This window comes from Lynx canadensis, chromosome C1 (genome assembly GCF_007474595.2).
Source record: "Lynx canadensis isolate LIC74 chromosome C1, mLynCan4.pri.v2, whole genome shotgun sequence".
In the NCBI taxonomy this organism is placed as follows: Eukaryota; Metazoa; Chordata; class Mammalia; order Carnivora; family Felidae; genus Lynx; species Lynx canadensis.
The window spans coordinates 215,531,137-215,602,726 of record NC_044310.1 but is presented as its reverse complement, the minus strand read 5'-3'; the positions used below and the strand labels follow the sequence as shown (position 1 = coordinate 215,602,726).

Genomic DNA, 71,590 nt, shown 5'->3' with positions numbered 1-71,590 from the left:
TCTTTTTACCCCAGCTCGGGCGATGGTGTGTTGGCAAATCATCTTTAAAAAAAAAAAAAAAAGAAAGAAAGCTATGATTTGTAGCATTTGCCAATTTCTGTGGTATAAATACTCCCACCACGGACTATTTCCAGCTACCAACAGTTTAACAAGTAGCTTACCCAATTCTTGCATATCTGGGCATCTGTGCTCGGAGAGGCACCTCTGAGCAGAGCCCTGTGGGGCGCACCTCAGGCTCTCTTGGTTCTGGGTGTGATGGGGGGCCCTGGTCAATGCGGACACAGCTCGCAATGAGCTCACGTACCACTGTGCAAAGTTTCTGGGGTAGTTCCTGCCGGCTTGGGCTTCAGAACTAGATTTGGGGACGGCACAGCGATTTCTTTAAAAAATTTTTTTATGTTTATTTACTTTTGAGAGAGAGACAGAGACAGAGCATGAGCAGGGGAGGGGCAGAGAGAGGGGGAGACCCAGAATCCGAAGCAGGCTCCAGGCTTTGAGCTGTCAGCACAGAGCCCGATGCGGGGCTCAAACTCACAAACTGTGAGGTCATGACCTGAGCTGAAGTCAGACACTCAACTGACTGAGCCACCCAGGCGTCCCAGGGATTTCTTTAATCTGCATTACTGTCCTTATTGGCATGTGGATCCCTCTTTTCACATATTGGCAAGAATCCTTCCGTGCAGGAACCTGAGAGCTCTAGTTTGAGCTTGTGCCATGGGACACCGGGGCCAGATTTCTAGAACGATCTATGCTATTATTTATTTGCTGAATACAAAGGAGAGAACCAGGCCCCAGATGTTCATAGGTATTTGTGACCATCACGGATGCTTGTCTCAGAAAGCCCTATTATCATCAACCAATCCCTCCGAGAATCCACATGAGCCGTATTTCTGGGTGTAATCGAACGTTCTTCTCACTCGGTATTCTCAGCCTTCAGCAGAATAAACAGCAACTTCAGGAAACAGATACATCTACAGCTTTGTGACAGACCAGCCTTCCCTTCCCTGCCTGCCGGAGAGAGCACCACCATCCCCCACGGCCCCCAGAAGGACGCCAGACGCAAGGGAGTTTCCTCTCCTTGGCTGGTCTTTCAAGTGAAGTGTAAGAATTCTTGGAACATGAGTCATCTATACCGACTCCAGACAGAATCCTGTGGCCAGGAGTCCTGGCGGAGAGGAAAGTGACAATAAGGCAGACTGAGGCCACCGTGCTGTGGCTCGGAGAAGGGATCCCAGTCACTGCCACCTTCTCTGCCCACTGGGTTTCACATGGGAGCTGCTGTCTTCAAAGTGAGGCTTCAGGACGTGGGGCCGTGTACAGAAGCAGGAACGTAGAAGCCAGTAACTGGTTCCAGGAGGAGAGAGCCACCTGTTCCCCTGGTTTCTGCACATGGCTGTTGGCTGAGCCGGGTGACAGGGCGTGGGCCTCAGGGGCAGAGCTCAAGCTGTGGTGAAGGACCTCCACAGAGTCACCGAGCCCTTCCAGAGGCTCCAGAAAACACAATCTCCGAAGGGGAGTGAAGCAATTCCAGCCCCAGTGCCCTGAATGCAGATATTCGCTACTGGGTGAAAAGGGTCCATTTCGAGGATAAATCTTCATTCTGAGTTGTAAGCAAATTACTGCCCTTTGTGGTTACCAGACAGTAGCTGTGCTGGTTTGTTTTATAGCAAACGTGTGATTTAAGAGGTGAGTACATATGTAACCAAAGGATTCTTTGCTTTGTCAAGAGATTCTTTACAGACATTGTGTAGGGTCTTTGAGCGTTGGCTTCAAGGCAAACTATCTAGACGGCCAGCAAAGCTTGCAGTGTCAAACTCGCTGTCAGCTGAGGTTAAGCAGGAAGGAAAAGGACCCCTGACTCACCTCCCAAGACTTTTGTCCTGGATGGTCTTGGGCTTGGGTGGGCTTGGGCTTGGGTTGGCTTGGGCTTGGATGGCCGTGGGCTTGGGCTGGCTTGGGCTTGGTGGGCTTGGGCTTGGATGGTCTTGGGCTTGGGTGGGCTTGGGCTTGGATGGCCTTGGGCTTGGGTTGGCTTGGGCTTGGGTGGTCTTGGGCTTGGGTGGCCTTGGTTTGGGTGCCCTTCTGCCCTGGATGCTCTTGGGCTTGGATGATCTTGGGTCTGAGTGTCCCAGAGCAGGTCATGTCACATGACCTTATTTAACGGCATAACCCTGTGGATCTGTGCCTACTCCTGTTGAGTCATTCTGAGGAAGATGGAATTAGGCAAAACGCATCCACCAACCACGCTCCATAAACACAACTAGTGTTTCAGTTGGGTAAATGTGTTTTGGCAAAGCATGCTCGTTTACTTTTTATTGAAATGGCGAGCAACTCTCACTTACCCACACAAGGCTTCCAAAGACTCTCCCGGTACAGCCTGAAAACCCAGGAGGGGTGTGTTTATCCAATGGCCCCACTTCTCACCTGGGCCCCACTTCTCACTCCTTTGAGGAGCTGGTCCGGACTCTGAGGGGACCTGGTCTCTGTCCAGGGGATGACGTCATGTTCACCACTAAGTTTTCCACCACTACGACCCTTTCCTGAAGTAGACACCATCTTCGCTTTCTCGAAAGCCTGATGTTGTGTTAATCTGGATCCTACCGGCATATAATGGCAGAATTCTGGTTTTGCTATAAAAACAAACACTGTGTTGCCTAAGCAGTTCCCGTATGAATGTCTGGTGTGTGTTTCAGGGGAACTTTTAGCCAATGATCAGTGATCAGGTGTGTCGACCTAATCGGTTTATGAGAAGCAGGCTTTGCTGTTTTTCCCCACAAATATCCCCCGTGGCCTGCGGTCCCCTCCGTCCTGGCTCTAATGCTCTTGTGGGCTTTTCTTACCGGAGGCCGCGGGGCGTGACAGGAAATTTGATGGCCAACTTTGCGGTGTTTGTTTTAAAACAATCACCCAGGTTAGGAATGTTGGACATAAAATCTGCTTCGGAAAGTCCGTACAATGATCTTCCCCTTGGAAGCCTCTGGAAAGTCCTCTTCTGAAGGTGATTTTGACGAACGTCACTCCGGCACGAGTTAAAACACAGTTCACCCGGTAACTTCCAGACTCAGAAGCTACTTGCACTTGTGATCTTAGTGGGTTCTCAGGAGCAAGCGTGAAATCAAATACTGGCAGACATGGTTTTCGTGATTCTTTTCAGCTCTCCAGGTCTCAGAGTCCTGAAGCACATTGTTTGTTGGCAGAATTCTCAAGTCTTCCTTTCTACCGCCGATATGTAGAGTGTGTGTGTGAATCAGAGACAGCACAAAGAACGGCACCTTCAGGGGATATATCTTAGGGGCTTCTGTTGAACTATTTGGCTTGGAACTGACTCAAATGTAAGTTCCTCTGCTGAGTTCATGGGAAATCATACCCTGTGCAGTTGTGATTCAACAGTGCACTTGGAAGGCAAACATCTCTTTACGAAGATTTGCCTAAGAGCAGCATTGGGTACGTAGCACCCCGTCTGCTGATGTCCAGGGATATCTGGGGCACCGCTGACAAGGATCATTGCAGGAAGGTGGGGCCGTTGGAGGCTGGGACCGGGCCCTCCTGTTTACCAGCTCTTTGACCTTAACTTCTCGGAACGCCAGTTCCCAGTCTGTAAAATGCAGACGGCACCAGTAACTCAGGTCATGGTCTGAGGATTCTGTTACTCGTGCAATCAGCGAGCGGCTGTGTACCAAGCCCTGTCCTCACTCAGCTTGGGAAAATAGGGCAGGCGGAGTGCCGGCCGGCCCAATGCCAGGCACCTCAAGGGTATTCAATGAATGTTGGCCCTTGGTCTCCCACGACCGCACCCGGGATTTCTTATGCTGCCCTAACTGTGTTATAAACACTTTCCAGCGTGAGGAGGAGGGAGGCTGCATTTGCTCCCCGGTGACTGATCACCTTAACAAAGTGCCTGCAAATACCACCGTGACAAGCTGTGTGTGAGGGACGGTTATGTGGCTTCTGCTCTGAGGATCTACGTCTCATGCCCCCCTGAGCACCAGGCTCACTCCTGTCTTCCTGAGGCCACTTGCGTGCACCGGCCCCGTAGCATCATGCTCTGCGCAGCTTCCTTCCGGGGGCTCGCACGGTGGCCTGACATCTACGGTGACCTCAGACGCCACATAGAGGTGCAAGCCCCCGGGGCATGAGAGGCAGGAACATCCCTCTAAATCTGCCCACAATAAAGACAAGTCTGATGTCAAAACTGACAGCTGCTGAGGCTCCTTGATTTTCTGCAGCTCCTTAGTGAGTTTTGGAAAGTGCAAAGGTGGGCCTGTAAACATTTTAAGGTGTGTGTGTGTGTGTGTGTGTGTGTGATAGGAATGTAGGAGATGGGAGGCTGACCAGGGGTGGAGGGACCAGGAGGAGAGAGGCGGAGGTCCAGAGGCCCCTGGCAGAGGCCAGGACTTAACAGGAAAGCAGCAGCCTTAAGCAGTGCCCTGCATAAGGGACTCAGATGACACTTCTAGGTCAGGGAGGTCTGGCATTGAATGCGAAGCTGTTTGCCGCCTTGCGATGAGCACTTAGGCCTCGCGTCGGGGTGCTTTGGGGGACAGAGTGGGTCAAAGCAGAAATACACTCAACTGGGGGCTTTCCTCATCTCTGAGCTCCCAGATTATTTTGAATTTGGTTGCAACAGAAAAGCTGTGTACGTGGAAATGCTCATCACATCGCCTTTTATACCATTACCTTTTATCATCAGGAGCTCCGGATGTCTCAGTTTGGAATGGTTAATTAAGTGTCCGTGTCTAGTAGCCGAGGTCTATGACCAGTCATTAAAATCCATGGGGCGCCTGGGTGGCACAGTCGGTTAAGCGTCCGACTTCAGCCAGGTCACGATCTCGCGGTCCGTGAGTTCGAGCCCCGCGTCGGGCTCTGGGCTGATGGCTCAGAGCCTGGAGCCTGTTTCCGATTCTGTGTCTCCCTCTCTCTCTGCCCCTCCCCCGTTCATGCTCTGTCTCTCTCTGTCCCAAAAATAAATAAACATTGAAAAAAAAAAATTTAAAATCCATAGTCACGAAGACTCTGTGGCAGCATGGGAAGTGTTCATGGCGTAACATCAATGGAAAGCAGGCGTGAAATCTTACATGCAGTCTGATGACGTACAACAGCGGTTGGCGAGGTTTTATTGAGCACCTACGTGTGCCCAGGAGGAATGGGCTCTGGATCCTAATGGACAGCTTCTGTTTTCTCCTAGAATGGGGTCCATTGAGGCGGGGATGGGGCAAACAAAGACTCAACAAGGACCAATGGATAGTTCTACGTAAGTGGCCCAGAAGACGTGGCGACAGCTTAAATAAGTTGCATGGCATCTACACAGAGGACACAGTAGAGAATAAGGGAGGATGGCAGGTCGAGAGCTAACCAGGCAGCTCACTGCAGGCTGGAAGGATGCACAGAAGCCCGAGTGGCAGAACCGGGGCTCAGGATGGGGGCGAGCCCCTGCCTGCTCAGTTCTGACTTTTTCACTTAGCTGCTGTGGGACTCTGGGGTAATCTCTTAACCTCTCCCTGGCTCAGTTTCGTCACTTGTAAAACGGGGATGCCAGCAGCACCCCTCTCCTCGTACGCTGTGAGGTCTGAAGAGACCAGCGTAGGAAGTCACTCAGAGCTGGTAATGGGGACGTGCGCCATGATGGTTAGCTGTTATCACTATTGCATTGGTAATTTTTCTAGCCTTCGAATTTTTGATAATGTTAATATTGCATGGATAATTATAATGTCTAAATGTAAACAGGGGCACTCGGATGGCTCAGTCGGTTACGTGTTCGACTCTTGATGTTGACTCAGGTCATGATCTCAGGGTCTTGAGATTGAGCCTTGCTCTCTCCTTCTCACTCTGCTCCTCCCCTGCTTGCCCTCTCTCTCTCTCTCTCTCTCAAAAAAAGGGGGAAAAATAAAATAAATGTAAATAAAATATTTACTGCATTAGTCTGGGCCCTCCAAGAAGCAGACGTCAAGACCATATATATGTGCTGTGTATATACTCTACTCAAGCGCGCACAGAGTGAAGTCATCTCCACGGAGAGTCTGGTTACTCTCAACAAAGTCCATAAGCTTGTCAGTGGCAATTAGGATTCAAATTTTGGATTATCTCATTTAAATGATAATGAACTTAGCCTTGGCTTTCCTGGGCTTGGGTCCAAAACCTGGTGTTTGATTTCTTAACCTAAAGGATGAAAAGTCTCAGCCATGTGCCAGCATCGAACATGTGCTGGCATTTCTACCTCCTGGCGTAGTCCTGTCCCCCACTGCTGCCGGCTTCCCGTTCCAGCAAACTTGTGCCCCTGCCACGTGTCTCTGCCCATGTTCTTCCGTTGGCATGACAGGTCTTGCCCAGTCATATCTCTGGGAGATCTTACTAATTTCTCCCTGTTCGATACAAAATCCCAATAGTGAAACCATACGCTTGTAATGCGTCACTCCAGTGAGGACATCGGTGACAAGATTCTGAAGTAATGTCATCAATCCAGAAAATATGAACTAATAGCATTAGTTAACAGACTAGATATTCTGGAATGCCCCCGAATAATTCTTACACCTCCTATTCGATATGAATTTTATAGAAACGTCGCTAGATTTGATAACATTTCCAAAAATTTATATGACGTTACCAATAAAGGTTTGCGAAGCTGAAACTTGCCCGCGCTATCACTCCGAAAACCCTAATCCTGCTTGACCACCTAACTTACCTTTCTTCCTGTCTGTAGAAAATGATATCGGGTTGTTGACAAATTTAAAAGGCATCGAGAGCATGAGGCCAAAACATCTGGAAAGAGAAAATCACATTACATGAGTGTGTCAGGTAATTAATAAAATACTGTTCTGGACAGTGTGATGTCTGTTGGTTACTTAACAATCGCAATTTCTTGTTCTTTTTTTCATGCAAAAGATGTACTCCTTTTCACATCCAATTAGATTGTGGTTTCGGATTCCCTTTGTCAGAGAGGGCGTGTATGTTATATAAATGAGCATCAGTCCCACATAACCTGGAGTCTCTCCGGGACCAGGCAGGCGATGAGGGGCAGGAGGAAGCTACATTCTCCTTCTGACTCATGTTCCCCTCTGTGTCCCCGGTGATTCAGGTGACAGCTGGCCCAGCCCTGATCCCTGCAAAGGTCCTCACAGGAGCAGCTCATCTGAGTTCTGCTCACAACCCCGTCCCCTCAGTTCTTGGGGTCGGGCTGGAGAAGAAAAGGTCTCCTGGCTCCTCTCTCTGGCTTGATCTTGTCATCTCTGGGGGCTCAAGCATGAAATCTCCCCCTAGGAGGATTCCTGTCTCTCACACAAACCGACTCACGCCCACAGAGCCCGGGGGTTCCCGGCCTCAAGTATCTCGCTGGATCTGATCCAAACGACCACACTGTGCCATCCAGTTCTGAGGTTCCAGGCACCCCTGCATTTCTTGTCCGTTTGTTGTCTACCTCTCTGTGCGGCCACATGATCTTCCAGAAACACCGCTGTTCACACCAGACGTGGCCCGGAGCCTCCTGTGGCTTCCTACCTCTTGCAGGAATAAGTCCAGATCTTTAGCTTAGTATTCAAGGTCTTTCGCTATCTGTTCTTGTCCTGCTTGGACTCTGAATCTGTCTTCCTTCAACTGGTTCCTCTGCTTTCAGTGTTTGTCGAACCAAATGGCTTTAGTCATTGGCCCCTAATCGGTACCATGGAAAGTCTCTTGCTGGGGTCCTTACTCCTAGCTGATCTCCTGCTTGACACCTTATCCAGAGACCTGCCGCCCACTGAATGGCGTGGACCAGAATATCCACTCCCTTCTCTCTTGGATGTTTTTAATCTCTTATTATTCCCATGACTAATTTGATGACGAATGTTTTTATCCCAAGGCTGTTGTGCTTGAACAACTCCCATAGCCTTTAAGAAAATCCAGTTTAGGGGCACCTGGGTGGCTCTATCGGTCGAGTGTCTGACTCTTGATTTTGGCTCAGGTCATGAACTTACAGTTCGTGGGTTCGAGCCCCTGTCTGGTACCACACTGTCAACTCAGAACCTGCGTGGGATTCTCTTTCTCTGCCCCTCCCCTACTCGTGTGAGTGTGCTCTCTCTCTCTCTCTCAAAACAAATAAACAAACTTAAAAAAAAGAGAAAATCCATTTTATACCTAACAAGGAAAGAGTGTTCGTGGATCTGTGAAGATACCCACTTTTGTTAGCCGTTCAATGAGAAGACCCACGAATCTGGCTTTTCAAACATTCACTACAAACATTTAGTATTTATTTCCAGTTCCTTAGTAATGCATCCACATTTCTTCACATTGCCCCTGCTGAAGCCAGCCACTGTGTGTCTTAATCTTAGAAATCTTGGAGGCATATGATTTCCTTCTACTTCTACTTGCATGAATTAGATAGCTCTGCCCAGCATGGTCTCAGCTGATAAGTAAGCCCTTCCCAACTCACCTCGGCCCACATGGGATGAAGAAAAGCTACATGCTAGCGGTCACCGTGCTGTCACGACCTCGAGAGCCTTGGACGTGCGCCATCATGGCTGCCATTCTCTCTGGAGTCAAGCGCTAGAGGCTTCATGCATCCGGGGGGAACACACAGGCCAGTGTCTACACCACGATACCGCGAATTCAGAACCCCGAGGGTGAAGTCAGATGTTCTGACGGATGAGGAGACCACAGAGATGGCCTGTGCTGGTGAGTCTGTCATAGGAGTTGCTGAGTCGGAATGAGAAAGAATGTTGGTGATGGCGGGCATGGAGGAGGCGGGAAGGGAAGACAGTGAAGGAGTTAGGATGGACAGGAAGGGGGAGATGCTGAATGAGAGTACGATCTTGGCCTCAGGTTGCTTTCTTCGCACAGAGTCACAACCGACAGAAACGTGACTCAGATTTCTGAGGCCCACCACAGCGCCATGCTGAAGGTCCAGCTGGATCCAGCACTGAAACACCGCCATCGGGGTTCGGTCTCTGCCTGTATCCTCAGGGGCTGCCCTTCTCAGTGGTGGTTTTACCCCACAGCGGAGCATGCTGGCAAGCAGGGCCCCCAGTCGCTGCCAGCTCGCAGGGTCTGACCAGCTTGAGAACCTCGCGGGGAGAGAGATCACCTCTACCTCCAGCTCCACTGTGCGTGCATGTCAGTTGTCATGCAGGATTCTGGTTGGTTCCACGGAGCCACGGGCCCACTGGAAAGAAGGGTGTAATGAAGAATGATTGGCCATACCAGGGTCACGTGACGATCCTTGAAGCCTGGCATGGGTCAGATTCCATATGATACCCAAGCCAAGTAGAGTGGAAGAGACATCGTTCCTCCAGGAGAGTTGATTAGGGGAGGGAACCGGTTTGCTCTACTCTGCTGATACAAAGTATATGTGAATATAGCTTCCAAAGACCCGAGCCGGCCCCTAGAACAGCCTGAAGTCCCCAGGCTGGGACAGGGAACAGGCGATACGTTCCAGTATTTCTTGGGTGACTCCAATAAGAGAGGCATACTCTCGAGGTCCTATCCAAGGACTCTGCCTTACCTCTTGAATTTTTATTAAGGGAAACGTGGGACGTTTGTGCTGCTGATCGTGCTCTGTTCCTATGACCTCAAAACAAATTTTGCTCGATGGACCAGATTAAATTTGGAGTCTTACATTTTCAAAGAGTGAACACTGTTAAGCATGTATAATGTGTTGGCAAAAAAAAAGGACAGTATTAACAAAGGGATAAAGGCTATCAATTGAGCGTGGAACACACCCTGCCTGTCCGGTGTCTGATCTTGCTGCCTTCTGGTTAGTTGGCGTCGGTGAGGTAGAGAGGCACTCTGGACACAACATTTAACGAGGGGCTCACTCTCGTGTCCTTGCAAGAGCAGGATCTACATCTGAGAGGGATGCCTCTTCGAATTTTCCAACCCGAGGGACTCTTTCTCTTTGTTTTATTATTATTATTTTTATTAATATAATCTATTGTCAAGTTGACTAACATACAGTGTATACAGTGTGCTCTTGGTGGTGGGGGTCGATTCCTATGATTCATCGCTTACATACAACGCCCAGTCCTCGTCCCAGCAAGTGCCCTCCTCAATGCCCATCCCCCATTTCCCTTTCCCCCCTGCCCCCCATCAGTTTGTTCTCTGTATTTGAGAGTCTCTTATGGTTTGCTTCCCTCCCTTTCTGTTTGTAACTACTTTTTCCCTCCCTCTCCCCCATGGTCTTCTGTTAAGTTTCTAAAGTTCCACATATGAGTGAAAACATATGCCCATCAACTGATGAATGGATAGAGAAGGTGTGGTTTATATATACAATGGAATACTACTTGGCAATGAGAAAGAATGAAATCCTGCCATTTGCAGCAACATGGATGGAACCGCAGGGTATTATGCTGAGTGAGCGACTTTCTCTTAAGGAGGCACACACACTCGGGCACTGTCCCTGCTCTCACCCTCTGCAGAGTCAGTGCCTCCTTAAATGTGTCCTGAGCACCTGTCTGGCCCTGGCCTAGCCTGGTCCTGGGCAGGGCAGGGATGCATTCTAGCGGGACAGTGGATATAGGGTAGCTCTCAGGCAAAGCCAATGTGTAGTTGGATTGCTCAAGATTCTTGAATGGTCCAGAAGGAAAATCAAATCCAGAGATTCATGGGCTCCAAGGCCAAGCATTTTAGTCCAAAAGTCATTGCCAGAGCAGAGAGCGGGATCCAAGAACAAACTAAGTCGTAATAGAAGCTGAGTTTAAAGAACAGGCCGATGTAGAAGCCAGATGACAAATAGGAAACGTGAATGCCCAAACAAGTAGGTGAAAACACAGGTGGTCTTGAGGGTGGAGGACCAGATCACTTCACTATCATATATTTTATTTGACATATATTCACCATAAGAATACAGCGTAATTAGTATTGGCAATAGTATTATTGAGATATTGATTTATTTAGTGTACGATCCACTCATTTAAAGTGTACAATTAAAGTGTCTAGTATATACATGGAGTTGTATACAACCACCACCCAAATTTTAGAACATTTTTATCGCTTCAGAGAGAAACGCCATGCTCTTCAGCTATGACTCCCAAGTCTCCCCCTCCCCCAGCCCTAGGTAACCACTAGCAGAATTAATTTTTAAATGTTTGCGTTATTGATCATTTGCCTTCAGTGTGTCACAATTATGAGCAATGCTCCACAGGACAACGATAAAGGAAGAATGCGTTTTCCCTTATAATCACTGTTACCTTCAGGTGGACCCTGGCAATGGAATCATCCAGATCCTGCTGAGCGCTTTCCTGGCATGGGTGCACAGAGGAGGGCCTGGGGCAGAATTTCACTGTAAGAGGGGGAATGAGTTTCGGAGTCATGTGAGTTATTTCCAGACCAGGGAGGAGGTATAATCCCAGGTGAGAGGGGTTGGGGAAGTCAGGTGGGAGAGGACAAAAACACAGGGAAAGGGTTGAGTAGAAATTCTTTAGTGGCCAAAGGATATTTTCAAAGCAGGATGCCCGATTGTCAATTCAAAGCTGGTTATGTGGCCATGACATAGACCCTTCCCCACATAGTGTCCCCGCCGCCCCCAGCCATTCTGGTCTTCGGGAATTACCCTTGCGCTCATTCATGGTTGCTCTCAAAGACACGTGCATGGGTGTGTCCGTGTGTCCATGTGATGTGTCAGTGAGGAAGACACTGGGTTTCCTTTCAGAGCGGATGTGGTGTTAGTGAAGACAGTGTGCGTAGAAGCAAGAACCCGAGGGCTGAAGTGACTGTGAGAACACGGGTGGCCTTCAAGTCCCAGCTCTCGGCCATGCTGTGGGGAACCAAGGAGTTCGATCAATGTTAATTAGAGCTCCGTGAGCGGGTCATGCCCCGATGCACAGCTGGATCACCCATCTTTATGAATCCATCATTTGCTTTCGAAGGTGTTGTTTCCAAAGGAAACTTTCCCGGGACTGAAATTACTCATCTAAAGTGAATGACTTTGACTTGGGAGGCATGAATGGTTTTCCCAAAGGGTTGCCTCGCTGTGCGAGGACACCTGTGAGGAATACATCCGGGGCTTTTGGCACATGCACCCTGACACCTGCCGATGTCACAGTTCCGAGTCACTCGAGGCTGTTGTCTTGAGGAATGTTCCGGTGACTGACACTGGGACAGCCTTTGCTTCCAAGTCAGGAAAGCTCTCCTTCAAGGAGTTGCTTTCTCACATGGGCTCTGCTCCCAAAAGAGCCAGGAGCAGAATTAAGACGACAAATCCAGAGTTTAGAGTCCAGGCCATTGATGAGTTCTCGTGGTTATACTTCTTAGACACGGCTAAGCCCAGGATGTCTGGAAAGAAATGTTTGGAAAGAGGGACATTCTTTGGAGAAGATTTTATTTTGAGGGGTGAAATAAAATGGCACTAAAGTCTAAGTGCATCAGGGTTCTTAGTGCTCCTAAAAATGGCTTCCCCTGTAGGAAATTATATACATTTTTAGACGAAAGGAAATGAATATTTCCACATTAAATTTTTTTTTTTACATTTACTTATTTTTGATAGAGAACGACAGAGCACAAGTTGGGGAGGGGCAGAGAGAGAGGGAGACACAGAATCTGAAGCAGCTCCAGGCTCTGAGCCATCAGCCCAGAGCCCGTCGCGGGGCTCGAACTCACAAACCATGAGATCATGACCTGAGCCGAAGCCCGACGCCCAACTGACTGAGCCACTCAGGCACCCCTAAATATTTCCACATTTTAAAACTCAGTGTCATTAACTAGGGAAATGAAGATTATCCGAGATGTCTCTACACTTGAGTTTATACTATAGCTTTGTTTAATGAGATTTTGAGACAGTAACTTGAACTTCATCACATATTACAGTTTATTCTACTTAATTTTTTGCGGGAGGTTCCCTTTGGAATATAACAAATGCCTAAACAATTATATCCTGTTCATAGAACAGTGCTCTGCACAGGAGAAATGCTCAAGAAATAGTGAGCGAGTCAATGAACGAGTGACGGATGTAAGTAACCAAACATCAAAACTAAAATCGCATCTCAAGTCGAGGATGTGTGCATGCCCTCTCTCCCTCTCTCTCTCTCTCTCTCTCTCTCTCTCTCTCTCTATGTAATTTATTATCAAGTTAGCTAACATAGAGTGTATGCAGGGTACTCTTGGTTTTGAGAGTAGATTCCCATGATTCATCACTTACATACAACATCCAGTGCTCATCCCAAGTGCCTTCCTCAATGCCCATCTCCCATTTTTTCTGCCCCCTTGACACCTCACCTCCATCAACCCTCAGTTTGTTCTCTTATGGTTTGCCTCCCGCTCTGTTTGAAACTATTTTTCCCCTTCCCTTCCCCCATGTTCTTCTGTTAAGTTTCTCGAATTCCACATATGAGTGAAAATATATGGTATCTGTCTTTCTCTGACTGACTCATTTCACTTAGCATAATACCCTCCAGTTCCATCCACGTTGCTGCAGATGGTAAAATTTCATTCTTTTTCATCACCCAGTAGTATTCCATTGTATATATAAGCCACCTCTTCTTTATCTATTCATCAGTTGATGGAAATTTGGGCTGTTTCCATAATTTGGCTGTTGTTGATAGTGTTGCTATAAATATTGGGGTACATGTGCCCCTATGAATCAGCACTCCTGTGTCCTTTGGATAAATTCCTAGCCCTGCTATTGCTGGGTCGTAGGGTAGCTCTGTTTGTAATTTTTCGAGGAATCTCCACGATGTTTTCCAGGGTGATTGCACCAGTTTGCATTCCCACCGGCAGTGCAAGAGGGTTCCCCTTCTCTACATCCTCACCAACATCTATTGTTCCCTGAATTGTTAATTTTACCCACTCTGACTGGTGCAAGGTGGTATCTCAGCGTGGTTTTGATTTGTATTTCCCTGATGATGAGTGATGTTGAGCATCTTTTCATGTGTCTGTTAGCCATTTGGAGGCCTTCTTTGGAAAAATGTCTATTCATCTCTTCTGCCCATTTCTTCACTGGATTTTTGCTTTTTGGGTGTTGAATTTGGTAAGTTCCTTATAGATTTTGGACACTAACCCTTTATCTTATATGTCGTTTGCAAATATCTTCTCCTATTCCTTCGGTTGCCTTTTAGCTTTGTTGATTGTTTCTTTTGTTATGCAGAAGCTCTTTATCTTGATGAAGTCCCAATAGTTCATTTTTGCTTTGACATGTGCTTTTGGAGACATGTCAAGTAAGAAGTTGCTGCAGCCAAGGTCAAAGAGGTTGGTGCATTTTTTCTTCTCTAGGATTTGGATGGTTTCCTGTCTCACTTTAGGTCCTTTATCCATTTTGAGTTTATTTTGTGTATGGTGTAAGAAAGCGGTCCAGGTTCATTTTTCTGCATGTTGCTGTCCAGTTCTCCCAGCACCATTTGCTAAAGAGACTGTCTTTTATTCATTGGATACTCTTTTTGGCTTTGTCAAAGATTAGTTGGCCATATATTTGTGGGTCCAATTCTGGGTTCTCTATTTTATTCCATTGGTCTATATGTCTGTTTTTGTGCCAATACCATACTGTCTTGATAATTACAGCTTTGTAGTACAGGCTAAAGTCCAGGATTGTGATGTTGCCAGCTTTGGTTTTCTTTTTCAACATTGCTGCGACTATTTGGAGTCTGCTGTGGTTCCCTACAAACTTTAGGATTGTTTGTTCTAGCTCTGAGAGGAATGCTGGCTCTGTTTTTGATTGGAATTGTATTGACTGTGTAGATTGCTTTGGGTAGTATCGACCTTTCAACAATATTTGTTCTTCCAATTCACGAGCATGGGATGTTTTTCCATTTCTTTGTGTCTTCTTCAATTTCCTTCATAAGCTTCCTATAGTTTTCAGAATACAGATCTTTTATTTCTTTTGTTAGGTTTATTTCTAGGTATTTTACGGTTCTCGGTGCAATTGCAAATGGGATCAGTTCCTTGATATCTCTTTCTGTTGCTTCATTATTGGTGTATAGAAATGCAACCGATTTCTGTACATTAATTTTATATCCTGTGAACTTGCTGAATTCATGTATCAGTTCTAGTAGCTTTTGGGGGGGGGGTCTTTCAGGTGTTCCATGTAGAGTCTCATGTCATTTGTAGATGTTTGACTTCGTCTTTGTCAATTTGGATGCCTTTGATTTCATATTGTTGTCTGATTGCTGAGGCTAGGACTTCCAACACTATGTGAACAACAGTGGCGAGAGTGGACATCCTTGTCGTGCTCCTGATCTCAGGCGGAAAGCTCTCAGTTCTTCCCCACTGAGGATGATATTAGCTGTGGGGCTCTCATATATGGCTTTTATGATGTTGAGGTATGTTCTTTCCTTCCTGACTTTCTTGAGGGTTTTTATTAAGAAAGGATGCTGTATTTTGTCAAATGCTTTTTCCGCATCGATTGACAGGATCGTATGGTTCTTATCCTTTCTTCTATTAGTGCGATGTATCACGTTGATTGATTTGCAAATATTGAACCAGCCCTGCAGCCCAGGAATGAATCCCACTTGATCATGGTGAATAATTCTTTTAATATACTGTAGAATTTGATTTGCTAGTATAAGGATTTGCTTTTAATTAGGTAACTTTGGTTATGATTTCTTTGGTTCTTTTTTAAACATTTTAAAGTTTATTTATTTTGAGAGAGAGAGAGAGAGAGAGAGAGAGAGAGAACATGAGCAAGGGAAGGAGAGGGAGGGAGGGAGGGAGAGGGAGAATCCCAAGAAGCCTCCACATGGTCAGTACAGAGCCTGATGCAGGGCTCGATCTCACAAACTGCAAGATCATGACCTGAGCTGACATCAAGACTCAGTTGCTCAACTGACTGAGACTCTCAGGCGCCCCTGATTTCTTTGGTTCTATTTTAATAGAGAGCTCTGAGAGTAGTACATAGTGTCTCTTTTCCTCAATTAGAATGCTGGGCTTTTTCTACAGCCCAGTTTCATGATCTTGAGTTAAATAATGCCAATAACAGACATTTTTGAGGAAGTCAAATGACAACACAAAAGCTTAAATGTATGCAATGAGAGCTCATTATTAGTAAAGGCTATAAGTGCCAGGCAAACACATCTAATTTATTCTGCACCTAGAAGCAGATTCCATGTTATGACACTGTTTTACTATGGTCCCATGCTGTGGCTATGTGGACTCCCTTAGGGAACTCCCATGTAGTTATCACTGGTACATTACAATTTTTATGCACAGACTAATGCCAATATATATGATTTTAAGCCTTCAATTATCGCACTAAATTATTTCTTCGTCTTTCAAGCATATTTTTCTCATCTGGGTTTAATGTAGATTTCCTCTCACATAAGCATCTGTGGAATGAGTCTGGACTTTGCTAAAGCAGGAGTGGTTAGAAGGGGAGGAAAGGAAGAATAATGGCTAATCATTAAGTTGTAGTGTGGGTGTCTGGTTGGGAAAAACCAGCTGGCCGAGCGACGGTGCTCCCTCTGATTCACAGACACGGGCGGTGACCCCTCTAGTCTGGCCAAGAAGGAGTCACATGCCTTTGGTGACTTCTTGATTTACTCTCAGAGATCAACTGTGAGTTGCAATGACTTCTTTGCCAAAACCTAGACTTAATTAAAAGTGGCTATTTCTAATTTTAGAACCGAGCTTGGAGCTTTTTTCTAGTCACTGCTCGGAAGTGGTGCTCGAGGGAAAAGCAGCCGGAAGCTGCAAGATCAGTTCTGTGTGTTCACACTTAGGTGCACCGGGCATGGAGGCAGGAGCTTCTGCACCAGGCCAGGCCAGAAAGTCCCCAGCTGTACGTTAGGGCTCATACAACAAGCTGAGACCATAGATGGGCAAAAGGAAGCAGGGGAGAAGGCAAAACATTCAAAATCTTCATATTTGGAAGCATGTTTTAGTTGGAGTAATCATTATCAAGTAGGAAAATCAGGCCCTGGAAAGCCAGCCTAGGTGCCATGTTTATTTTAATGTAAGTTGGACTGTGATAATATCATACATCCTTGAGCCTGTTGAATTCAATATGGTGGACAAAGTGTGGCAGAATAAAATGACTCTTAAGCCACTTGTTCTGTCCATGAGTCAGCATTTACTGAACCCTTTCCTTATGAGTAGGACACCTGAGCCCTGTCAAGGCAACCTGACAGCCTTGGGACCCACCACCCAACACCAGCGTCATGAACACCGTCAGCCATCTTATCCAGTTCCACTCCACTCCAGGGACATCCTCACCCAACGCCATCACCGACACCATCCTCCTCTGGGGCTTCAGGCTTTGTTCGTTTACCAGCTCATTATTTGCACTCCAACCCCGTAAGGTAGATGGTGTTGTCCCCGTTTGGTCTGATGGAGTTGGAGAGTCAGAACATAGTCATCACTGGGGCGAGCTGCGTGCTAGCGGGCAGAGGAACTCTCCGGATCTCCCATTTCTCTTACGCTCAGCATGCTGGGTGCTTCGGGAGACGTCACCACGGCAATATCGAGGGGGAATGACCTCAGTGATAGTGTGCGATATTTATATCAGTGCCTACATATTTTGAAACACCTTTATATTTATTGTACCATTTAAATCTGTAACAGTCCTTGCAGAATCACAAGGACGTATTCATAGGGTCAAATTTAAAACATGTTTAGTGACTGTGTCAATCCCCTCCAAAATGTTCAGCAAATTAAGCATCTGAGAGCATATTTCCAAAATTAATCATTACAGTGTCGTTAGACACTGAAGTCTTTCCAGGACTGCTGGCCAATTCTGAATCAGTTTCCTCATGGAACCCGCACACCTAAAAAGCTCAACTGGAAAATGTGTGTGTTCAAAATGGCCAAAGGGCTAATTGGAAATGAGTTTAGGTTTTTTTTTTTTTTTTTTTTTTTTTTTTTTTTTTTTTTTTTAGCAGCTGTTTCTGCATGGGTGTCATGGATTAACTGATTGAAATCGCTGATTGACCACCTCCTACATGTCAGCGTCCAGCCAGGCTCAGGATACAAGATGACTGAGACAGAGGTCCTGCCCGTGATGATATCCCCTCTCGCGAGAGAGCCAGACACCCAAGGAGGAGGTCAGCCCAACCGCAGCCCTGTAATAGCTTCATCCTCAGACAGATGTCTGAGGTTGTCTCCTCTGTCCTCCGTGGGACAGAGGAGAGATGCCCGCTCGGCCACGTGTGTGCCAAGGAGAAGTCAAGAAACAGGTCCAGGCCGAGGGGCCTCCTGAACTGTCTTGAAGCATAAACAGCGGTGAACCAGGTGAAAAGAGGGACCAGGGAAGAGTCCGGGCTGAGGGAAGCTCTTGAACAGCACTTTGTGTGGGAAAGTCCTGGAGAGATTGTAGGGAACTTTCCTCGTCAGCCCAGGCCACTGCCACAAGGTAGCACAGACCAGGGGACTTAACCAACAGACACTTACTTCTCAGAGTTCTGGGGGCTGGGAGTCCAGGGTCAAGGTGCCGCCTGAATCAGTGCCCGGAGAGAGTTTGCTTCTTGGCTAGTAGATGGCCACCCTCTCAATGTGTGCTCACAGCGCCCTTCTTCAGCGTGAGCTTATGGGGTGGGGAGGGGAGGGAGGTAGGAAGGGGTGGAGGAAGGAGAGAGAGAGACAGACAGAGACAGAGAGAGACAGAGGGCAAGAGACCTCTGTGTTCCCTTTCTTATAAGTACACCAGTCTCATCATGGCCCCACCTCCATAACCTCATCCAAACCTCTTCCAAACCTGATTACCTCCCGAAGGCCCCATTCCAAATACCATCCCACGAGGGGGTAGGGCCTCAGCATATACATTTGGGGATGACGTAAGCACTCAGCCTATACTAGAACTACGCACAGTTCAGCATTTCCAGAGTGAAAAGCAACGTGTGTCCGTTCGCCTGGGATTTTCCTGGCTTTGGTACTAAAGGTCCCAAATCCCGGGAACCTCCTCAGTCCCAAGAAAACTGGCAAAGATGGTCACCCAAGCGGCGTGGTAGGAAGGATAGGCAGTGGCTTAATAGTGCAGGGTTTTGGATGTCAAGAGAAGGTGTTTTGGAATTTATCCTGTGGGAAACAAGGATCTGCGAAAAGGTTTCAAGCAGAAATACTGCGTGGTCAGGCAGGGGCGAAAGAGAGACACGATGCACAGAGGTGACAGGTGACAGGTGGGTATCCTAGCAAGTGTGGAGGGGGCAGAGCAGGGGATGGGGGTTGTCGCGTCAGGGGTATCTGGCGATCAGAGGTGGGGCACCTGGGGTGGGGACGGTGCTGGGGTGCGGAGAACAGGTGTCCCGGGGTTGACGTGACCAGGATAGTTTGATTTCGGGTCTGTTGTGTCGAAGATTGTCTGTGTGACCGCCACACGCTTGACCGCCCGGCAGACGGCCTCCGTCCTGACAGGCGTGCCCTTTTCTGCTGCTCTTTTAGCTCTGACCTGCCAGGAGCCGGAAAGGCGGAGAGCTGTGGCTTGATGACGTTTCTCGAGAACCGTGTGTGGGAGCAACAGAGCCAAAGGTGAGGACACGTGGTTTAAAATAGGCCCGAAAACCCAGAAGAAAGTAGCTATGCACCGAGCACTAATATGTAACTCTTTAACGCAAAGTTTTTCTAAGAGGCTTCCTGCGGCTCACATTTCATTGAGTTCATTTCTTTTGGGACGCTCGGACGTGCCACGTGGGCAGGAATTGGACTGAGGTTCTGGAAGGCACCAGGAGGGCGGGCCCGGCCCTGGCGTGGCTGGAGAAAGCTCCTGGGTGCTCGGTCTGCGCTCAGCGCGTGGGCACAGACCTCCGGGCCGCGAGCACAGTCAGGCATAAAGTTCCGTCCGCCCCTGTCCTCTCGGCCCTCCATCCTGAGCCAGGCGGTGGCCCCCCAGTGTGGTTGTCGCTCAGCCATGAGGGCAGAAATCCGAGGAGACCTGTGCAGGGTCGCCACGGGCGTCACTTACCAGGGACTGAAGCAGGTGGTTTTGAGACTGGAAAATCGTGGGGGCGGCAGGGGGCGGGGAAGCAGATGGGAGGCCCCAAAGGCCACTCGAGGGTACATTCTCGGCAGGCAAAGATGACGGTGTCTGGGGGAGTGGGGGTCTGAAGGCACCAGGGTTAAGCATTCCACACCCTTGTCATTACTGCCCTTGTCACCGCTGCCTTTTTGGAAGACGTCCACCGCTGGACTGCGCACGGCCTCGGCCGACCAGGAAGTCCTCACCGGACAGGCAGCCCCAGCTTTGGGGGACAAAAGGCTCAGAAGCTCTGGGATCCCAGACGCTGAGCGGCCGCCTCAGCCTCTCTCCTGGGCTCCATGACTGTCTTGGCTTGAGCCGTCTCACTGGTGGGGACCGTGGTCTCACCTGCCCCCAAACCTCCTGGCCACTCTCTCCCCGCCAATACCATCCGATTCACGTGTTGAGGCCGCCAAGGAGAGTCCTCGAATCCAAAGTGGCTCAGACCTGAGCGGAGAAGCTCAGCGGGCTCGCACGGCGTCGTGCGCACCCGGGCTGGGCGTCAGCGGGTCCGTCGGGGCGTTTTCCTCCTGTTTCTCTGTGCTCACGCCAGCCTCAGTTCTCCGCACTGGAGATGGGCTTTCCTCCGCTGGTGGGAAGCCAGAACACCAGTGAGTGTGCCCTGCTCGTTGCAGAGAGGAGGGCACTGACCACCCTCTCCCTCTGATCCCAGGTTCACAAGTCCCAGGGAAGGGCTGCGGTGGCCGTGGGTGTGTAGGAGACAATGGCTCCCACCTGTATCACCCGTCGGAGGTTGTAAGAGGACACCCCCGTAAAGGAGAAGACAGGTGCCCGCCTGACACACTCCTAAGGGAGCTGTGGGTCTTACACATGCAAAGGTCCTGCTTCCCTGGGACGCTCGGTATGGGGGGGTGGGGGGGGAGGTGGCCAGTGACAGCCAGTGACTCAGTGAGGCCGGGGAGCAGGTGGACCCAGGGTCTGGGGTGCAGACGAGGCTGGACAGGCAGGCAGAGGCCAGATGACGGGGCTTAGATCGTCGTACCGAGGATGTCCTATTTTGTCCCCTTGGTGACCCTGAGTTGTGGCAAAGACGCGAGCAAGAGGGAGAAATGATTGGATCGGCTTGTTCTGGAGTGGGGCGGGGCGGGGGGGAGGGGTAAAGGACAGATCAGGGAGGAGAGACACTGGATTCTCGAATCTGACGCCGGGGGCAGACGTGGTGGCAACTGACCAAGATGAGAGGGTGGACCTGGGGGGGCGGGGATTGAAACGATTCTATACCCGACTGGCTGGGGGCACAGGGAGGGAGGGGGCCATCGAGGATGATTCTCAACTGAGCCGACGTGGCCCGTGGTTGCGGCACCTTCTAAGGGCAGGACTGCTAGATTCGGGTCCCCAAACCTGGGGCAGACCAGTGTGTGGAGCTGCTTGCTTATCATGTCAATGTGGGTAACCCCCACACGTCTCAAACCAACACATCCCACACAGCTAGCTCGGTCTGCCTCCGCCCTCCCCCCCACTTCCAACCTGCTCCTGCTCTGTTTTCCTGAAAGGCCCCTGAATTCCTCAAAGGTAACGTTTTTCTCCTGCCCCAGGGCCTTTGCATGTGATGTTCTCTCTACTTGGGCTGTTCCGGCCCCCAATCCACTTGTTATCTCCAACTCCTGCTCAGAGGGCAGTTTCTGATCCCACAGGGGTCTTTCTGAGAGTACTATATTCTTTCCCATCAGGGTACCCAGCATGGTTTAGAATTGCATATTTATTTGTGTATGTAAATGAAGAGTACCTGGATATTCATTATGCGCCTGGATAATACCCCCCAGGAAGCCATGGATCGTTTCTTTTACTCATCGTTGTTCCCGGTACACGATAGGTACTTCCTGAAACAGTGGTTCATTGTTGGAATCAGCTGGGAAATTTTAAAAATTCTGATGCCACTATGCTTCCCCCAGAATTTTTGATTTAATTGGTCTGAGGATGTGGTCTGGGCTTTTTTTTTTTTTTTTTTTTTTTTTTCTGCGAAGCTCCCAGGGGATTCTAATGCACAACAAAGTTCACGATTCTAAGAACTCATATTCTTGGACCTACCCCAGATTTACAGACTCATCTCTTTGGGTGGGGTCCAGGGAATTTGCACTTTGACTGACTACCCAGGAAATTCTCATCAAACCTCAAATTTGAGGCACGCGGTGCAGGGAGCCATACCACTGTGGCTGTAGAAGGGACCTCGGGGGACAGTGTGTGGGGAGAAGGGGGGGTGGCCGCTGGCCGAAGTCCCCGTGGCTGGTGCTGCGTCCTGTACTTTGGCTACACATTACCACACTGGAGGTGGTTAAAAAATTCAGGTGTTCGAGCCTCACCACCCTCCCCTCTACCCCCAAGACAGTCTTACTTAATGGATCTTTGATCTTTGGTGGGACCCTCGTCTCTCTGTCTCTCTATTGCTTAAAAACTCTCCCTGTATGGGCATGCAAGCCGGTGCAGCCACTCTGGAAAACAGGATGGAGCTTCCTCAAAATACTAAAAATAGAACTACCCTACGACCCAGCAATTGCACTACTAGGCATTTATCCACGGGATACAGGTGTGCTGTTTTGAAGGGACACATGCACCCCATGTTTATAGCAGCGCTATCAACAATAGCCAAAGTACGGAAGGAACCCAAATGTCCATCGATGGATGAATGCAGAAAGAAGGTGTGGTATATATACACAATGGAGTATTATTCGGCAATCAAGAAGAATGAAATCCGGCCATTGACAACTACGTGGATGGAACTGGAGGGTGTTATGCTAAGCGAAATTAGAGAAAGACAAAAATCATATGACTTCACTCCTATGAGGGCTTTAAGAGACACAACAGATGAGCACAAGGGAAGGGAAACAAAAACAATATAAAAACAGGGAGGGGGACAAACCAGAAGAGACTCTTAAACACAGAGAACAAACTGAGGGTTGCTGGAGGGGTTGGGGGACGGGGGATGGGCTAAATGGGTCAGGGGCACTAAGGAATCTACTCCCGAAGTCATTGTTGCACTAGATGCTAACTAATTTGGGTGTACATTTAAAACAATAAAAAATAAAAGAAGTTAAAATAAAAAAAATAAGTTATGGGGATTAAGGAATGCACTTGTGACGAGTGCGGGGTGAAGTATGGAAGTATTAAATTACTACGTTGTACCCTTGAACTAATATTACATTGTATGTTAACTAACCGGAATTTAAATGAAAACTTAAAAAACGTATAGAGCATTTATAGCATTGAATCTTTTTTTAACATTAAAGAGAAACCTCTCCCTGTAATTCAGGTGTAGTCAGGGCTCAGATGGGTGGGCGGGAGAAAGCAAGCAGAAAAGTCTGGAGTGGGTCAGTCTGAGCGCTGGGCTCCGTGGGGCTGGCAGCTAAAAGGAGGCAGAATAAGTCAGAGTTTGGAGACTGTGGCTGAACCACCAGGTTCTAGGTCAGGAGCATGTATTAATGTTTTAGGGCTGCATATCAGCTGATCACAAACCCTGTGGCTTAAAACGGCAGAAATGTGTTCTCTCTCTGTTCTGGAGCCAGAAATTCAAAGTCAAGGTGCTTCCAAGGTGGGCTCCTTCTGGAAAGTCCCTCTCCAAACTTCTACCCCAGCTCCTGAGGGCAGTTGTCAGTCCTTGGCTCAGACGCACTGCTCCGATCGCTGCCTCTGGTTCCCTCTCCCTGTGTGTCCTCTGTCTCCGTGTCTCCAGTCTCGCCCTCCTTTCTTACAGGGGCACGCCAGTCGTGGGAGTACGGCCCACCCTAGATCCATTTTGGGCTCACCTTGAGATCCTTAGCTTAATGACATCTATAAAAACACGATTTCCAAATACGTTCACATTGGCAGCTACTGGGAGCTAAGACTTGGACATATCTTTTGGGGGGGGGGCGCGTAATCCAATGCACCAGAGAGGGTAAGGGGGCTTGCAGTTTTCTACAAATGGCCAGCTGACTGATGGGAAAACACGTGACTGGAGCAGCTCACTCAGAAGGGATGCACCGGGTCAGGTACCCCCTCCTCCTGCCTTAGAAACGGGGTCCATGAAGACTCAGCGTGTGCTAGGCGTTAATGACCATGGGGGAGAGGCCAGACTCTCAGCTTTGAAATCAAAACCTTTAAGATTTATATGTGCGTGCGTGCACACACACACACACACACGCACACACACACATACACCCTCTGTTTAATTAAGGTGCAAGGTGGCTGACTAGGGGGGGTGGCTGGGATACGGCCAGTTCCCCCTCCCCCATGACGCCATCCTGGGAGAAGATACACAGAGGAAGGTCACGTTTGCTGCTGGGCTCACGCATCAGCTTTGTTACTGCGATCATCACCATTATTAACTTGGTTAGTATTTTCACATGAGCTACTCACACGAGTGGCGTTGACCATCTATGAAAATCTGTACATTTTCAAGTTCTAAAGGAGGCTTAAAATACTTGGCGGACAGAAAGGGGCTCTGTCTCCTCATGCAGAGAGTGGAGGCAAAGCTTGAGTGATCTTTGCTCGGGGCGTGGCTGGCATTTTTGTTTCCAGTAAATGTTAGGAAGGCGGTCTCCCGCAAAGCAAAATGTTGGATGTGAGTGTCTCTGAGTCAGAAATCGTCTTGTGGTTCTCCTCTTCTGCTTGGTGATTAGTAAAGAGGCGGTCATGAGGTCTGCAGATATTTGCCCACCCAGAATTGCTGTGACCATATTAGCACAGGAAATACCTCAAATTCCGGGTGCTTTGAAAGAAACATCATCGAGGGCAACATCCTCCTTCGCCACCCAATAGCCTTACGGTTTTGTTTAAACATCAAACTCCGAAACGTGTTTCCCCCAACTTTGTTCAATGGGCCGAATACCATCAGTTTAGATAAAGTAAGTGTTTCACAACTGTTTCAATGAGGTTTTGGGCAGCGAGCTGTGGACAGAGCCGCCTGGGTGAAGCCGCCTGCACTATCTTGAGAGCAGAGAGTAAAGACAATGACTTTGCCACCAGATCCGCACTCCAGAAAAACACTTCCGTAGTAGGCTGAGTGTCATAAGACGTGCTAAAAAAAAAAAAACTTTTTTAAATGCAAGACTGTGTGGAAGAACTTTGCCTTCAGAACTTATCTTCACGTGCACTTATAGACAATGTGAATTAAAAATATGTTTGGGGTGCGTGGGTGGCTCAGTCGATTGAGCGTCCGACTTTGGCTCAGGTCGTGATCTCACGGTTTGTGGGTTCCAGCCTTGCATCAGGCTCTGTGCTGACAGCTCAGAGCCCGGAGCCTGCTTCAGATTCTGTGTCTCCATCTCTCTCTGCCCCTCCCCTGCTTGCGCTCTGTCTGTCTTTCTCTCAAAAATAATAAACATTAAAAAAAATTTTAAAAATATGTTAAAAAGTAAGGGTCCCCCCCCCCTTATTTTGAAAACAATCTATGTTTATTGCAGGACCTGGGAGCTGATCAGAAAGAAATATGAAGAAGAAAATAAAATCTGCAGAAATGTTATCACCTGGTCATCGTACCTGTTCCCCCCGAGGAGCTGATTTCCAGGCCCTTCTGGGGGAAGCTGTCGGCTCCGAGTCCCGGGGGTGGGTTTATCGGCTCTGCAGGGGCCCCTCCCCGGCTCTTATCTGCTCTCAGACCTTGCTCCCTTTTCTTTACCAATCTCTGCTGGGCTTGCAGAGCACAGTCAGCCGGGAGCCATTTCCTGCAAAGTCCCCCCCCCACCCCGGGGACCAGATCTGGTTTTTTTTTTGCCTGGTAGACGATTCTCACCCTTAGTTGCAAACTTCATTTCGATTTCTGAATCTCAGTGCCATGAAAGTAATTCTATTTGGGGCCGCTGACTAGAGGGGCGGTTGAAGAAATGGACGCAAGACACGAGCCGAGTGACCTCCCAGCTGGACAGCATCCTGGGCGCGCGTGCAGCCCTTGGTCCTCACGTCCCTGCCTCACGGGGCCGGACCGGCCACACTGGCCTCTTTCAGGCCACGAGCATGCCCTTACTCCGTGATTCCTGCAGGACGTATTTATACTCTTGAGACACCGCAACACAAGTCCAGAGGCCGCAGGAAACAAACCCCAAACTCAACCACGCCAGTGGCCCGCTGCTCCCGCGTCCCTGCCCTTCCCCCGCCCCAGCCCATAACAAAATGGGTTGAATCATATCCGGAATGGACGCGAAATCAAATCTCTTCTTCAGTTCCACTGTTTGGGTAGAGACTTTCTCAAGGGGACAGGAAAGAAGCCTCTCATCCTTTGGGAACTCGAGGGAATGTTTCTTGGCAAACTGGCGTTTTTCAGCTCAGCGGTTAGTTGAAAAGGAAATTGTGTAGCGGTCTGAAAGGAGATAATAATTGTTCCAAGGAGTTCTGCTTTGACACGGCACATTAAAAAAAAAAAAAAAATTCTTCCACGGTGAGAAACCCATAGGTTGGGATGTTCCAGAATTGAGTGTGGAGGCTCAGACAGACGTCAAGTTCCCATCTCTGGGCGCTTCTGTGCTTGGCCATCCTGGGCGCTGGGCTGGAACCCAGCCTGTCCCCCAGGTCATGTGACTGTCCTCCTTTGTCGTGCGAGTTGCAGAAAAACACCTACTCTTTCTTGGTCTCCCTCGCCACCCTCCCTCCCCCCAGTTGCCATGAAATTCACATAACACAGAATTCACCATTTAAACCATTTTAGAGTGTATAATTTAGTACCACTAGATCGTTCACCATGTTGTCAATCGTCACCTCTACTTCGTTCCAGAACATTTTTGTCACCCCAAATGGCATCTTGTTAGCAGCCACTCCCCGTTCCCCTTTCCTTCCAGGCTCTGGCAGCCACTGATCTGCTTTCTGTCTCTAGAAGAAGGTTTGCTTTCATGTGAATGGAATCATATGGTAGGTGGGCTTTCGAGTCTGGCTTCCTTCGCTCAGCATCATGCTGTCGTCAAGCTTCACTCACATTAAGGCTGCCTTGCTTCTTCTCATGGCCAAATAATAGTCCGTCACGTGGATGGAACACACTTGCTTATCCTGCTGGTCTCTTATAAAGAGCAAGGAAGATCTCTTCCAAAGCCCCTGGTAGATTCTTCCTCAACCTCACCGACCAGACCTGCGTCCCGGGCTAGAATCAGATCCAAATATAGGCATGGTGTTGAGATCCAGGGTGGGCTTCTCCTTCCTGCCTAGAGGAGTGCTCCTTCTTTGGGCTCTCCGAATCCTTCAAGGAGCTCTCTGAATACAGCGGGAGCTCTGCCTGGTGAGAACCCATGTGGGGAAGGCCTTCCAAGCTAATGATGCATTTCTCTCAGGTAAATAAACCAGGTGGTTAAATTAAAATTCGATGAAGGTCCCTATGTGATAGATATTTACCAAATGGGAGACCATGCCCCCCTTTGGCAGACAAAATTTACAAGACAAAGTTTTCTAGAACTATGTGTCACAATTCTTTTTTTTTAATTTTTAAAATGTTTATTTAGCTTTGAGAGAGAGAGACAGAAAGAGCATGAGTTGGGGAGGGGCAGAGAGAGAGGGGCAGGGGACACACAGATTTCTTTCGAAGCAGGCTCCAGGCTCTGAGCTGTCAGCACAGAGCCTGGCACGGGGCTTGAACCCACAAACCGCAAGATCATGACCTGAGCTGAAGTCGGATGCTTAACTGACTGGGCCACCCAAAGGCCCCCACAATTTCTTTTTTAAAATGTTTATTGATTTAGAGAGAGAGCTTGAGTGCATACGCTCATGAGTAGGGGAGGGGCAGAGAGAGGGAGAGAGAATCCCAGGCAGGTTCAGTGCAGAGCCTGACATGGGGCTCGATCTCACGAACTGTGAGATCATGACCTGAGCCGCAATCAAGAGTGAGATGCTTAACTGATGAGCCACCCAGGCGCCCCAATGCTTCACAATTCCTAAGCACGCATGTAGGGTTAAGGATGTACAGAAAGATCAGATGGAGAGAAAGAAATGTGTGACAAGAGAACCATAGTGTTTTATGAGCATCTTTCCCCCCTCAGCCCCCCGCCATCTTCTTGCCTTAAGTGAGGAGGGGACGACTCACCCACAGGGATGGGGGAACGTCTGAACTGTGTTCTGTGCAACTGGAAGGACCTGATGCTTGGGCTTCTTGGCTGAGAAAGCCCTGGGAGCCTATGGCTGTCAGAGAGGCCAGGCTGGGACTGACCATACTCCCAGACACAGGCAGGATGAGGAATGCAGACATTTCCTGTGACCGGATGTGGACAATCCTGGAAAGAGAACCATGTGAGTTGCCTTGGTCTTGTCCCAGAGGCCATGCAGAGGGGTCCCAGCAGATACCTGGGGCTGGAGGAAGAATGGACACAGAGGACCGCTCACAACCCAGATGCATCCACCTGGGTCACGGGAGCTGCAGGAGGGAAAGCCCAGAGAGAGTCTGCCACGGGAACTGATGGACCCAGCAAAGGCAGAATCATGCTCAGTGCCTGAGGAATTCTGCATAGGGCTAGTCCTTTCGTGGGATTCTTTCTATTTTAAACATTCTAACCAGCAGAAGCTACTGTGACCTGGAAGGGGGTGGGGTGCTGGCTGGGGACAACTGGTCAACCCCCATTTGAATAATAGTATTTCACTCATGTGTCTGCATATTGAGAATCCAATAGGATTTTTGCCCCCTCATTGTCTCTCTTGTTCCAACCTGGCCTAGACCATAAAGAAGCAAGTTGAGAGACATCTTGGAAGTTGCTAATGCCATTCTCTTATTACCAGTAAGGAGGCAAAAGCCCAGAGAGTTTCCGTGGCTGCCTCTTGTTCATGATGCTCAACAGGTGCTGGGCTCACATAGGACCTTGGCCCTCCTGTCTCCCGACTGAGTGCCCTCTTGACTCCCCAACATAACTGTGTAAGGGAAGTAAATGTAATTAGGCAGTTAAGTAAAAATGACACCAATGTGCATAACTGAATTCTGTTACTTGGGATATCTAACACATCAGATGTATTTTGTTATAGGGATGAGGGAACAGTGATCAGCCCGTCCTCTTCTCTCGAATATAAACTTATTTCTGCTGCTTTATTCTTCTAGGGCATTGTCACGTCCTTAGCAATGTGGGTGCCATATTGAAGGCATGACCAGAAATGCATATTTCAAGACTGGATGAAGGATGCATGTTTAAAATAATTTGCTTTTACCCATAAGTTTATTTGGTGTCTACGAGAGGATTCCATCATCGGAAATTTTGTTTTAAAGTTAATTTGTACTTTATGACATCATTTTGTCATCCTGCAAGAATATACTAAACTTGCATATTCCTGAGTGTTTTTATACCTTGCTGTCTTGACATTTCAAAGGCTCGGATATCGGTGAAGCCTCAATCATTCACTGCGGTTAAATAGCACAATGATACAAGAAGGAGGGTGGGTGCTGGCTGGGGCATGGCAGGCCAGCGAGCTTGTGTTGGACCCTGGCTGGCTACTTATCTTGGGGTTTAGGGCCTGAAATATTGTCAGGGTGTGTGTGTGTGTGTGTGTGTGTGTGCGCGTGCGTGTGCACAGCGTGTGCATGTGTGTAAATATCTTTGAGTGTGGGGTATCTTTGTGGTTAATTTGGTTAACGTAGTGGGCAGAAAAATGACCCCCAAAGATGCCCATGTCCTGATCTCTGATCCGTGGGCTTGTTACATTATATGGCAAAAAGGAATTATGGTTGCAGATAGAACTAAGGTTGCTAATCAGCTGACCTTAAAATAGGGAGATTTTCTTGACTTATCCTGATGGACCCCCATGTAACCACAAGGAGCCTTAAAAGTGTGAGAGGAGGGGCGCCTGGGTGGCTTGGTCGGTTAAGCGTCCGACTTCGGCTCAGGTCATGATCTCACGGTCCGTGAGTTTGAGCCCTGCGTCGGGCTCTGTGCTGACAGCTCAGAGCCTGGGGCCTGTTTCGGATTCTGTGTCTCCCTCTCTCTCTGACCCTCCCCTGTTCATGCTCTGTCTCTCTCTGTCTCAAAAAATAAATAAACATTAAAAAAAATTAAAAAAAAAAAGTGGGAGAGGAAAAGTGGGAGAGGAAAAGAGTCAGTGTCCAAGAAGATGTGACCGTAGAAGCAGGTCAGAGTGATGGGTTGATGAGGACTCACACGCTATTGGTTGACCCTCAAGACGAAGGGACTGAGAGCCGAGGAACCAGGCAGCCTCCAGGACCTGGAAAAGGCAAGGGCATGTGTTCTCCCACCGGAGCCTCCATGAGGGAAAGCCGCCTGAAGACGCCTTGACTTTAGCTCAGTGGGACAGCATAGGACCGCTAACCTACACAACTGTATGATAGTAAGTACATTGGTATTGTCTTAAGCCGTTGTCTTTGCGGTGATTTGCTCCAGTAGCCATAGAGAATTAACAAATCAGTTGAACTGAGACGGAAACACACATCTGGAGTTTACAAACACAGGTGCTTGATTTGTTAAAGCCAAATAGTTCAAGCCGACCGTGTGCACTGAAGACAATCACGTGCGTCCAGAGGCTGGAAAAATCTGGAACAGAACGGTGTTTTATGCGGTCACGACCTGTGATGTTTTGGCCCCACACACGATAAGCCAGCCCAAATCCTCTTGTCAGATTCGTCAGAGCTTTCCCATGGATTGAAGAAAGTCTGAAGGAGTGTGGGTTAGAATTCTGAGACCCGTATCCATCGTGACGTTTGCGTAAGTGGCATATTTCATTGCCTTTGACATTTGTAAGGATCAGGCTGTTGGCGTCTGATGGCTGTTGGAAGTGTAAATTATGTTCTTTCTGCACAGCATGGCGGTGAGCTCCTAATGGTGTTGAGGCACAGACAACAGTGAATCGCTTCCCTAATTTCATTCCCCGTCAGCCGCAATCACAGGGAAAGGAGAGGAAACGGTCAAGGCCAGTTTCCTGGGGGATTTCCCAAACTGGTGGCACAAACCTTCAGTGAGAACAAAGCTCTTGTTTCTTCCTAAGTCTGACGCACTTTTGGTTGTTGAAGTTTGGACGCTATGGTTCCCACGCCAGAAAGGATCTATTCTTAATTCAAGGTTTTAAAACTTTAATGTCTTTCCCTTTTAGCTAAAAATTGTAAAACAGAGTGTTCTTGATCTTCCACTTTAATCCGTTGACAAGCCTTAAACACGCGCAGTTGGCTTTGAACTTTGAGTGGAGCTTGCCCTGAGAATATTCCGGAAGGCTAGTTTTTGTCCCGGGGCTCTATTAATATGGACAGTGAGGCCACCTGTCAGCAAAAGGTTTTGCCCCCAGCAGATGGGAGGGATTTGATCAACCTTCTCTCCTCGTTGCTTGGGAACTTGGAGCCTTTAGTCAAATAAACACAGCTTCGTTCCTGGCCTTCCATTCATCATTCCTGATGCCGGGACCTGGGCGGGGAGGGAGCCTCAGTGCTGCTTCCAAGTCACGAAACTGTCCAAACAGAATGTCTTATAGTCACGAGAGATGGAGAGAAATGCAAAGAAATCGTGTCTTGACATACATATTTTCCCCTTAACATGAGCCCCAGTGATGAAATTCGGTTCCCCCCCGAGGCTGTACTGACGGATGAGATCTCACTGCAGATACAGGCAAGTGATATCCGTGCCCTAGATGCACGGAACTTCATAAAAACCGCTGTCTTTCCCGAACTCGAGTCAGGCCAAAGAGCCCCGCTGTTACTGAGGCAGACAAGGTGCTTCTCTTTGGGGCCCGGGTGAAGGGACGGGGCCGGAGGCCACGATGGGGCTGCCTTTGTCATGCAGGGGCAGGTGCTCTGTCTTCGGGGACATGTTCAGTGACGGTGGCCCATGATGCCAGGCACTGTCCAGCAGCCAGGGGTAAGCCCCGAGCAGAGCAGGCCCGTCTTCTCCCTCCCGGACTGTCCTGTAAGCAAGGACACAGACTGTGAGCAGGTACACAAGGCAGTGAGGAGCCCAACGAGAGACGAGAAATCTGTGGGAGAAGGGAGATGCTCAGGTGGTGAGAAAGAGGGTTGTGAGTGAAGACAGGGCATTAGTGGTACATTTGCCCTTGGAAGAACTGTCTCGGCCAAGGAGACAGCCAGTGCAAAGGCCCCGAGGTAGGTGTGTGAAGCTGGAGGCACGGCGAGGGGCCGGCATGGATGGAGCCCGTAGAGTGAGGGGTGGGTGTGGAACGCGGCTGGCGAGGCTGTGTGGGCTGTGAGGGCTTCAGATTGTGAGTCATGAGGGTCATTGGGACCCGCTCGACTGCCACTTTAAGGGCATTCTGGCTGCCATTTGGAGGGGACAGAGGTGACCAAGGGCTCCCGTTATGTCGTAGATGCTGGGCTGTAGGGTCTGCTGAAGGACTGGACGCTGGGAGACAGAGACAGAGAGACGACAGAGGTGGAGGAAGAAGGAGACAGGGAGAGAGGGGGCCGAGGGAAGGAAGGCAGGACTCTGAGGCATTTGACCCGAAGCTCTTGGAAGCCTGGTGTCCATTCCCGCAGTGGGCAGACCGGCAGCAGGCGGGTGGGCCCGTGTGATCCCTGGGAGGCGTCTGTTCTGGCCCATTAGATGGCCACGTGGCATCCACACGAGGGACATTTCGGAGCGCCCACATCAAAGGAGGGGCAGGAGGCTCCCATCGGCATGTGCCCTCTCGGCCCCCGTCACTCGTCGAGGTGTGCGCAGAAATGACCAGATGCCCCTCCAACAGCTTCTGTTCCTTCCGGGCTCACCGTTCTCCACCAGTTCATCCTTCACTCTGGTGCCCACGCGATTGTCCTGCGATGTGAGTCTAAAGGTGTTACAGCCACCGTACGACCCTCTAAGTCTCCGTGTGTCCCTGGGGTCAAACCCAACCTGGGCCCCTCTTGGCCTGGCCCGTCTACTCCCCGCTCCGGGGCTGTGCGGTGCTCCAGCAACAGGGACAATTCAAAGAACACCGGTGACAATGACTGTTCATCTTCCCGAATGCCCCCCGGCGCACCCAGCTCTGGGCTGCAGGCTTTTCACGCGTCAGCTCATTCACTGCTCGCTGATCAGCCCCACGAGGCCGTGAGCGTTATGATTCCTGCTTCCCAGTGGCGGAAACGGCAAGAGCCTACCAGAACAGCGTCCTAGGTCCCTCCGGTGAAGTCGCGCTGGGCTCTTAACCCCTATGCCTGTGGGTCTTCGATCAGCAGCCTCAGCATCACCTGGGCTCTTGTTAGAAATGCAAATCCCTGGGCTCCAGCCCAGACCCGCTGAATCAGCAACTGCGGGCTGGAGCTCAGAGACGTGAGTCCTTTTAGGCCTTCAGGAGACTCCGAGGGAGAACACTGCACCGCACCATTCTGTGCTTCGGTTAGGCCCAAATGCCATGCTGTTGTGGCGCATTAAGCCCCGGGCCTTTGCACGTGCAAAGTCAAAGATCATCCTTCGAGACGTATCTCCTGGGTCCCGGAAGTCTTCTCTGGAGCTCTGATCCTTGAGGACACCCCTTTCCGTGCCAACAGAGCATGCTTTGTGTCACTACCTAATAGGGCGCAGCGCAGGAGATCCCGGGTGCTGTTGTATAGGCTCGCACGAGGCTGTACCTTCCTGGAGGGCAGGACTTGGTTGAACTTTTGCCACTTGAATGCACGGCATCGGTGTATGTTTTTGAGCCATCAACATCCACGTTGCCACCCGGTATTTATTGCTGCAATGACCCTGGGTAATAACGAGCAGACCCCGGTGGCACAGGACAATAAACATCAATGTTTGCTCCAAGTTCTGTGGGTCCATGGGGCCTTTCCGCTGACCCGCGCTGGGCTTAGCTCAGAGGCTCTGCTGAACTTGGCCGGGCTCTCTGCACATCTGGAGCTCCACGGGGACAACTGAGAAGAGTTGGCTTGGCCATGAGACTCCTCACGTCCCTCCAGCAGACAAGCCTGGGCTTGTCAGCATCGCGACGGGAAGGTTTGAGAAAGAGAGACAGAATCCCACGGGCTCCTGTGAACAGGGCCACCTCTGACTCACCCTCTTCACTGCAGCTCGCCACAGAGCTGGCCCAGATTCAAGGGCGGGTGAACAGACCCTGCTTCTTGATGGGAGGGGCCGGCAAGCCCCCATCGCAGAAGACGCGGACCCGGGGACCGAATTTGCCGTAAATCGAACACCACTTGTGATACCCAGTAAGTGTCCGAAATCTGTAGGTTTGATTTTGGGGGTTTGAAGGAATGCGTTTTCTCAGTGTGAGGTGGAGAGGGTTATTAAGTGAGGATCCTTTAAAACATCGATTACAGTTTAGGTGACATTAAACTGAAAATCACTGCATAGAGAAATCTTTCATAAATCTATCTTATTCAAGCGATATTCAGTAAGGTACAATTCCCAACCACAAAGTACCCGGCAACGAAGCAATTGGAAAAGTCGTTTGGAGTTGGCTGTTTTGGGACCTGCTACTTGCGAATGTCAGAACGATTTCAAGACTGGCTTCTCGGAGATGGGGCCTGGGAACGGCATGTGGAGGATCTGGAAGAGGGGCAGGTAGATGGAACGGTGGGGTGTGGGCAGGAAGCGCGGAGCCTGGGATTGCCAGTGTTCTGAGCCCTCACGAGGGGGGTCTGGCTGCATCCTGGAGGCATGCGGGGCTCGCTTCTTCTTGGTGGTGGAGGCTGGGTGGGCAGCGTGAATGCCGGTCGTGTGGGACCTACTGGTGAACCCATCGTTGCTAGGAGACGTTAACCCCCGCCGGGTGGGGCAGCTGAATGGAGGGAACTTCATAAAAGCGGTGACTCATGGAGGTGGTATAGCCAGAATCTTCCAGAACTACAAAGCAGAGGGCTGTGTCCTAAGCTCCTCTTGCTGTCACCGTGCACGGGACTTGCCCCGGTCACGTCATTGCTCCAGCCTTGTCCCCTGAAGGGCAGCAAACACCTCTTACTCACATGATGTGTGAGCCATGTTATTGTCTGAGTTTCTTTCTTGCTCTACGAGCAATGATTCATGCATTTGAATTAAAGAGTAAATTAACAACAGCTGCTTCCTTCCCAACAAAAACAAATAAAAAAACCTTTCTCCCTGGAAGGCGGCAAAACCAAGCTGATTTATAATTCTGGGAGGAAAAGGGCCATTCTTGATGGGACACCGAGGCTAAAATGATTAATACGCGGCTGCATGAAACTTCAAAGACCAAACTCAATCCAACCCAAATTAAACCATAACATCACAAAACTTGTGAATGGTAAGAAATGCTAAAAATTTAGGAGGCCAATAAAACCAAGAGAAAATACTCGAATCGTCTCTGACAGAAAAAGAAAACCAATAAGGAAAATAACCCAAAGAAATATTGGTAAAGATCACAAAGAGGGGATTCACAAAAGATAAAAAATGCAAAGGGACAATTAGCTAATGGAAAAAATGTTCAGTGTTGCTGATAACCAAATAAGCTTGAAAAATGAGGCACTTTTAATTTATATTAGAGAGAGGAAATAGGTTAGAACTCCTTGGTGTTGGGACAGAAATGGGGACTCTCCAAAGTGGCCCACGGTCAGCTGCCCGTGTCCTTGTCTCAGCCTTCATGGCAAATGATCGCACATGCGCGGCGGTGTGGCCGGGAAAAAGACGGCTTTCGATTCCCTCCATCGGGTGCCACAGTCAGACACACTGATGCCCAGTCACCCTCGGGCAGGCAGCTTCTAAGGTAATGAGTTTGGCTTCCTCTCTTCCTGCCTTTTGCTTCACACACTTCCTGCCACGTTGTCAGCCATGTTCAACAGGCCTCATCATCCGTGGCAGCAAAATCTACTTCCTGCCAATTCCGCTCTTCTCTCAATTTCTAGGTGTCCCTGCTCATTCTTCTGTCCTTCTTTGGCTAAGCTTCAGTGAGTGAGAGGCATGGTTGGCAGAGGCAGGCGTGACCCAGGATGTGTCGGACGGAGAGCAGAGGGGACCTGACAGGTGGGGTGGGTCCAGAGACCCTCGGAGGACAGAGACATTGAGTTGGGATTCTGAGGGGGGAAGACTGGAATTAGGAAGGTGACGGACACCATGCCGACCGCCAGTGAGTGATTAATGAATCCCACCTCTCATTCTGTCTGCCCTCTCTTGTGTCCCTCCAGCTCAAAATAGAGACACCTTTGGTGACTGGAGCTTTAGGAAGAGAGAAGGCCGGAGAGGCAACAGGAATGGATGTGAAGATACTACAGGCCAAACAGCCGGGGCCTCACTGGAGGAACATGCCTCTTCACTTAGACTGGTCAGGCACAAATTCAGTGCAGCACGGGCAGTGGCCTCTGTCGAAGGTGACAGTCTGGCCGCGATACGTCCGAAGTGCCCCCCTGCCAGCTCTAGACAAGGAACCGTGTCCAGAGAAGGCCTGGCCGCTGGTCGGGTCTCAGTTAAGTGCATATTAGACAAATGCACGGCGGGTTGCAGCCGAGACTTCATGGCAAGTATTGCCCCAGATGCTGTTGGTGACGGCCTCTCCCCCATCCCTTGGCTCCTACATTTCTGTGCAGCCGGTAGACTCCCAACGGCGACCATCTGTATCTCCTTGCCTACGCTGCCCACACGCTGGGTGGGCTGGAAGTGCCGGGGAGGTGCCCTCCCCGCTCAGGCAACCCCCTTAGCCCTGACTGAGGGGAGCTGGTGGATAAATGCCCAGGTCCCTCCCCGCAGCACGGGACGCGAGATAACCCCCGGTCATGATCCCAGATGGCGTCCAGAGTCCCCAGAGCACTGAGCCACAGTAGGAACTTATTTGACAACAGACCCCTTCCTGGCTTTCTGCCTGTCTCTCTCACCGCCCCCTCCCATACCTGTGTGTCCTGTTGTCACCGCCCCCTCCACCCCCCCACCCCCCCGGGCACTGGAATGTATGTCTCTGATTCTACTTCTGGGGGAATCTCCACACACTTCCAAGAGGTGTGGAGCCCCTCGCCATTCCGGAGCCTGAAGTGCAGCCTCCAAGATAACAGTGCTGGGCAGTGAATCCCGGGGGCAGGAGATGCATAGACCAGAGGGCCAAGCCCCCCTGACACTGGCTTTCTTTTCCCTCCCGAGCGCCTTCTTAGGGATTGTCCTCACTTGCTGTTAACCAGACACTGTGTGCCTTTTAGCACAGAGACGGCACAAGGAAAGCGCGTATTTCTATTTAGATCCTCACTAGCAATAATTTAGTGTGACAGAATAGGTCATCCGTCCTTAGTGACAGGAGAGCCGGGAAGCTGTCCATCCTATTCTGTTTTTTCATTACATTTTTTTCAATGTTTACTTTTGAGACAGAGCATGAGCAGGGGGAGGGGCAGAGGCAGAGGGAGACACAGACCCCGAAGCAGGTTCCAGGCTCTGAGTTGTCAGAACCCACGAACCACGAGATCACGGCCTGTGCCGGAGTCGGATGCTTCACCGACTGAGCCCCCCAGGCACCTTGGTCCTATTCTTCATTCTATTTCCAACGCCTAGAACAGTGCCGGGCACAAAGTAGATGCAGGACAAACGTTAGATGAATGCATCAAATTCATCTGCCTCCGAGAATCATACTGTCTTCTAAATAGTGTTTTCAGGTTCTGTATTTTGCTGTGTGTTCTAATGCTGGCCTCGTCTGTAAGTTCTGTGTCACCAGTGTTCCCCGCAACCACAGCTCACAGTGCCTTGGATCCTTTTCTGTGACCAGCTTTCATATGGCCGAACGAATTCTGCAAGGTGTGAAACATTTGTATCAATTTTATTAAAATTCTATTTCTAGTCTTGAGGATTCTTGAGATCTGTTCGGCTCCCCGTGAAGGTGTCAGCTTGCAATGCGTATCACACACACAAAGCAAGAAGTCTTGTGAAGACAGAATCCTCAAAGGGAGTTTGCGTGAGCTCTGGGGACCAGAGTCTCAACTAGTTATCGGTTAAGACCCTCCACGGCTAGGGGACTATGTGTCAATGCCTGGTGGGTGTCCTTAATTGAGGCCGCACAGAATGACAAGATTTTGTTGATGATACTGAGTTCAGGACCACACGGCAGTTACGGTAACGTAACTAAGTACAATCATCTACAACAACCAGGAAGACTCCGTTTCCTCCTCACGAGAGGTCGTGACAACCCTTGTCCCCTGGGGCAAAGGGGGTTGCCTCGGTGCTGACCCGTCTGGTTTTCCCTTCTCCCCATTTCTGCTGATTTTCCCCTCTATGTTTCTCATTGTTTCCGTCCCATACAGACGGTGCTAAGAATACAGCTCTTTTATTTTAAAGCCTCCTTATATCTGCTGAGGAGTAATTTTCAGCCTCAGCTCTAATACAAAAAGCTCAAAGTTCACTTTAAGCAGACATCAATAGATTGCTAGGGGGCTCCTTCCAGGCTGCTCTGTAAGGGTGCTGGCCGTCTGCCCGACTTGTTTTCACCAAAGTAGCTCCGTGTTTCATCTCAGCAAGCTTTGTCGGTGCGTCTGTAGGACAGTCAGTGCGTGTTCCTGGGCTGTGGCGGTCAGAGGGTTTGTGTAATCTGTTTATTCCCTTTGGAAAGACAGGAGTTTCTCGGTTGGGGGTCCCCACTGAGAATGGATCGTTTGTGGAGACGGACGGTGATACCTGCATCCCAGGAATCCCAGCAATGTCGCCCACGATCTGCAGCTTGGGGACTGTGAGGGGACCCCCGCACCCAGGACGGTCTTGTATATGGAAGGGGCCCAATAAGCGTTTGTTGAATGAATGGCCAATGTCCAAACATTTCACGCCCAGGACGGTGTAGGTCGTCTGTTATCTTGTCTCAAAACCTGCATTCAGTGCAAGGGAGTAAGGACATGTCCTCAACAATGTTTCCACCCTCAACAAAGGTTTAATGAACCTCTAATGTGTTCCAGACTCTTAAGGTGGTGGGGGGTCCCTCCCTGTTCTCAGTTTTTTCCATCTACCAAATGGGGAGAACAATATCAGCCTTTCAGGGGAGGGGGCTACGGTGTCCTGGCTGGAGACCAGCGGCCGGGGACTGTCTTCAGTGTCATCTTCTCATCCATCTGACTTGTCTGTGTTCTTTGATTTTCTGGCCACATAGGTCTTCTGATGCTGGGCATTGGACCAGGGGGCACTTTAAAAAAATGTTAATATCTATTTATATTTCAGAGACAGAGAGACAGAGCATAAGTGGGGGAGGGGCAGAGAAAGAGGGAGACACAGAATCCAAAGCAGGCTCCAGGCTCTGAGCTGTCAGCCCAGAGCCCGATGCAGGGTTTGAACCCACGAACCGCGAGATCATGACCTGAGCTGAAGTCTGACGCTCAACCGACTGAGCCACCCAGGCGCCCCGATAATCTGGACTCTTGTGGATGGAATATCAGAGCACAATTGCCCCTAATCCAGGTGTCTTCTCTTAGGTTCCCTGAGAGCCTGAGATAGAGACACGCCTTCCGGAAGTGTATTAGGGAGCACACTTGGGGAGCACTCAGGCAGAGCTGGGTAGAGGGAGAGGTTAGACCTTAACGCAGTCACGGCTGAGGACTCTGCTAAGCTCCGGGGCTGGGACGGCCGTTCAGAGCTGTCTTGAGTCAAAGCAACAGGCTAAGCCTTGAACTTTGCATCAAGCGGTCGCTGGAGACAGGCTGTGCTCAGGAAGGGTGGAACCTTGACGAGACAGCTCGCTGCAGCTGAGGGCCATCGAGAGGCTGGGGGTGGGGGGTGGGGAGAGAGATCATCGGCCGTGACGTCTGCCGCTGGGGAAGGAGTCACTCCCTCTGCCTGTTGGGTTAGTGCCTTTTCTATGGTGGGCGTTCTGGGGTGGGTGTCAGCACGGGGGGGACCAACACCCTCACCCCTCCCGTCCAAGTCCTTGGGCCCATCCCCACGCGCCTGGCCCAGACGTCCTGCCTCCAGTCTGAGTCCCCAGTCTTGCAGTCTCGCACCGTCCGAGCCACTGACAGCCGTCTGCCACGGCCCGCGAGGCCACGCATCTTCCCAGCTTGGCCAGCTTTGCTGCCACACAAAGCGAGCGACTGGGAAGGCGATTATGCCTCGAGGACCTCACTTTCACCTTCAGAAGCGCATTCTTACATCAGTGTTTCCAAAGCCAATCGCCCGAACAACTCCTCCGTCCAGAAAGATACTCTTGCAAAAAAGGGATCTGTGGTCAAAGACAGGTGGGAAACGGTGAACCTAGCAGCTCTTTCTTGGAGACCCAGTTCTCATGAGCATATTAATGATTTGGAGGAACCCCAACAGAGACGTTGTAAATCCATCATATTCATAACTTCCTTTCGTAGAACACACGCTCTCCCTCTCACGGAACCAATATATGTTAAAAACCGCTACCTTTAATTAACCCGCCAACTCCAGATTTTAAAACACATGCTACCCCTGGGCAGGTTATCACACTATACCTCTGCTTTTTGCGTGGATAAGACCATATTTAATATTTTCTTTAAGGACCGGGTGAGTCATGGCAAATAATTGTGGTTAGTAGGAATGGGAGGTGGGCGGGGAGCGGGGGCTTCAGTCAGAAGAGAGAGAGAGCTAGCTATCTGAGAGATGCTTTCTGTGGCTCACCATTTTCTTCTCTGGCCCTCTGCCCGTCCCTCTTTGTTTATTAAAAGCAGGCCCCGCAGACGTTTGTGTGGTGTTGGCAAGACGGAGAAAGACATCTCTGAGCCTGAGATTAGAGGCGGAATTTATAGCCGTGCTGGAAATTGCAGACAACAAACCCCTGCAGTCAGTTACAGGCAGGGCTGTGGATACAGAGGACGGCTGTCCGGGATCGCCCCCGAGACTGCGTGGAGGCCGCAGCCTGGTCATATGCAAAACCGGTCAGGCAGAGGGACCATTAGAACGGAGGCTTCTCTGTCCAGTGTCACCAGAGAGCCAGCCGCAAATGCTCTGTGTATGGAAGCAGACCCATGAGCTGCGTCTCTTCCGCGGGGTCTGCTTCTTGGAATCATCACTGAGATCTCTGGCTGAACACGAGCTTTTCGCGTTGGGTATTATCTCTCTCTCTCTCTCTCTTTTGTCTGAGAGAGAGCATTCTAGATCTGAGGTTAGGCTGGATAGATTTCATTAGCTCTGATAATAGGAACAGAAATCTGTGTCTGCGGAAATAGGCAATGTTCCCAAATAGGGACTCTCTCTGGATCTTAGATCTGTGTGTAAGAGGAGGGAGTGCTTTGGGAAGCATGGTGGGGAACAGAATCCCACGTCTTAGAAATGCACATTTGGACACACGGATGAGCTCTACAACCACAAACACACAACTGTGCCAACAGCAAAGCCCATGTATGAACAGCAAACGCCAAGTGACAGAGGCTCAGGGACACGTCCCAAATTGCATTTAATACGTAGATATAGAGAGAGATCATGTATAATAGGACATGGAGAGATTTAGAGAGATAATATATCATAGGTATTAAGATAAGATTTATGAGATAGCTGTATATAATATGTAGATACAGACCCAGGTAGATATCGATAACCTTATAAACTTCGGTCGGCAGCACAACAACTTTTAAATAAATGTTTACTCTTTAAAGCAAAACTTCAGGCTGTTGTTGCCGTGGGGAAGGGGGGTGGTGAGTGATGAAGAAACACACAAGAGGTAACAGGGACCTCTGTGCTATTAAGGAACACAATACCTCATCTGGAAATTCTCTTCCCACGAAAACACACACACACACACACACACACACACACAAAGACACACACACACAAAGACACAAGGGGCCTTCCATGTGCTTCTGTTCCACCTGGAGTTGTGGGGGGCTTGAAAGCACAGAGCGCTCCTCCCCCAGGCGTGACGGCTCCCCTTCTTTGGAGCACCCTGAAAGAAAAGTGAATTTCATTAGTTTCCTGCACTGCTCAGATCGGTGCAGTAGTCTTTAGCGTGTAAAGAATCCAAAGGTAGAGAAATGCACGTGATGAAGACTTGGGGGCTCAACTTAAATTGTGAACCTCCAGCAGCTGGAAGAGAAAGAGAGAGCAAGACCCGGGAAGGGGCTGTGGTTTGTGTTAACTCCTCGCTGCAAAGTTGCACAGAGCGCTGGGGTGTCCAGGGGCGTATGGGGTTCACGAGAGCCGGGGTGGCGACTAGGAGGAGGGTCTGCTCCACAGGAGCCGGGCGGAGGCATTTCTTTGGTTAACAATTTGTCATGGACGTGATGCCCTTCATCCCACACCAATCCTTCCTGCTCTCGGGCAACGTTTTGTTCAGAGGGCTCCTTCGGAGCATTGATGAATAATAACATCTCTCTTTTACGATAATATTTATCTTCTGTTGAGCACTTACCAAGGGCCATCGGGCTAAGCACACAGTATCACAGTGAGTTCCCGTAGCAACGCCAAAGCCCGCACCTCTATTTCTGGTTTAGTTGAGAAATGAACACGGAAGTTACCCAGCCTGCAGGGCTCGGGGTAACCGGGCTGGGATCTGAACGGGCTCCTGGGATAAGGGTGGGCATCCCAACCGGCGGCCCCAGGCGGGCAGAGTCAGGTTCCCAGGGCGGGCCGATCCAGGAATGAACATTCTGGAATGGAGCCCATGCAAGTCTTTCCCTGCGTGGGTTTCCACACATCAAAGAGTACGGTGTTCCATTTAATGCCTCACGGCCACTGGGGATTGTGCTTCTAGAATTGTTTGCTTCCAAAAATATCAAGCAGAACAGTCAGGAGTGATGGTCCTGCCCTCGCTTCCATCAGATGAGACCCTATTGTGCTGTGACCACGCGTTCTAGTCCCATAACTGCACAGCAGACACAACGCCTGACTCAGCAAGTTGTTGCGAGTGTTGTGACATGCAACCAATTTACGCGGCTCTGTTAATCCTACGACATGAACATTTTGGTGCATAAATCCTCAAGAACCGGTCTGAAAGATTGGGACTAGAGGTCCCTGTTGGCCGAGCGTCTTTTTGGGCTCACGTGTACTGTGTGCCCGTGCCTTTACTCAATCCATGACCTGCTCTGTTCCTTCTGAAGCTCTGGAGTGGACAGAGCGTCCCTGGATCACCAGCTACTTGCGCTGACGATGACCAGATTAGGCCTGGAATGTGCTTCTCTAAGTCATCTAGGCATTTTCAGGTACGCCTCTCAGTTTTCAAATTCATTTAAAAAACGTCTATTTATTTTTGAGAGAGTGCAAGCTGGGTAGGGACAGAGAGAGAGGGAGAGAGAATCCCAAGCACCTCTGCGCTCTTAGCACGGAACCCGACGCGGGGCTCAATCTCACAAACCGTGAGATCGTGACCTGTGCTGAAGTCAGACACTCAACCGAGTGAGGACTGAGCCACCCAGGTGCCCTTATTTTCCAATTCGCTTTTTAAAAATGTTTATTTATTAAGAAAAAAATTTTTTTGACATTTATTTATTTTTGATAGACAGAGAGAGACAGAGCACAAGTGGGGGAGGGGTAGAGAGAGAGGGAGACACAGAATCCGAAGCAGGCTCCAGGCTCTGAGCTGTCAGCTCAGAGCCCGACACGGGGCTCGAACTCACAGACCACGAGATCGTGACCTGAGCCGAAGTCGGATGCTCAACCGACTGAGCCCCCCAGGCGCCCTTATTTATTTTTGAGAGTGTGAGCAGAGGAGGGGAAAGACAGACAGGGAGACAGAGGATCCGAAGCGGGCTCCACGCTGTCAGCACAGAGCCCAATGCAGGACTCCAATTTATGAACAGAGAGATCATGACTTGAGCCAAAGTCAGACACTCAACGGCCACCCAGGCGCCCCTGTTTTCCAATTCATTTTAGACCAACTCATCAAAATCTGGGCACCTCAAGGTGACCACGTGCACATCCCAAGCCTTCAGGGAAGAGAAATAAAGATACCCACGAAGCCCAGTTGTGTTCAGCAGTGACCCCTCCGCCACGTTTCCAGGGCCCGTGTACCCAGCCCCCTCCCAGGAGTTACTGCCCTGAGTCATCACCCCTGATGGCCTGATGCTTCCCCCAGGGGTCTGGTCGAGCACAGGCCTGCCCGGTGGTTTGTGAAGCGTGTGGCCCAAAGCGATCCATCTAGCAAGTGGGACAGGATTATGAACAGAGGGGAGGAGTGAAACGGGGCCGTGGGAGGGGCAACCTGATCGAGCCGAAGGGTCTGAAAGACGAATGGATACACGCACAGAAACGGGGTAAGGCCCGCAGAGGCGCTGACCTCACACGGGAGTTAGGATCTCCCCAGAGAGGATTTGTCTAGCAAATCTGGGGCTCTGCGCTCCAGTCCGTGTCTGGGTTAAGTTACAACCACCACCCGCACACGGAGACTGGACGACACAAAAGAGAGAGACTTCACGTTTGGAGAGCACCACGTCTGGTTTTCGCGCTGTGTCATCGGTGTGAGGGCGTCTAAGCTTCTTCAACGTGGTGATTCCCTTTTTTAGGAGGGGCAGCCGGGACAGGAGCTGAGCGAGAAGTCCGGAGCCGCGCATTGAGCCGATCGGTGCAGCTGGGGGCCCGAACACAGTCTGGTATTGTTTCCCCCTCATGGGAACACTGGACATCCCTGGAGGAGGGCCTGCCTCCCCGCCCTGTCTCGCAGGAGCCTTGCAAGGCAGCCTTTGTCTTGCCGGGCTCTAATTCCCTTTCTGGGAAGCGGGCTTTGAAGGGCTTCCTAAAAGGGAGATTGATTGGGAGGGATTCTGTTCCTTTCTCGATGCAGACACCTGCTGGGTGGGCCCAGCCACTGGGCTCCCGCTGGGTCTGTGAGCCGCTCTCAGCCAGAAAGGGAGCACAGCTCCCTATCTGCAGACCGGGGTCCCCTGCAGGCACGGAACGCACACCCAAGGGGGCCGGGAAAGATGCTTTACCAATGCTGCTGTCTTCCCGTCCCGGGCAGTAACTACTGAAAGGGATTCTGATGGGTCATTTCATCTGAGTTTTGGGTTTGTAAAAAAAAAACAACAAAAAAAACAACTCCCCTTTCCCGTGTCCTGCACGTCCCCTTGTTTGAGACATCAAGATCTTTCTGTAGAGTTGACCCGCGTGTTCATTTTCTTCTCTTCCTTTCCCCTTTCCGCCGGGTGGTTCTGGGCTGTGACACAGCGACCGAAACAAAGTTACACTGTAATACGCCCACGTGGGAAAAATTCAAAGTGTCCAAAAGCATGGTTGTGAAAAGCGGGGTGCTGTCAGCTTCTGGGGGCGGGGGGCCAGAGGTTTATATAATTCAAAGGCTCCCGGCTCAGGAAAAGAACACAGTGAGTGGTGCTGGTGAGTCTCACAAAAACGCGGGTCTGTGTGAGCGCACGGCTGGGACCCCACCGCTACCGGGAGCCCCTGAGCCTGAGCCTTCGCAGTGTCCTGTCTGCTGGGCAGAAGCCCCTTCATGCCCCGTCCCCGCCCCCAGCTCTTCTCTTGTGACACCTGGGACCTCTTTCCAGCGTGTCCTTCCAGAAAAAGTCCGTAGGTACACTAGGTAAATAATATCAGTTTGGACCAACTTTCAGTATATTTAAGGGGCTTATGATACTCACCACGTACATGACACCCACGTCCCTCGCCCCAACCCACACGTCCAAGGATGACTGAGCATCAGAGGAAGTTGGGTGGTTCATCTGTCTTCCCGAAATCTGCAGGTCTGGACCCTCGTACCGTCTGCAGGAACTGAGGTGGGTGGGGGGTGGGCAGTGAGGAGCACGAGGTTTGTTGGGGAGGGAGGTTGTTCAGGGGAGCCCCAGACCCTGCCCGATGCGGACCTTGCAAAGTCCCTGCCAGTCCAGGGGACCCGGCACAGACCTGCCCTTTCGTGTGACCTGTGTGGATAGAAAGCGGGCAAGCCCTTCTCCACGCTGTGCTCGGTCACCGGGAGGGCCACCAGGGACCCCTTGATCTGGGCACAGCCTTGGTGTCCCCGCCCATGCCCTGCAGCGGGCAGCGGGTTCCGAGGGCCCCTGGCAGTTAAAGAAATTTTGTGGTCCTCAGTTTCCTTATCTTTCATGACCTTTTTTCACTGCGCTGTGGGAAGATGAAATAATAATCAATGTTAGGAGCTGAACGGGCTCCCCCCCCCCCCAAATTCCTATGTTGAAGTCTTAGCTCCCAGGGCCTGGGACGGTGGCTGTATTTGAACACATGCCTGTTAGTTTAGCCTTCTGGTGTCTGATGTTTTGCTACAGCAGCACCCCCAAACACATGCAAGGGGGGATTTCGCTAAGCTGTACTTTTATCAAAGAGGGCCCTCCTCCCCTAGCAAAGTCCCACCCGGTTTTACCAGCTTATCAGAACCAGCACACCCTGCCACCCCACCCCCTCCTTGTTGTTCCCGTCCTGGGAGCCACAGGGTGGGGGTGGGGGACACGTGAGGAGCCGTGCCCTCTGCTTCCTAGAGATGGGCTTAGACCTTGGCTGCTTTCTTCCTTGGGTAAAGCAGAGGGACCAAGCTCATCCAATGAGGTTTCCTTCAGAGTATTCTCATCTGTCACCATAAATATTATTCTCAGTGTCATTGTTACTCATGACAGTAAGCTAGCATTTGCACAGCACATTGTGATCTCTGAGTCATGCGCTCGTATGTTATCTGCTCCTCCGAGAGGGCAGGGCAGGTGTTGGGATCAGCCCTTGGCCCACCTGTCTGAGGCCAAGGTCACAGGGCTGCCCAGAGGTCACTGCTGAAGAAGCAGAAGACAGGGGTGTTCTGACTTGCCCCTCTGCTGTCCCCCCTCCCACACCGACAGCTCCTTCTACTTCACGGACTAGACAGATATCCGGCCACAGCCTATCGAGGGCCCAGACACGGGGCATCTATGGTGCTGGTGTGACCAAGGCCCAGACTGCTATTTTCCACAGGTTGGTCTGAAAGGGGGAAGGATAGGACGAGAGATGAGGACCGGCCATGGAGGGGACAACATGGGGTCTGTTCTGTTCCCCCGCTCAGCCCCACGGACCACTTCTGGGCCCTGAGGGATGATGCTACCAGTGCTGCTTCCTGGAGGTGGGAGCGGTGCAGGTGCGGGGCCGGGGGGGACCAGGACCCCAGAACACTCCCCCAGGGGTCCTCGCAGGGAGAGAGCCAGGGGGCGCACTGTGCGGAGACCTCGGGAGGTGCCAGGCATCCTGGGCCTGGGAGCCGGTCAGGGTCGGTGTTCTCACCCGGACCAGCCCCATGTGGGGCCCGCAGGACCACCCCCGTGATGGCCAGAGACATCCTGAGCACAGTAGACCCCGGGGGGCTGCCGGAACTGAGTGGGGAGTTTGGGGGGGACTCGGACCCTGCATCGGAAGAGTGGGAGGGAGACCTGTCCACACACTTTGCTGCCAGTTTTACTGCATTTCAGCCGCCTGGCTGGGCAGGAACCAGGTTATATTGTCAACCAGACGCCCTGTGCTCCCAACAGGCAAGACCGGTAATCAGAACAACGGCCCTTCTTGCTATCACCTCGTGCATCGGAAAGTCACACGCAAACCCTCTCTGGGGGCAACCTTGGGAAAGAAGACAAGCCACCGCTCACACTGCGGAAAGATGTCGGTCAGGCTTCTCCGGGAGTCGTGGCCCCCACACGAGAGCCGCGAAGGAAACTCTCTCCCTCCTTCCCCGACCTCCTTCCAGATTCAGGATCCTCTGGAACCCAATTCCAGTGAGATCGCGGCAACGTTAGGATTCTACTTTTCTGCAGTTTCGGCTCTCTGCTTTGTTATGGGATATCATTTGGATAAACAGAAGGATCAGAAGGAGAGAAGCTTCAAAGGAAACAGAGGCTCCGGTCCCTCTGCAGAGATCACTTGCGTCGTGTAATTAGCGTTGTAAGTCTCCGGTGGGCCCTTCCTTCCCGTCAGAGCCCACCTTTATGTCCTGTTTCTTCACTTAATCATCTTTGCAACTCCCCAGGCTTATTCTCAGTCACAGGAAGGCCGGGGCTGAATACAATATTAAGCTTTACCTTGAGTTAATTGAAACCCAGACCCTGGCCGGATGAGGGCATCACCACGGGAAGACACACGGAGAAACGAATCCTGAGCACGCTGACAGGTTACTAACGGGAATTATTTTTGTAAACTATGCAAGAAGATGTGCTGCATTTCCTTCTTTTTTCTCCTCTTCTCCCCTCCCCCCTCCCCACAGTCTTTGCCTTCCAACCCCTTCGTCCCTCCCTTTCTCCTTGGCTCTGGCCTCGGACCTGCACACACCTTCTCACACCTGCACGCACTCCCCTCATGCCCGCAAGGACACTGGGAACGTTCTGCTGCTGAATGTTGGCCACGTCCCAGGGCTCCTCAGCTGGTCAGAAATCCCGGGGATGCAGCTTAATTCTTAAGGAATTCTCAGGAAACTGAGGCATAGAGGGATGCATTTTCCAAAGGGTACAGAGCTAGTAAAATTCAAACCCGGATGGTTTTATTTAAATGTTTATTTATTTATTTATTTTGAGAGAGAGAGAGAGAGAGCGCGAGTCGGGGAGGGGGCGGAGGGAGAAGGAGAAAGAGAACCCCAAGCAGCCTTCAGGCTCATTGCAGAGCCCGATGAGGGGCTTGATCTCATAGCTGTGAGATCATGACCTGAGCCAATATCAAGAGTCAGATACATAACCAGCTGAGCCACCCAGGTGCCCCAAACCCAGACAGTTTTGAGCTCTGACCTCTTTGCTATGAAAGAAGTGAAATATAGCCTGGCTTTTCAGGCTGGGGCCAACGGGGGATGGTGGTTCTCCTGGGAGCCCTGTGTTGTCTTGGGTTATCAGAGAAATTCAGTGAGACCTTGGAAAAGTTGCCCTTTGAAGTGTATGCTGGAGACCTTGTTGATGGTGTTATCGAGGAGCCTGATGAATGACACCTCACTGACTAGGGTCCGAAGCTGTTGTAAACATGTCCCAGGCTTGTGCACAGGGCTCAGAGTGTGTGAGGGGGGGGCCCTCAGGCTAAGAGCCCCAATTTGATGGGTCGTCCAGAGCCTGCCTGGTTTAGGAGTACTGCAGGCTGGAATGGGCCTCATCCATCCCCAAGAACAAGTGTTGGGGGGTTAAAAACCCAGCCAAGGATGTGTCTTCCACACTCAAGTTCCCCCCAGACACCTGCCTGCCTAGTACACTTTCTCTCACACTTCCCTTCCCTGGCTCCTCTCTTTACTAAGCTTTGTACGGTGACTTCTCGTCCTCCATCTAGGGCCCCCACTCCCACAGCCCATTGGGATAAGGGTCATTGGCTCCCCTCCACCTTACTTGGCCTCTCAACAGAATGTGCCCTAATCTGTTATCTCTTCCTTCTTGAAACGTTCTCCCCACTTGGCTGCTGTAACACTACACTTCTGTATAGGCTGCCACGTATCACAAGATGTGGTTCCTATGGTGACGAGATGCTGAAACTGGGAGAGGATTTATGACATGGTGTGGCTGAAGGGCACATTTCTGGTGTTTTTAAGTGACATCTGTTAGGATGCCCGGTTCGAAGCACATGAAACGAACTCTGGATATTTTAAATAAAAAAGAATAATTCTTAGAAGGCTATGGAAGCTTATGGAATCAGTGGGAGTCCTGAGGCCCAGGCTTGGGAAAGTAGGAGGAAACCAGAAATCACTGGAGGGTTCAGGAGTGAATAAGAGGGAACAAAAGGAGACACGGATAAATGAAGTTTAGAGAATAATAGGTATGGCAAAGTAAGATACGAGATTAGGTCTCTTTAAGAATGGGTAAGGCAAGAACACTTGTGTTGACAGACAGAACAAAACTGGCATGAAAAAGAAGAATTTTTCTGATCATAATGTAATCAAGCTAGAAATTAAAATCAAAGTATCTGGGAAAACCTCAAGTATTGGCAAATCAAACCAGAAGCATCGAAAAAACCATGAGTCGAAAAGGAAGTCACGAGGGAAATTAGGAAATAGTTTGAATTGAACGAAAATGAAAACAGAAAATTTCAAGATTTGTGGGATGCAGCTAAAACAGTGTTGAGAGGAAAATTAATGGCATTAAGTGCTTATATTAGAAGAAAGTTCTCAGATGAATAATCCATGCTTCCACTTTAAGAAATGTAAGAAATTGGAAAATAAAGCAAATTAACCCCAAAAATAGTAGAAGGAAAGAGCTAATAAAGATACAAGCAGTACTGATAAAATTGAAAACAGAAAGATTATAGAGAAAGACCAATGGAACCAATGGTTTTAGGGTTGTTTACAAGACATAGGGTCAGGAACAGGGGTTTGTGTGTATGTATGGTGGGGGTAGGCGAGGGACCTGTGACTAGCTGATGAAGGAATATCTAACTTAATGTTTTATGGGTATAAAATGGTAGGTGGGATGGTCCACTGAGAAGTACACAAAACTCTAGAGCTGGTGAAGAGAGAGGTGACATTTTGGTGTATTTTCTGAAGGCATGAGAATAATAAGTATATTAGTTTCCTACTGCTGCTGTAACAAATTACAATAAACTTTGTGGACTTAACAACACAAATTTACTCTTACAGTTCTGGACATGAGAAATCCCACACAGGTCTTGCTGGGCTAAAATCAAGGTGTCGGTGGGGCTCTGTTCCTTTTGGATGCTCTAGGAGACGGTCTGTATTCTAGACTTTTCCTGCTTCTAGAGGCCGTGCCTAGTCCTTGGCTCAATGTCCCATACCCCATCTTCCAAGCCAGCCGTGTAACATCTTCTAATTTCTCTCTTTGTCTCTAATTGTTGCTTCCATGGTCACATCTCCTTCTCTGACTCTGACCCTCTGACCTACCTCTCATTAGAACCCCTATCATCTCCCCATCTCTGGTTCCTTAACTTCATCACATCGGCAAAGTCCCTTTTGCCATGCCAGGTAGTATAGTCTGGGTTTCAGGGACTAGGAGTGGACATCTTTGGGAGCTCTCATTTTGCCCACTACAGTGCATACTGGAGAACAAGTAAAAGGACTGAGAAGAGCACTGAGGTCCAGCTGAGGCTGGAGACCGTGAACCGCCTGTGGCCCGAATCTCCAATTTAGGACGTTAGGAACTGAGATAAAGAAACTAAGTTGGCAGACTGTGACGCTAGACCAGGATATGGCATTTTTCTGGGAGTGTGGAAAAAGGACAGGGTACAGGGAGTAGGAGTTTTAATAAAATAATAATATATCTGCTAAATGGTGGGATCCGGGCTAGGTAAGCAGGGGCGGAGAATGATGGCAGAAGGGGAGAAATAAATATATCAGATGTTGGTAAAATGCACAATCCAGGGCTTCCAATATGAGATGCTGCATGATAAATGGATACTAGTGACTCAGGAGACACATTCTTAATATAGAGGACTTCCCCTACTTCCATTCCAATAAATATCAATTCATCAGACTCAAAAGCAGAATTTTCTGATAACCTACCTTTCTCCTACAGGAATGTGTTTAATCTACTCTTAACACTCTTCAGAGGTCTTGGAATACAAAAAGAGTCTGCCTTCTAATGCAGTAATTTATCACAGCTGATCCTTGCACTTAATTGTTTTCATCCATCAGATATGATCTGGTCACTCCGACAACTTAACAGAAGTACTATTCGCCAAAAATCAAACAGGTCCATTTTGTTCTCTGTGTTATGAGTAATAACTTAATCTAAAAAGGAATCTGTTTATTAATAGGCTACAGAATATTTTTCCGAACCAAAGAGAAGGACTTGGTGATTGCCAGCCCCGAGGGCAGAGTTACACGATTATGGAGTGTGTGGTTTAGAAAGAAGAAAGATATTGGAATATGCTTGGGGACATCAGAGTGATTCTCTCCAATTTATTTTAATTTTTTTTTTCAACGTTTATTTATTTTTGGGACAGAGAGAGACAGAGCATGAACGGGGGAGGGGCAGAGAGAGAGGGAGACACAGAATCGGAAACAGGCTCCAGGCTCTGAGCCATCAGCCCAGAGCCTGACGCGGGGCTCGAACTCACGGACCACGAGACCGTGACCTGGCTGAAGTCGGACGCTTAACCGACTGCGCCACCCAGGCGCCCCTCTCCAATTTATTTTAAAAATAGGGACTCCTTTTTTGTTGTTGTGTTTTCTCCATTTTAGATGTAGCAGAGTGGAGCTTGAATTTGGATCCTGGAAACGTCACCTGATTGCTGGTGAACGTGGGTGCTTCTCTGCCTGGGCTTCCTCATCTACAATACATAAATAGCAGAAGTATCTACCTTAGCGTGTTACTAACGGAACAACTGAGACAATACTCGTAGATCTCATGGAATAGTATCCGGCATAGATACGTTTGTTCGATAAAACAAATTTGTTGAAATTTGTTCAATAAAAGTCATCTTACAGTGAGATTCACTGGAAAAAGAAATCGTAAATACACGAGAAAAACACTTTGCATTGCTTCAGAACCAAGAGTAACATCTACCTTTTGACTTCACGTAGACGAGAGTTGATCCCTGGTTAGAGTGAAGTGCTCCTGACAGTTTTCTCGGCCTTGTCGGTGTCAGTGAGTTTATTTCCCCTCTATTTGCCTTGGATTGCAGAGAACTGCCCAATTTAAATAACCTCTGTGGATCACCTTCTACTTTGCTAAAAATGGAAACTCCCCAACCCAAAGGCAAATAGCAAAGCTAATTAGGTTATTCAAATCTTTCAAGACTTGCAATCCAGATATCGTCAAGTCGGGATGAGGGATTGGAAAGTGGATCGGGGCAGAGCTGGCTGGTTGACGGGATGGGACAGGAACATGGTAGCCGTGATCCTCCAACACCACAAACCTTTGGAGAGGGAGCAGCCGCTGAGCCGACCAGCCATGGTTATCTGGTGACTCTCGAACTATGCACCATAAGCGGCTGCACTTGGTCACCAGAAATTTCATTAGAGACCAGAAGGTCTGCTGCCGGCCAAGAAGCCAAGGGCAATGTATCAGCTTGCAAGAGCCACCAGGACAGCAGGAGAGTGGCCCCAGGTGTTTGTGAAGACCCCAGGGTTGAGAGGTCCTCCCCCTGCTGTCCCCCATTGTTGTTAAGCCACTTGAGCAAGTTACGCAACCTCTCTGAATCTCAGTAGCCGATCACCCGGCCGGGAGGGTTGTTGGGAATGCCGATGAAAAAGTACATCTTGCTTCGCTGAGTGTGCTTGGAATGTACTCGGGCAGCGAGGAAACGTTCCTTTTCTTTCTTCTCCGCTTCCATCTCTGCCCTGCGCGGCGTGTCCTTGAAGCAGGTCTCGGCCCAGCTACTTCCCCCAAGAATTCGGGAACCATTGTATCAGACAAGGCTGAGCTGTTTCTTTTTTAAAAGGTCGTTAAGGGGCGCCTGGGTGGCGCAGTCGGTTAAGCGTCCGACTTCAGCCAGGTCACGATCTCGCGGTCCGTGAGTTCGAGCCCCGCGTCGGGCTCTGGGCTGATGGCTCGGAGCCTGGAGCCTGTTTCCGATTCTGTGTCTCCCTCTCTCTCTGCCCCTCCCCCGTTCATGCTCTGTCTCTCTCTGTCCCAAAAATAAATAAACGTTGAAAAAAAAAATTAAAAAAAAAAAAAAAAGGTCGTTAACTCGAAGACCTTAGTCCCTGGTTGTGAGCGGGCCATCCCTTGCCTCTGTCGTGGTGTGTGAGAGGCGGGAGACCCGGCGGGATGCCTGGGGAGCCTTCGCTGAGGGCCGGCGGCGGGGCCTCAGGCTCCAGCCACCGCATTGGCAGGCATTATGACAAGGTCAGGGGAGCCACTTCTTCAAGAAAGACCAGGTCCGCTTCCAGAATTCCAGGCACGTTTGCAAATTTCCCGGAACTGCAAGTTCGCTGTGTTCCCTCCTCCCTCAAGGGCAGCGAAGGCCTGTCCGTTCTCCTGCGGGGCTGAGTCCATGGAAATGTCAGAGTGTGTGTGCCCGGGTCCCAGCACCCGGTGACGTTTGCTCTTGTCCTTCCCCACGGCCCTGCTCCTCTCCAGCGCCCATTCCCCCTCTCCCGCTCACTTACCGGGCATCAGAGCCCTGAGCTGGCTGCTGCCAGAGGGCGGTCTGCACGCGGTCACAGGGAGAGGAAAAGAGTCACCTGCTGTGCTTGGAAAGAACACAGTGGCAGGTGTTGGGGACCTACCCGGCTTACTTCATGGCAGCTCTTTTACCCCACTGGTGCCCCATTTAGTGGCGCAAGCCAGATGGGGAGGAGGATCTGTGTCGGTCACTTCCGAGAAGCTTCGACGTTCTCTCTCCAGCCCCGCCGTGGTGGGGACTCCCGATCCAGCTGCCTGCTCACCGCCCCCCCGGGGTCGCTTGTGCACCTGAAACGGAAGTGGCCAAAACCAACCGCTCGGTTTTCACCACACCCCCCACCCCGCTCTGCTTCTCCTCTAGCTCTCCGTGGCATAAGCCAAACATAGGAGTTGTGCTGGGCTCGTGAGCTGCCCTCACCTCTCCCTCCGTAAGCAGCCCCTAATTCTGAAATACGCCCCCGATCTGTGCACGGTCACGCGTCTCTCTACCGCACTGTGACACCGTCTAAGCCTCGCCCCACTCCCCCCCGGATTACGTGGTAACCAACCATCTCAATCGACTGCCCTGCCCACCTGTGACCCCTTCTCCTCCATCAGTGGATAATCTTTGGAAGCAGATGGGAGCCCTCGCCCTCCTCCCTCAAGCCCTGCAGCCAATTTTCTTGCACCCAGATGAAAATCTAAGCCCCTTGCCTCTCGCCCTGGGGGTTTTGTCCCCACCCCCTCCTTCCCTTCTTCCTTTCCCACACTGGCCTTTTGTCTGTTCCTCAGACACTTCAGGCCCCTTCCTGCCGCGCATCTTTACGGTCTTAGAAAGCTCTCTCTCCTGATTGGTTGGTCAGGGGATGGCTCCTTCTGGTGGTTCAGACCCCAGCCTACACGTCACTTCTGCAGGGGGCCACTTTGACCACCAGATCAAAATCCCTCCCTGTTACACTACTTTGTGGCAGGATTGCCCCTATCTGGGTCTGGCCTTTAAAAAATGCGTTGATTAGCTTTGTTTCTGTCTTCTCCCTCGGGCCCACTCTTTTAACATCTCCTGGAGGCGCCCAGGGCCTTGTCTGTCTGGTTCACTGTTACATCCCCAGCAGTCAGAGGAATGTCTGGCTCATAGGGGGCGCCCGGTAAATACTGGTAAATGAATGAATAATTGGGGACAGCAGGCTGTGCTCTCCCTTAACCATGTTTTTGGCTCATTCAGAATACCGGTATGGACTTTGTTCCCGCGAGATTTTGTAGGGCGGGTGTTTCGACCTCACCACAATGGACGTTTCAGGCTGGATACTTCTTTGCGCTGGGGCCGTCCTGTGCCTCGTAGGATATTTGACAGCGTCTCTGACCGTCCCCCGCTAGATGCCGGTAGCAAACTCCCCCCACCTCAGGTTGTGACAACCCAAAATGCCTCCAGACGCTGCCAAATGTCCCCCCAGGGGGCAAACTCCCTCCCCCCCCCGTGAGAGCCATCCCCGTCGCGGGGCCATCGGCAGCTCTGCGTGATTAAGACGCCCATCTCAACGTCGGGTCCCCAGATCAGCAGGGGACCCGTCTGGGAAGTCACTGTACCAGGAAGGTCAGGCCGGGCGGTGGGGCAGGCAGGCCTGACCTTGACCCCAGCTCCCTCACTCAGCAGCTGGTGGGCTGGCTCAGCTTCCGAGGCCACGGGCTTCTTGACTTTGGAGGCGGTGTGCGTCCCCGGGGCCAGCCGGAGATGCGTGGATGCCAGCGCGGAGGGGGCGCAAGGCCACGCGGGGAGGCTGGCCTCGCCTCCAGGGGGAAGCTCTGTGCTGTCGTCGCCTTGTGGTCCCCTTTGCGGACCTGCGTTTCCCGTGCCGCAGACGTGCAGGCCGGGCGGAGAAAGGGGACCCGGTGGTCCCCCGCTGAGCTCCCGGGGCACACCCAGCTGACTCACTGGCTCCAATCCCCCTGCCCCTTTGACGTGCTCGTTCTCTGGTTTCCACAAAGGCCGACTGTGCTCCGAGCAGCTGCGGCCGGTCAGGGCCTCAGGGAGCTGTGGGAAGGGTCGCGGTCCCCATCAGCTGGCAGCTGCGGGAGGTGGCCAAGCATCTCTCTCTCTCTCTCTCTCTCTCTCATCAGTGTTCAGGTCCCCAGCCGGCCGCTCAGCTCTTTTCAGACAGTGACCTCCGAAGCCCTCTGTGGGGCCTAAAATACTTACATCCAGCGATGGGCCCTTGGGAATGTCCGCCCTGATGGGAGGGCAGCTACACGAGCGGGATCTCAGGCGACGTTCAAGCCGGAGAAAGAATAGAAGCCTTGTTCGGTCTTTTCCTGGCATAAAAAAATGTACAGTCACGGCCTACCTAATTAATTAACTGAATTCTAAGGAGATGAGCAAAATTACTGTTAATTAATTTGAAATTAATGTAAATGTATCATGCCTAAAGTATTTGTGTTTCCTGCATCCCGCAGGGCAGGTGATGGAGGCAGGTGGAGTGTGGCTGGGGGACCGTCCGGAGCAGATGGCAGCCAGGCCTGGGGCTGGGGTAGCGTCCACTTGTAGGGCCAGCTCGACGGGCAAGTGTCCGCGGCAGGAGCGACTACTCAGGGATGCCATCAGGACTGAAGGGGCGCCTGGGTGGCTCAGTCAAGCATCAGACTTCGGCTCAGCTCGTGACCTCGCAGTGTGTGAGTTTGAACCCCGCTTCAGGCTCTCTGCTGTCAGAGCAGAGCCTGTTTTGGATCCTCTGCCCTCCTCTCTCTGTCCCTCCCCCACTTGCTCTCTCTCTCTCTCTCTCTCTCTCTCTCCAAAATAAAAATAAATATTAAAAAGAAAAGAAGCGACCTACCAATAGGTTTAGGGTCTTAGGAATGAGGATGTGGCTCCGTGAGGGCGGGCAGGGCTAAAGACCCAGTGTGGTTGGCACGGGACGAAACTCCATTCGCCCAGGACAGCTCACAGGCTCTCTCGTCTCTGACCCCACGCACCCCTGCCTGGTTTCACTTGTTCTCACCGCAGAAGCATCTTCTCCTTGGGGGAAGAAAGTGGTGAGACCCAACTTCACGGACGCCCCTCCTCCCCAGCCTGGCAACCCCAGGAGCCAGTATTTGCTGCCACTGACATACGTACATTAACCCCGGACCCAGTGCTGGGTTTGGCCCCGTGACGGCTTCTGGGGTCCTGGGACTGTGGGCTCCTCTACAACCTGGGGAGCTGGGTTCATTACAGGAAAACAAGCGAAGGTACGAATGTGTCTGCAGCTAAATGCGGCCGCTCCCACCGCCTGATGTGACCACCAGCCACCGCCTGGTTCATCCCCAGGGGAGAGATTCGGCCGAACATTTGACTTGGTTTTGTGTAAATCCAAGAGAGAACACGGGTGCTGACGGATGTTGCGAGGAGGTTTGTGTTGTATTGACTCAGACTGAACTGCTTTGAGACCCGGAAATGAAGGCGGGAACGTGACCCCTCTGATGATTCCCAAGGTGCTTCCAGGAAGCCGCCCAAGGATTTCCATGTCCTCGGCCTCTTCTGTGAGTCTCCTGCTGTTCCAAAGAGTAGCTTGAGGCAGGAAGAGGACGGGTCCAGTGTCTGACCGGGGTTATACGTGCTCTAATATCGACTCTCCTCTTGTCACTAAAAAGTTTAAAAGTGAATGTGTTGCCCATTATGGTTTGAATTGTCCAGACCCATAGGCCCAGATTATGTCCAAGCCTGAACCCCACCCCCCCCAACCCCCAGCCGGAGGATGTGGCCTGATCTGGAAGCAGAGTCAGTGAAAGTACAATTACTTAAGTAGAGGTCATACCGGAGTAAGATGACTCGTTAATCCAATGTTACTGGTGCCCTTATAAAAAGAGAAGACACACACACACACACACAGACAGGAAGCCACATGAAGACTGGAGCAGGGATTGGAATGATGTTGTCACAAGCCGATGAGCACCGGGACCACCAGCACCAAGAAGAAACAAGGAAGGAATCTTCCCTAGAAACTTCGGTGACAGTGAGGCCTGCTGACATCTTGCTTTGCACTCCTGGCTTCCCGGTCCAGTCCTGGGGCCCCGCTCAAAGACTCGCTTCTGCTCGAAGTAATAGAGGTAGTCAGGGTAGGGGTGGAAAAATATCCCTTGCTTCTCTTCTAGATTCTGTGGATGGTCTAATAATTAAATGGATATAAGACAGATGAACAGAAGAAAAAACGAAAACGAGTTTAAGACACGTTTGTCTCCTTTATCTGAGGGAGAGCCCCAGGAAAGCCGAGTAACTCCCCAGAGTGGCCCAAACCATCATCTCCTTAAATGCCATCTTTAGCTAGAGACCAAAGAAAAGGGTGGGGTACAGTTGTGGCGGGGGGGGGGGGGCGGGTGGCGGCTGGGAAAAGCTCTGTAAACAAGTATAAGGTTGTTGTGCAGACATAAGTCCTTGCCTTCCCATTGATGAGAGTTTCTAGAGGGGCGCCTGAGTGGCTCAGTCGGTTAAGCGTCCAACTTCAGCTCAGGTCATGATCCTGTGGTCCGTGAGTTCAAGCCCCGTGTCGGGCTCTGTGCTGACAACTCAGAGCCTGGAGCCTGCTTCGGATTCTGTCTGTCTGTCTGTCTGTCTGACTCTCTCTCTCTGCCTGTCCTCTGCTCATGCTCTCTCTCTCTCTTTCTCTCTCAAAAATAAAGATTTAAAAAATTAAAAAAAAAAAAAGAGTTTCTAGAGACTGAGGCATCCCCCTCTTCCTGGGATCACCGGGAGACATGGTGACGAGTGGAGATTTCCCGAATGTTAAGCGTTTCTTACAAAAGGGTACTTCTACTCAAAATTTTCAGAGCTTCCCTTGTGCCTGCATTTTCTTAAAAATAACCAGCTTAAAGTAAGCCCCATGCCAAGGAGACACATTTTAGGGTGGCAAATTCTGTCCTCCTTGATCTGCCCAGCGAGAGGCTATTGCAATAGTTTGTTGGGGGGTGGATAAAGATCTGAGCAAGGGCAGTGGGGCCACAGAGAGGTGGGTGGTCAGAGGGCCAACAGCTCAGATGCGACACCTGATTGGGCAGAGCAGGTGGAGAGGAGTCTAGCGTGACTGGCTGGGGTGTGTGGTCGATGGTCTTCTCCTACGGAATCGGGGGGCACACAGGAGGAGCAGGAGGTCTGGTGGGAAAGCTGGCAAATGGTGTAAAATGAATGCAGTTGATGGAAACACCCAGAGTGGCTCTAAGCTTTGAAATCTCTGCAAAGCATTTCTGTCTGTCTTTCTGCAGCTGCACGCCAGCTAGGAACCATGGGGCCACCCCAGACTCCTGCTCTGCTGACCCTTGGGGGCCTGTGATGCCCCTCAGATCACCTGCAGACCACACCTGAACAGGGAGTCAGGCGCAACTCAAAATGGGCCATACAAGTCAGCACCCGGGGGTTATACGGAGGGAAGGCAGGGATCCGTTGGGCCCCTGGGACACCGAGGGGGCACGGGGGCACAGGGCACAGGACATAGGAGAAGGGGCGACAGCAGGGCCTGATTTTCTTAGCTTCACTCACCAGGAGAAGACCAAGACCAAGAACTTGGTCCAGATGGACACTTAAAAGATTGGGAATTTACCCGATTCACCTGCCAAACACTGACTTTGTGCCAGTTGACATGTTCCACATTAATTAGTCTTCCTAATAACAACGTGGCTTACAGTGCTTGCAAGATAGCGTGTCTGGGGCAAAGAATATTTCCTTGTTGTGGGTAAGAGGGATTCCCCAACTCATCACTTAGTGAACAAGGAGGGGATAGTCATAAACATATCGACAGGGGCCCTTGGAGCAGGAACCAGCAGGAAGATAATGCAATTATGCAATGAGTTGTGAGTATATCCGATTCAACCGGACTCATTTAAATGGCTTCTCGCCCCCGGTTTCTAAAGTCCGTAACATGCTCTTCTGATCACAGTGATCTTTTCAAGTGCAATAGCCTAACGGGTGGTTCCAGTTGAATCGGATTTTCCCAAAGGATGTCGAAGTCCTAACCCCAATTCCTGCAAGTGAGACCTTATTTTGCAATAGGGTCTTTGCTGGTGATCGAATTAAGATGAGGTCATGGCGGAGGAGGGTGCTAGTTCAATACAACTGGTAAGAGGGGAAATTTGGACACAGAGAGCAACAGGCAGAGAGGGAGACCATGGGGGGAGGGGTGGGAGGAAGCCAGAGGCACGTCCATCTATAAACCGAGGGGAGAGGCTGAGAACAGCTCCTTCCTTCATGGCCCTAGGAAGGAAACAACCCTGCCCGTATCTCGATTTCAGACTCGTAGCCTCCAGAACGGCGGACCGTCAACGCCTGTTGTTTATGGCACCCCGTTTCTGTGGTGCTTTGCTGCAGCACCCCTGGATGAGACACGAATACTCTGAAAACTTGAATTCTAGAATCCATCATTCCAACAGCTGTGCTAGAAAACTATAATGGCTGTAAGACTGGACTGTCAATTAGACATGAGTGAAAGGAAGCAGAGGGGCTGCTGGAGTGTGCAGTCGGGGGCCAGAGAACACCCCTCTGCTGAGCAAAGCTGGCCGGGACGCTGGGCGAGGCAAGGGAAGTTGCATCCGGGTCACAGTCGCCTGTGGCATGACCGTGCAAGCCGGCCAGGCGTGTCCTGGGGGCATCCTGCACAAGGAGCCTGCCACCAACGATTTCTTACTCGGGCTGAGCATCGGAATCACTGGAGGGCTTGTCCCAAACGCGGTTCCAAGGCTCCCCGACCTCCGCGGTCAGACACGGAGGGTAGGGCTGGGGATGTGCATGTAGGCAGATACCCTCCAGTGGGTTGGCTACCCCCTTCTGCAGTGGATAAGGCACAACCCTGCTCCTGGTTTATGAAACTGGCATGTTTCCTTTCTTCTCCAGCTATCAAACTCTCTTATTCTCCACGCATTCCTAAATTCCAGAGACGAGTAACATTATTCATCGAACATGAACTGAGGGCGGTGGCGGAATCAATGACACCCGTACGCATGCCGTGTTTGATGAGCTTTCCTTCAGCGTCAAGTAGCGAGAAACACCACGATGATGCCTTGAGAATGCCCCTTAGCGAAGGAACGATGTTCTCGTGCCACGTATTGGTTTTCTCGCTTTCTAAATGGCAGCTGTGGTGACGGAGATGATAGCTCTGGGCAGGATGAGGCTGAGTTTGTGAAGCGCTCCCCCCAAATTGATGCACATGGTGAAACCAGGGGAGAGAGACCTTGTTAAAAATTTAATGACTATTTGGGATCGAAATGAAGAAAAAATCGGGTCCAGATGACAAAGTCCAGAAGAGCGAATTGTGTACAAGGTGCAGCAGGGAGTAGCAGGAGGAGACAGGAGTCTGGAGTCACAAACTCAGGTGTGCCCCCCAATTCCAGCCAAAGCGCAAACGAATCTGAGAATCACCTTAGCATTGATAAAAATGAACGAAGTGAGGATTAAGTGAGAAAGTGTGACATTGCGGAGCATAATACTGGCCTCAGAGTAGCCTGGATTTCAGGTTTCTTTTTATTATTAAAAAGAATAAACAACTCTTCTGGGAGTAGCGCCTATTGGGGGAAATATCTGAGAGCGATCCTTCATTAGAATCGTGTGTTGGCTGAACTTCTGGCAATGTGTCAACAATTTGCTGACACCCAGACCTTCACTGGCCCAGCTGCGGTGTGTGGACCACCTGCATGACATGACCTGGGAGCTGGTAGAGATGCGGAAGCTCTAGTCCTACACCAGACGTACTGGACCAGAACCTGCATTACATTTCTGTCCGGATCGTACACCCATTAGTGACAGGATGTGCCGCCCTTGCCTACTGGGGAGGGAAGAAGTTAAGGGATGTCTTGTCAGCTTATGTAAACATAGAAGTGTCTCTGAAAATATATTAAATACATATGTATATAGTAGATCATAATGTAGTATAACATAACATAACATATCCTACCAATGTCTACTTTGCTGAACCACTCATGTTTTAAAAAGCAAATGCTCCCTCTCTCTTTGCTCCTTTCCTGCTCATGCTCTGTCTCTCTCTCTTTCTCTCTCAAAAATAAATAAACATTGCTGTATCTGGGTGGATCTATTGGTTAAGCATCCAACCTAGGCTCAGGTCAGGATCTCACAGTGGGTTTGAGCCCCGCATCAGGCTCTGTGCTGACAGCTACCCCACTCACGCTCTGTCTCCCTCTCTCAAAAATAAATAAACATAAAAAATTTAAATAAAGAAATAAAACATTAAAATATTTTTTAAAAAACCTACAAATAACAGATCAAAACTTTGACATGCCTTTTCAAAATGAGCTCAAAGGTATCAAGAAGATGATACAATACATAAATGAGAAAAGCTTAAATTTTTTTAATGTTTATTTATTTTTGACAGAGAGAGAGAGAGAGAGAGAGAGAGAGAGAGAGAGAGAGAGACAGAGCATGAGTGGGGGGAGGGACAGAGAGAGAGGGAGACACAGAATCAGAAGCAGGCTCCAGGCTCCGAGCTGTCAGCACAGAGCCCAACTTGGGGCTCGAACTCAGACTGTGAGATCATGACCTGAGCTGAAGTCAGACACTCAACCGACTGAGCCACCCAGGCACCCTGAGAAAAGCTTAGAATGAGGGACTGTACCTTGATAAAGAGTTGGAAATAAGAAGGAAAATTTGTTGTGATGACTAAGCTAGAAGGAAAATAGGATCAAATGGAATGACCAGCAGTGCCTTATGAGAAATGAGGAGTGAAAGGGGGAATTTTTAAATAAAAAAGAAATGGAATGGTAAATAGGCTTATGGCCATGGTCACTTTTCAATACATACGTGTACCGAATGATCATGTTGTGCACCTGAAACTAATATAATGTTCTGTGTCAGTTACATGTCATTATTAAAAAAGAAAAAGAAATGAAGAGAGCAAAAATGTTAGAGAAAAGGTGGCCAACGTTGAAGACAGGCAAAGAGGATAACCGGGTAACCAGAGTCCATGGAGAAGACACTGCGACTTAGTATCAATAGTGATACCTCAAGAAAAGTTGCTCGAGATTAAACAATACATATTTGAAACTTTGTATTCAAAGGAATCTCTGTGCCCTGAGATGATCAATACAGAACAACCAACATCAAGACATTCTAATACAATTATTAGACTCTAAAGAAAAAGGTAAAAGGAAAGAAAGAAAGAAAGAGAAAAAGAAAACCTCTTTGGGCCAACCAGGCAAAGGGAGGACTTCATTCAATAAGGAAAGAAGAGGGATGCCTGGGTGGCTCAGTCAGTTAGGTGTCTGACTCTTGATCTCAGCTCAGGTCTTGATCTCAGGGTCTTAAGTTCAAGCCTGACATTGGGCGCTGTGCTGGGGGCAGGGACTACTTAAAAAAAAAATGGAAATAAGAGTCCATGTCATTAGCCTTTTGTGCCCCCCTCCCCCTGCAAAATGGGAAGGAAGCATGTAATACACTCAAGGGAAAAAAATGAAAATACTGGATTCTTCAGCCAATAAACTGGCCATCAAGTATAAAGGGCTTGATGAATGGTTATCAGCAGGAAAGGCTTTGGGGACAACTATTCCCATGAGCCCTTCCGAGGAATGCCACTATGGAATGCCTTTCAAATGAGCAGAATACCACGTCATATTCCTGGTGGTGGACATTTTTCAATACGTACGTGTACCAAACGATCATGTTGTGCACGTGAAACTAATATAATGTTCTAGGTCAGTTACACATCAGTCTTAAAAACAATTACGTGCTAAGTGAAGGTTAAAAGGGAGAGTACGCTGTGTAACATCTCTCATTCTGAGAACTAAGATATAGCACCACCTTTGAAAAAGGAGGTTTGTGGGGGGTATTTCGCTGGGGTTTGTTTTGTTTGTTTTTGTTTTTGTTTTGGCCATTTTCAGCCATTCTTCCTGGTGGTGCCAGTGTTAGTGTTCTGGGTCGTGTGGATGAGAAGGGGTAAAACGGATGGGTAAGCTATAGACTATTCTGAGTCTGTCATCCCCTGTGTTTCTGAGAATGTGGATTCTGGGGATCGAAGATGGGTTATGCAGGTATGATACAAAAGAGACCAAATAAGAACCCTTGAGTCCTGGCTTTGAATTTGAAATATCAGCATGGACTCAAGAGCTGTTTTTCGTACGCATGTATGCTCTCGTGTGTGCACACGTGTTCCAGATTGTGCTGTCCAACCTGCAGATCAAAAGTTCTAAATTCTTCAGGAGAGGGGCGCCTGGGTGGCTCAGTCGGTTAAGCATCCAACAGTAGTTTTCGGCTCAGGTCACGATCTCATGGTTCGTGGGATGGACCCCTGGGTCGGGCTCTGCACTGACAGTGCAAAGCCTGCTTGGGATTCTCTCTCTCTCCCTATCTCGGCCCCTCCCCTGCTTGTGTTCTCTGTCTCAAAAATGGATAAATAAACTAAAAAATAAAATAAAATAAATTCTTCAGTAGATACACTTTAAGGAAGAGAGATAATGGCAGGGACAACTATTGATTAAGAGATTTACCAAGTTTTGAAAAATGGCTAAAAAGTGAACTGTAGTATCTGAGGACACACATTGGGTGGTAAACTAAAAAGCAACATAAGAAAGTTTTTGCTACCCGAGCTGAGATGATCGTCACCTTTGGTGGGAGGGAGGGTCTGGACAGGGAGGGCTCGCCACCCCCGGGGGACTTTTGGGGTGACTGCAGAGCTCTATTTCTTGCCCTGGGTGGTGGTTACAAGGTTCATCCCATAACAGTTCACTAAATCGCACATCTGCTCAGCACGAGTTCCTTCATCTGCGTTATTCTGCGCGAAAGGTAAAAAGGTGAACACAAACAAGTAACAACAGCGATGAAAGTTCCCCGAATGGTTAATCCTACCAACAGCCTCGCGAGTGTTGATTATCTCAGTGAGGCAGGTGCACAGAGTGGGGTCGTTTCGAAACAGGCATTTCCATTCCCCAAACCGAACCCCCCTCCGCCGCCCCCGGAGCCTTTGTTAGCCAGGTGACCTTGCGCCTCTCCAAACATCGGTTTTTATCAAGGGTGAAGGGTGTGCAACATGATTAATACATAATTCACAGAGATGCAGAGGCTCCGATGACAGCGTGGATGTGCAAGTTCTTTGTAAACTGCACACACACTACAAACCTTTGTTCTCATTACCGCTGCGAGATCGAGGACAATGAGTCCCCCCAGCGATTATTTTTCTGCCCCCCTCCCCGCAGCCCTCTGATGAACACTTGATATATGGGACAGGTCGATTAGCCTCCTTGGAAAAGGCTGGCTGAACAGATATTTCATAACGAGACTCTGCCTTGTTACAAACTTTGAGGGAGTAAGAGTTCATGAAAACTTGCCTGTCCTGGTCTGCCGCAACTCCCATCTATAAATCACAAAATATCTATCAACTGTCATCTTTGTTCCAGGCCCTGATCAAGTACCTGAGCCCGCCAGTGGAAAAAAAAAAAAGTATTTCTCTGTTCTTGGGAGCTTCTTTTTGGCAAGGGCAGAGAGGCAGAGAGCGCAGTAAGTAAGAAAAGTATACAGAATACTTGAAGGTGGTGAGGCTAGGGAAGACAAGGAAAGTGGGTTTGGGATAAAGATTCGGACTGAGAAGGTGGGGGGGGAGGCCGCAGGTCTGTCTTGAGTGAGCAGGTTAGCCTGATGGAAAAGGTGGCATTTTAGTAAACAGGTGAAGAAGGGGAGGGACTGAGCCAGGTGTCTATTTTGGAGAGGAGCGTTCCAGGCAGCGGGAACAACCAGTGCGAAGGCACTGTGGCAGCTTCGTGCTGGACTTGTCAGAGGGACAATGGGCGGGGGGATGGTGTGGCCAGACTGAAGCGAGGGTGGGGGACACAGAAGGAGGCGAGGCCAAGAAGGGAGGCAGATCGCACACGGCTGGTGAGGCTGTTGAAAAGATGCAAAGACTTATCTTTCTTCTTAGGAAAATGTGGAGCCGTGCAGGGTGAGGAAGGGAACGTGATGGGATTTCGGTTAAAGGACTTCCCAGGATGCCGTGAGGAGAGCACCGTGGGGGGCGTGACAAGCCCCAGCAAGATTGTTCGCTAATTAGAGAAGATCTTAATTATAGCCACGTACGTTATAATTACACTGTGATCCTTCCCCAGCCCTAAACTCTTGCAGTGTGAAAGGCTAACACTCCTGGACTTACTTCAGATTTTTTTTTAAAAATTTTTTTTTTTAACGTTTATTTATTTTTGAGACAGAGAGAGACAGAGCATGAACAGGGGAGGGGCAGAGAGAGAGGGAGACACAGAATCTGAAACGGGCTCCAGGCTCCGAGCTGTCGGCACAGAGCCCGACGCGGGGCTCGAACTCACGGACCGCGAGATCGTGACCCGAGCCGAAGTCGGACGCCCAACCGACTGAGCCACCCAGGCGCCCCCAGATTTTTATATCAAGGTAAACCCTAGGCCAATATCTAGATGGCTCAACCGGTCAGCTAGACCTCGGGCTTCTCCCGAAGCTCCTTCCTTTCTGCGTCAGGCCTCACACCGCTTTCTAAGCGTCCGCGAAGTCTCGAGAGAACTAATTCATCGTCGCTTTTCTTTCTGGGATGTGAGTTAACATTTGGCGCTCACGCTTCTCCCTTTTCCTTTCATTGCCTGCCAGCTCAGTAATGTGATATTTGAAAACTGATGCGTTTACTCGAATTTGGATACCGATGAAATCTGATCTCTAAACTCATGACTCAAGCAAATGACTGGCGAAGGTGTGTTCCAAGGTGTCAGGATTCGGGTTTAGTTAAATGAAGACTTGGTCACTAAAAAGCAATTTTACTTATTTTTTTTAAAAAAAGGCCTGAGATTGGGGCGCCTGGGGGGCTCAGTCGGTTAAGCATCTGACCTCGGCTCAGGTCATGATCTCACGGTTTATGAGTTCGAGCCCCGCGTCGGGCTCTGGGCTGTCAGTGTGGAGCCTGCTTCGGATCCTCTGTCTCCCTCTCTCTGCTCGTCCCCCACGCTCTCTCTGTCTCTCAAAAATAAATAAACACACGCAAAAATTTTTTTTTCTTACTGATGGGTTATTAAACAGCGTAACAGGCTGAATGCAAAGTGGAGCACCTTCGACATCTTTTCATCCCCAAATGCTTTGGGGAAAATAGCAATGCATCCGCACAAATAAGTGAGAATAAAAACAGGTATCATTTACCGAATTTTTTACTGAATAGTTTACATAATTTTGTATGTGCGGGCTCCCCACCCCGTTGCTGCGTTTGAGCCCCGGAGCCGATCTTCTGAGGCCGCTTGTATTAACCCTGCTTTCTGGACGAGGAAGCCGACTGAGAAGCATCTGATGTGGTTTTGTGGTTTTTGTCTCCTCCACAGTATGCTGTCTAGCAAGTGGTGGGGATTCCGTTCGCACAGAGAATCGTAGGACTATAACCAGTGTTTGGGAGGTCACAGTGCGCAAAGTTTACTCTCCTCCAGGGCAAGAAGGCTCGTTTCAGTTCCGACCGATGGTTGAAGAAAGAATATCAGTTTCAAGCACCGGGCATTTTGCGAAGCGAGGAGAGGCCTGGTGGCTTTGTTCTGGGGGGTGATTTCTGTCCCAAGGTTTCTCACTGTCCCTTCTTCTCACTTTTTTTCTGTATTTGCATGTGTCGCAATCTGTCCTGGATGTTTGGAAAGTCAGACTGAGCTCCCAGCTCTCCGGTGAGCGTATTCATCGGCTCTGGGGAGGGTGTTCATTGTGGTAATAAAATGGAGGTGGGAGAGAACGCCCAGCTGCCATATTCTAGAACGGCAGAGAGGATTTTTCCCGGTCGAGGGGCATTGGCTTTACTGGGCATAAGCCGCGGACATGACAGATTGGCATCCTGTCCACTTTGGTGTATTCCCTGCGTGCGATGCTTCTATATACAAGATTCGGCTGTTAAAACCAGGACATCGGCAGTGACGCAGTGACAGCACCAAACCCTCCAGAGCTCCCAACAGTGTCCTTCGTGGGTCGGGATCCAGTCCAGGATCACACGCTGCATTCGGTGGCCACACCTCTTTGGTCTCCTTCATTCTGTTCCTCCTCTTTCTCTGACTTTGAGCTTCTTGAAGGGTCCAAACCTGTCCTTGTGCAGTGTCTCCTAGTTCACCTTTGTCTCACGTTTCCTCGCGTGTGATTCGGGTGATGCTGTGCAGGCAGGAATCTCCCAGAAGTGACGCTGTGTCTTCTCGGTGCCTCACGTCGGGACACAGAGTGGGCAGCGGGTACCGTGCCTGATGTTAGCTCTTCCCCCACCTGGTTCAGATATTTGTCAGGTTTCTCTGCTGTGTAGCTAATTAATATGTTTGATGAATTTCTCAATTGATAAGTAATTAATAAATATCCTGTGGGGAGATACTTGGAGACTATGTAAATATTTTATTCCCCATCAGGCTTTACTTCTTCAGATTTGGCATCTGTTGATAATTTTCACCTGGATCGATTATTATTATTATTATTATTATTATTGTTTGGTTGCCAAATAACAATTTTCTAATTCTATGATCTCTGGGATTTGTTAGTTGGCATTCTATTGTAAAGGAGAGCCTCTCTTTCTCTTTTACGGATTAATTACTAATTGATATATATATAATAGATTTGTATTTTAGTCAAAGAGTAGTAATCTATTACTATCATTTTTTTTAATTTTGATACTCAAATTGTCTGAGATTTGGCCAATGGGAGCCCCTTCGAAGTGACTTGTATATTCTTTTGACGTGACCCCATCCTTCCTTGAGCACATCCGTATTTTTTTGGCACAGTGACTTATCTTGTATTTTTTTTGGCACAGTACTTATCTTGTATCCCCTGCCACAGTCCTGGGGCCAACTTCTTAGTGGGTGGTCAGTTAATTACTAGAAGAGGCATGTTAAAGTCTCTCTCTACGATACTGAGTATTTTTGTTTCCTTCTGTAGTTCTGTCCATTTTTGTTCTATGTGTAAGCTCTGTTAATAGGTATATCTGCCAGGTGAACCGTACTTGAGTTTTTTATGGTAACCTTATTTCCATTAGCATTTTTTTGCCTTAAGTTTTAGCTATCAGTAGCTAATTAAATATCCTAGTCTCTTTGTTTGCTTGACTTCTTATTTATTTATTTATTTATTTATTTATGTAAGCTCCAAGCCCAGCACAGAGCTCAACACGGGGCTTGAACTCATGACCCTGAGATCAACACCTGGGCCGAGATCAAGAGTCAGATGCTCAACTGACTAAGCCACCCAGGCACCCCCTTAGTTTACTTTTTGTTTAATATTGTCCTAATATGTATTGTTCAGCCTTTTATTTGTAATCTCTTTGTAGCAAGATGATTTAGTGAGTGTCTTATAATTTGTTTTAATCGTTTATTTACTTTTGAGAGAGACAGAAAGACAGAGCTCGAGCAGGGGAGGGGTAGAGAGAGAGGGAGACACAGAATCCGAAGCTGGCTCCAGGCTCTGAGCTGTCAGCACAGAGCCCGACCTGGGGCTCGAACCCACGAGCTGTGAGATCATGACCTGAGCAGAAGTCAATGCTCAAACGACTGAGCCACCCAGGTGCCCCCAGTGTGTGTCGTATAAAAAGAGGTAGCTGGATGTTTAGATCCAGTTGGATTTAAAAATACAACTTGGTATGTTTTTTAAACCTGAAATATCCAGTCCCTTTTAAAAATGTAGTAATTGAGAGATTTGGAGGCATTTCTAACATCTTCATTTGTGCTTTCTATTTATTCTCTCTCTTTTTTTTTTTTTTTTTTTGCTTACCACCTCCTGTCTTGCTTGCTTTGAATTCATCAGTGAATAGTTGTTCTATTTCGTCTGTCCCTGTGCTAGTTTGTTGCACGCGTCCCTTTAGTTTACTCTAGAAATTAATTTTAATGCGAATATCCACTTCTGACAATCTTGACCACGATAAGGGCACCAGAAGAGTTTAGCCCCATTTATTCCCCTCCCCAGTGACATATTATGTATTTTAGCCCTATCTTTTTAAAAATGTTTAATCCCCCAAGAAATTATTCTTCCTTTATGTAGTCAATTTTGTTTAGATTCGTCTCTATCCATCCGTGTCTTTACCCATTACTCTTTCTCATTTCGCACCATCAACGTGCAATTACTTTCTTTCTGTCTGAAGTACCTGCATTCTACTGTCCTCTAGTGAAGTTCTGTTGGTAGTAAACTTTCTCGGTTTTTCCTGATCTGAAAATGACCTTATTTTGTTCTCATTCTTGAAAGCCATTTTTCCCCTCCCACAGGATATAAAATTTTATTTGGCTGTTATTGTCTCACAGTTTATGGAAGATATCATTCCACTGTCTTGCAGCTTTTTTTTTTTATTGCTGTCGAGAAATCAGCTGTCTCCCCAGTTTGTCATCCCTTCGAAGGCAATTGGCTTTTATTTCTTTGTCTGTGGTGTGCTGAAAATTGCACTATTTGCTAGGTGAGGATTTCTCTTTATCTGTCCTAGCTTGGAATTCATTCAGCTATTATCTTTTCAAATATTGTAACTATCTCTTATTTTTTCCCCCCTATGGAATTGTGGTGCATGCTCAGTCTCTTTACTGGATCCTCCGTATTTCCTGACTTTTCTGATTCTTAGCATCTCCACACTGGAGATTTCTTCCAGCCCATCTTTTAGCTCGCTAATTCTCTCTTCATCTGTGTCTAATTGAGTTTCTCACTTGAATTATTGTGCTTTTATTTACACGAGTTCAAGTTTGTTTTCTAAACCTCCTGGTTCGTATTTATGGACTCTTACACTAATTCAGGTCTTTAATTTTCTTTTACTGTCTTAATTTCTTTTTTTTTCTTAAAAATTTTAAATGTTTATTTATTTTTGAAATAAATTTTGACAGAGAGAGAGAGAGAGAGCATGTGAGGGGGAGAAGCAGACAGAGAGGGAGACCCAGAATCCGAAGCAGGCTCCAGGCTCCGAGCTGTCAGCACAGAGCCTGATGCGGGGCCTGAACTCACAGACTGCAAGATCATGACCTGAGCTGAAGTCAGTTGCTCAACTGACTGAGCCACCCAGGCACCCCTATTGTCTTAATTTCTTAAAGGACTAATTCCATCCACTGCACCAGATAATTCAAGGGCAGAAGTCTTTGCAGGTCTGACTCAGCTGGTTGAGGATTCTGCTCTCTCAGGGTTGTGTTGCCTTATTTCCTTTTGTGTTTTGTGACTCTTGGAAGTGAGCTCAGTTTGTGTTTAGGAGTTCTTCGCAATGTGGCTGATTGGGGGGGGGGCACCAGAACAAACTTACATTTGCTTCTGCAGACGTTTAGGGGATCATCAGCCTCAACTCACCCTGACCTTGATTCTTAGACTCACAGACCTTTCACACAATCCGGGCATGTGACTTCAGACCTCAAACTGCGTGAGGACTGATTTCTGCCACAGATTTTCAGGGTGGAGTTTTGCTCCTTTTCACCCAGTACCAGTTTTGGAGACAATTTCCTGTCAGTGGCCTCTGGTGGGGGTAGCTTTCTTGCTGGTTTCCCCATATACTATTGGGTCCTACTTTATGAACTGAGTGGAGATTCCTATTTAATTCCTCACCTTAAGGGGTCCTGGGCGTCTCTCTTGCTCACCATATCTTCTGAGCCCATGGGAACCAAGGCCCTAGTTTACCTTGATTTAACCAATGCCCTCAAAGTGAATTCCCTTTCTGTTGTGTTCGTTTTTCAGGGCTGCTGTGACAAATTGCCGCAAAGAGAGTGGCTTAAAACAGAGAGAATTTATTCTCTCACGGTTCTGAAGGCTAGCAGTCTGAAATCGAGGTGTAGGCAGGGCCATGCTCCCTCCGAGAAGCCTAGGAGAGAATCCTTCCTTGCCTCTCCCAACTTCAGGAAGTTGCTGACAATCTCTGGTGTTCCCTGGCTTTGGTACCAGAACTCCAACCTCTACTTGCCTCTTCACACGGCCATCTTCCTTCTGTGTCTCTCTATCCCCAAATGTCCCTTTTCTTATAAAGACACCTGTCACTGGGTTAAGGTCCACTCTAATCCAGTATGACCTCACCTTTTAATTATGTCTGCAAAAAACTTGCAGATCAGTTTTCATCCACAGGTCTGGGTGTGCATGAAATTTGGGAGGACGCTATTCAACCCACTATATATGTCTGAAATTTTCGCCAGGCTGTGAGTGCATTTTAAAGATTTTTAAATTATTTTATTTTTAAAATATTTTTAAAATTATTTTATTATTTTATTTTACTTTATTATTTTATCCGGACTTTTGC

At 49.4% G+C, this 71,590-nt stretch overlaps 1 long non-coding RNA gene across 1 annotated transcript; it reads left to right on the top strand.

Annotated features, from left to right (window-relative positions):
* Positions 1-33,642: 33,642 nt before the first annotated feature.
* Positions 33,643-36,962, top strand: LOC115521097. The gene is made up of 3 exons (XR_003970955.1): positions 33,643-33,863; positions 34,040-34,218; positions 35,793-36,962. It is a non-coding gene; the product is annotated as an uncharacterized LOC115521097 (long non-coding RNA).
* The last annotated feature ends 34,628 nt before the right edge of the window (positions 36,963-71,590 follow it).